A 72,089-nucleotide genomic window follows, 5' to 3' on the forward strand; every position below is an offset into this window, starting at 1 on the left:
TTACAGTGAATACAGAACAGAAATTGAAATACAGTAGTGAAAATATCTGGACGACGAGATCTGGATCAAGGAAAACAGGTAGAACTGGACATGGAACAACAGACTGGTTTGAAATCAGGAAATGAGTACATCAAGGCTGTGAATTGTCACCCTGCTTATTTAACTTATATGCAGAGTACATCATGTGAAATACCAGGCTGGATGAAGCACAAGCTGGAATCAAGATTGCTGGAAGAAATATCAATAACCTCAGATATGCAGATGACACCACCCTTATGGCAGAAAGCGAAGAAAAACCAAAGAGCCACTTGATGAAAGTGAAAGAGGAGCGTGAAAAAGTTGGCTTAAAACTCAATATGCAGAAAACTAATATCATGGCATCCAGCCCCATCACTTCATGACAAATAGATGGGGAAACAATGGAAACAGTGACAGACTTTATTTTTGGGGGGCTGCAAAATTACTGTAGATGGTGACTGTAAGCATGAAATTAAAATATACTTGCTCCTTGAAAGAAAAGCTTTGACCAACCTAAACAGCATATTAAAAAGCAGAGACATCTCATCGAAGCTATGGTTTTTGCAGTAGTCATGTAATGATGTGAGAGTTGGAGCATAAAGAAAGCTGAGCACTGAAGAACTGATGCTTTTGAACCGTAGTGTTAGAGAAGACTCTTGAGGCTCCCTTGAACTGCAAGGAGATCCAACCAGTCCATCCTAAAGGAAATCAGTCCTGAATATTCATTGGAAGGACTGATGCTAAAGCTGAAACTCCATTACTTTGGCCCCCTGATGTGAAAAACTGACTTACTGGAAAAGATCCTGATGGTGGGAAAGATTGAAGGTGGGAGGAGAAGGGGATGACAGAGGATGAGATGGTTGGATGGCATCACTGACTCGATGGACATGAGTTTGAGTAAGCTCCAGGACTTGGTGATGCACAGAGAAGCCTGGTGTGCTGTAATCCAAGGGGTTGCAAAGAGTCAGACATGACTGAGCAACTGAACTGAACTGAACTGAAGAGCCCTAGGTGAAATCACAAATGCATGCAGGAATTGTTCTCTGAGATAAAAGGTTTGAAATTCAGAGACAAGAAAAATGATTTTTTTTTTTTTGAGCCTGAAGTCTAACTCAGATTTTCACGTACTATTCAACTATTCATCAGGTTCTAATCCCACATATATATTTCCCATAACCCTCACAAAGAATCATACATGGCACAATTAAAATTAGATCCTTTTCACTGATGTTATATTTTGTTTCTTAAATTTTCCTCAGTAGTTCTGCAGTCCATGTTCTTTCAGTTTCCCCACGCCATGAGGGCTATAAGGAAACTTACTGACTACACTGAGACTCACAGAACAGAGAGCAGTGTTGGAGATGGTAGGCATCACTTTCCTGCTGCTCCACAGCGCATGTATGGATGTTCGATATGCTCTGCGCTTGTATTCTAGATGTGTACAAAGAGTTTTGCCTGGCATCACAGGGCAGTAGACATTTCCATTTCTGTGCACTTTAGACAGTCATGCATTGTAATTTTGAGCATTTTGTATGTCACAAATATTTATTCAACTATACTTGGGCTGTGCTTTCACAAACCAAATGGTTGTTCATCATCTTCTACAGGTAGTCTGGTTTAGCATGGCTTGTCCACAGGGAACAGAAATTAGCCGCAAAAGCAGAAAAATCTTTGTATTTGTTATTTCATTTTCTTTCGCACTGGGGAGAAAAAGAAGTAATTTTATGAGCTTTTCAAGTTAGCAGCTAAAATAGCTATAATTTTCAATAATAGTTTAGTGCAGTTTTAAAAAATAGATAATTCAACTGATTTTCCAAAAGCTGTAATCCATGCATTCTTGAATCTTATCTTTTGTACATTCTAAAAGTCTACATACTTGGGGCTGGGCACAGTGGTAACAAAGACTTATCTCTCCTTTACTCATTGTTAGGGATCAGGTGTCTTTAACTACTGATAAGTCAGTTTACGTTCCCCTTTATGCACAATCACGTCTGTGTTGGCACATTTGAAAGGAGTGGCAGCTGAAAACTTAGGAGGTTCTTTGGGGGACAGTAATGTCTCTAGTATTCAAAGAAGTGATCTCTTTTTATAGATATAGAGAAAGAGGAGATGGGAAGGAGATGGATAGAAAAAAAGAGCGAGAGAATGGGAGACAAAGAAAGAGGAGGAGAAATGGTTACATAAGCAAACAAAAATTAAATCCTCATCGTGTTTGCAGTAACAGAATGTTGAATGTCCAAAAAGTGTACTGTAGAAACAATGAGACCAAAAACAGTTCCGTGTTGGATTAGATGAAAACACACACACAAAAAGAAACATTTCCAAAGGAGTTGAGAGTTGATTGTCTTCTTCATGTATGAAATATACTCATACATTAAATACTGCAAGGGCCAAGAATAGTGTCCATAAAAGTGACACTTAATAAGTAAAATTCATGAGCAAACATAAACGGTACTTTTATTTTCCCCCCTATGCCTGCTGGTCACTGTTCATATTTCACTCACCAAATAATGTAATGAGAATTTATGGATTATCATTTGCAAGAATTTACAGTGATAAACCTTATTAGTAAACACTGCCTATTAAAATACTTCCTCATGGCTGTTATTAACATGCTTTGTACTAATGGTTCTCAAACATTTTCACCACATAGATGAGTAAATTTATGGAGAAGAGTGCTGATAATGAGAGCTGGCCATTTCTTATTATATAAAATAATAGTATTACAATAAAACATTATCACCACAATTTCAAAAAATATATATTACCAATATTTAGAAAGGATATAATCTCAGAATAAAAATCTAAATAGACATATCTGACAAAATTAAAATGAATACTTTAAATGTAAGTATACATTTATACATTTTTTTACTTTAAAATAGTTTAATGTTAAAAAGTATCATGTATAATGTTGGGATATATAAAAACTTTTTAGGACATGTCTCAAAAATGGAGAATATATTTACCAGTTGTTAACTCTTCTATACACGTTGAGTGTAAGTTTTGTAAATAATGTTTAAAAATGTTGCAGCATTGTTGGTGGTACAGTCTGTTTTGTATCATCATCAAACTTATTCTTCCACAGTTCTGGTCACATTTGTAATTATTTTACTAAATATGAAAAGTGAAAGTCACTCAGTCCTGTTCAGTTCTTTGTGACCCCATGGACTGTAGCCTGCCAGGCTCCTCTGTCCATGGAATTCTCCAGACCAAAACACTGGAGTGGGTATCTGTTCCCTTCTCCAGGGGATCTTCCCAACCTAGGGATTGAACTGTGGTCTCCTGCATTGCAGGCGGTTTCCTTTTCAGTTGAACTACCAGGGAAGCCATGGTAATAATCTTCCCTTTCATGTCACATATACACATATGTACAAAAATCATTAGTGACTTTTTGAACAGTAAACATTTTTGCATAAGTGTGATAATATTGTACAAAATCACTCAAAAATCTTTTTAATTTTGTATACTGGAGCTTCCCTCCTAGTTCAGACAGAAAAAAAAAAATCTACCTGCAGTGTTAGAGATCAAGGTTCAATCCTTTTGTTGGGATGATCCCCTGGAGAAGGGAACAGTTACCCACTCCAGGATTCTTGCCTGGAGAATTCCATCGGCAGAGGAGCCTTGCAGGCTACAGTCTATGGGTTTGAAAGAGTCAGACACCACTGAGCGACTTTCACTGCAGTATGTTACATTGCTACTCAAAGATCAGTTTGTGTATTTAATTTTCTGTATAATTTTCCATTTTATAACTTTTCTCAAGTTACACATCAACCTCTTCCCTCTGAATCAATATTTGGGATGTTTACAATGTGCTTACAATGTACTGTGTTTGTGTGTGCATTACATGTGTGTTAGTTGCTCAGTCATGTCTGACTTTTTGAAACCCCATGGACTGTAGCTTGCCTGGCTTCTCTGTAAATGGGATTCTCTTGGCAAGGATATTGGAATAGGTTGCTATTCTCTTCCACAAGAGATCTTCCCAAAGCAGGGAATGAACCCAGGTCTCACATATTGCAGGCAGATTCTCTACCATCTGAGCCACAAGGGAAGTCATCATATTGTGTTTATGATGAAATAAACCATTCATATCTGTGCCTTTGACCCTGCAGGTCTTTCAGTTCTTTTCAAAATGTCCATAAATCATTTTAATTCAGTTTATTCACTAAGTCGTGTCTGACTGTTTGTGACCCCATGGAATGCAGCACACCAGGCCTCCCTGCCAATCACTGACTCCTGGAGTTTACTCAAATTCATGTCCATTGAGTCAGTGATGCCATCCAACCATCTCATCCCCTGTCGTCCCCTTCTCCCCTCACCTTTAATCTTTCCCAGCATCAGGGTCTTTTCAAATGAGTCAGTTCTCCGCATCAGGTGACCACAACTACTGGAGTTTCAGCTTGAGCATCAGTCCTTCCAGTGAACATTCAGGATTGATTTCCTTTAGGATGGACTGGTTGGATCTCCTTGAAGTCCAAGGGACTCTCAAGAGTCTTCTCCAACACCACAGTTCAAAAGCATCAATTCTTTGGTGTTCAGCTTTCTTTGTAGTCCAACTCTCACATCTATACATGACTACTGGAAAAACCATAGCCTTGACTAGATGGACTTTTGTTGACAAAGTAATGTCTCTGTTTTTCAATATGCTATCTAGGTTGGTCATAACCTTCCTTCCAAGGAGTAAGCATCTTTTAATTTCATGGCTGCAGTCACCATCTGCAGTGATTTTTGGAGCCTCCAAAATATAAACTCTGACTCCGTTTTCACTGTTTCCCCATCTATTTCCCATGAAGTGATGGGACTAGATGCCATGATCTTCATTTTCTGAATGCTGAGCTTTAAGCCAACTTTTTCACTCTCCTCCTTCACTTTCATCAAGAGGCTCTTTAGCTCTTCTTCCCTTCCTGCCATAAGGGTGGTATATCTGCATATCTGTAGTTATTGATATAGCAAGCTCATGTAAACCTAAAATCTAAATTAAAACTGGGACTATTAAAATATAAAAATTTGTCATCAAATTATATGCTGCAAATTAGCAACATAATCTCTTTCTTTCCACTCTTCTAAAGTAAGAGTTACTCTCTCTTATTTTCCTTCTTCCTATGAATTCCTTTTATTTTATTTTATTTTTGCAATATTTGGGATTGTTTTAATGACAAGAAATCAGCAGTGACTATTCATTGGAAGGACTGAAGCTGAAGCTCCAATACTTTGGACTCCTGATGTGAAGAGTCAACACATTGGAAAAGACCCTGATGCTGGGAAAGATTGAAGGAAGGAGAAAAAGTGGCAGCAAAGGATGAGATGGTTGTATGACCTCATTGACTCAGTGGACATGAGTTGACCAAACTTTGGGAGATAATGAAGGATAGGGAAGCCTGGCACACTACAGTCCATGGTGTCACAAAGAGTTGGACACAATTGAGCAATTGAACAATAACAATAGCAACATGTACTAGTGTTCATTTTTTTGCAAATATTCTTATCATATTTCTAGTTTTTGATTTTTTCTTAACATAACTTTTTCTTCCAGAAATTCAGGAGAAATTTTCATGTAAGATTTATTTTTCTTTCTCTTATAATTAAATGGACTTCCCAGGTGGCACTAGCAGTAAGGAATCTGCCTATCAATGCAGGAAATGTAAGAGATGTGTGTTCGATCCCTGGGCTGAGAAGATCCCCTAGAGGAAGGCATAACAACCCACTTCATTCTTCTTGCCTGGGAAATCCCATGGACAGAGGAACCTGATGGGTATTATGTATTATTAAATGATATCAGTGGGCATTAAATATCATTGCATGATATCAATAAATATTAAATGATAGTAAATAAGTATCCCTATTTCAAAATCAAATATACATGCATACACACACCTCATTTGAACATTTACTTTTGTGACACTCATTTCCCCAAATCTTCCCTTCCTTCTGCAAATCAGCATTTTGAGTTTCTAATTGTCATCTCTCTTTCTCACCCAGTTAACCTTGATTCTGCCTCAAGAGAGAGAGAATGAAGTTACATTTTGTGGTAAAACAGAACAAAACGTATATTAAGTTTCATCACTTAAGTTCAGGGCAAAATCTGTAGAAGTTGCAGTTTGCACCAGGGTTAAATATCTGTTGACTTCGCTAATTATCTGCATTACTTTACAATCTGAGTAATGCCTAGATAGTCATATGTTAGAATTTTTCTCTAAGTCTTGAGTTTCTAAGTAATGGTTTCATACAGCTAATAATGAAAATTCTTATATCAATAAAAGAATATAAGGAGTGTTCATTTAGACGTCTGGATGCTTTTGTGAAGTAAGATTTATAACATGACAATGAGTTGTGTATATAGTTTTAGATTTTTTTTTATTTTACAATTACATTAGTGCTAAAACTGTTTTGCTTATCTTGAAGAAAAAAAAATGTATACAAGAAATAAATGGTGTTCAGAGAAAAAAACCCACTCTACTTTGTATAATTTTTCTTATGACATTTGTCAGATTTCTTTTTATTCTTGAATTTAATTGGTTGGATTTTAGAAAATACTTTTACTGACATTAAATGCACATTAAGGAATGGCTAAAATGTAAACTAACAAGATCTAGGATATTAAAAATGTTAGACATTTCTATTCTTATCTAGAAGTAATGCTTTTAGCTGAGTTAAATTTAAATACACATACACAGGCATAAAATCATAAATACATTAGTTTTATTTTTAGTCTGCATGGTAGATATGCAACAAGGTTGTGTTTGGATTAGAAACCCCAAATTTGCGTTAAAAGACAACATGTTTTGCACCTGCATGTTTCCCTAGAGTAATTTAATGTTACAATTTCTGACAGGATAATTCCATCTTCACTGTAGCTGACTGTGCAGTAAGCTGCTGGGAGAAAATAAATGTGAAACCTACAGTGGGTTAGGAAAAGTATGTTTAACTAAGAAGAACTCAGCTTATAAACCAGAAAACCTCAAATTGAAAAAGAATGAAAAGACCAGGTATAGAATGGAATCGTAGCTTTGTCTTTACTTCACTTCCAAATCTGGTGTTGTGTGTGTCCAGTGTGTCTGCATGTATGCACAAATTGCTCAGCACACTGTCCAGGGAATTCGAAGCGGGGATGGAGTCGGCGATTAAAGAGGGATTAATTAGAAACTTAAAGAGAGATTAGGGAAGAATAATGTAGTGAAAAAGTAGAGGAGAAAAGAGGCTGATATTCCTTGGTTTATACAGAAAGCTACTAAAGTCTCAAGACAAGAAACTTGCACCATCTACATTAGGCCATAGGCGCCTGCTTGGATAGGGGAGGGTGCCCCGCATTGGGCTCCCTCTCGCATGGGTCTTAGAAGCCTGGGCAAATAAGTAGACACGGAGACCCTCTGTGTTCCAAGGGATCAGCCTGAAAAAGAGAGGGAGGGAGAGGGAGAAAGAGAGAGAAAGAGTCAACAGGGGGGAGGCCAAGCTTGTGCAAAAACCCCCTAACTTTATTTTCAAAAGGTGCTTATATACCCTAAGTTTTACATAATGGAAGATACAGAGTTATGCAGGGACAGCAGTCCTGACCCTTATCGATACCAGGCTTTCTTTCTGCATATCTCTCTATATACAAAAGGTCTCAGGTGATTTACATTATCTTCTGGCCAAGAGGCCTGTTAAAAATTTATGGCTCTCTTCCTTAATAAATGTTAATCTTATTTTCCCTGAAGTGTTTTTGTTTTAATCTGCATCACCCTCAAAGCACAAAAGTTACATCCCTGTGGAACAAAGGTGCAGTGGGTTATAACAAAGAAGGTACTTAACTCAAAGATCTATGTTGCTACTTGTTTTTTCTATATATCAACTATATCAACAAATAAAAGATGTGAAAACTGGGCAGCAAGTATTGGCTCAACAATGAAACCCTTAATCAGTCCTATTCTAATGATTTTGACTGCTTGGAAGCCCCTACATTCCTAGGATGTTTTAAGCTTCCTGTGCCTATCACAGTCGGGAGGCTGTGAGCAATCACATGCACAGTTGTAAAAGGTCTGGACAGACCTATCAGGCAAGTTAGAAAGCTATCAGAGGGGTTTGAGCTGAGACACTCCTTTTATATGCAGGAGACTGTTAGCTGGAGCTCTAAGTTAACATTTTCCAGAAAAAGGTGGTGGGGGATAGCCCCCTGTTTACATCAGAGGAATTGGTGAAAGGCATGATATAGTAAAGCAGACAGATTTTGGTTCTGGAGGTAAATGCTCGAGAAAATCCAGATTGGCGGGGGGGGCGGGGGGGGTGCTGAGGCCTGATCCATCCTTTGCGTTTTGTCAGGCCCCCTTCCTCATGACCTTTGCTACCGGCGGGATTCCCCATGCTGGCTCCCGGCAGCACACTTTGCAAAAAAACAAACCTTTGCTCGAGGAAGAATATTCTGTAGCAGAATGCTGGTGTTTCAGGGCAAAAAGAAAATATGCCACAGTCTCTTCTGAGAGCTATTTAGGAACAGTGAATTAAAATGAAGACGAAATTGCTTCAAGCCAACTAAAAAGACAAAAGGTTAAACTTCAGCTGCTAAGGCAGAAGAAGCAGAATTTATAGGCAAACACACTGACTTTCACTTCTGCTCACATTCCTTCCAAGCTTTGAAAATCCATTTTATTTTTCTCTAAGGAACTTTTACATAAATTTCAACGGAGTTCCTAGTCCATCCAGGAAACCAGAAGTCAGAAACCCTTCTCAAAGTTGAATTAACACGTTGCTGTTTTACAACAGGAGGTGGACTTGGGTGATCTGAATGAGCAATAGAATGCCATCTGGCTGTGGAATAACTTTTATTTTCCACTGTGAAAGAGCAAACAAGGTTTGTTTTATCTTGCCACTCTTTCTGATTTTGCCTTAAAATATTCATCTTTGTGGCAATGATAAAAACGTAAGTGAAGAATTTGGGCAAAAAAAAAAAAAAAGGTTAAATCTTCTCTGAAAGTGAAACTGAAGTTGCTCAGTCATGTCTTGACATCTTGTGAAAATACGGACTGTATAGCCCACTCGGCTTCTCTGTCCATGGGATTTTCCAGGCAAGAGTACTGGAGTGGGTTGCTATTTCCTTCTCTAGGGGATCCTCTAGCTCAGGGATCAGGCTTGGGTCTCCTGCATTGCAGGCAGACTCTTTACAGTCAGAGCCACCAGGGCATCCCAAATTTTCTTTAAGTACTCCAATTATCATATAGTATCCTAGAACTTTCACTTCTGAAAAAAAAGGACAGATTTACTAAATAAAATGAGCTAGCTGAGGAAAATACTGTGTTCAGACGCTCAGATGAGATCCATTCCCAGTTTTCTTTATCATGAGGGTTTGCCAGCTCAGCTATGATAAACTGTGTCACATTTAATTTCATTTGAAGTGTCGTGAGAATGCCTGTTTGCAATCAACCTAATAACTTATGGCCCACCTGGGAGATGAGGAATTCCCTGAAACCAGAGAGCCTTGAAAACTTTTCAGTTTCTCTATGATTCAGAATTACAGGACTCAACTCTCACCCTCCAAAAGGCAGCCCATTTGCTGAGGAACATATATTTTACATTTTCAAATACATAGATATAGATTTCAGCATGTAGCTCTCAGAATCACAGAAATACCAGCTTTGATATGATGTTTTAATTACTAATGCAACTAAATCAAAGCTTGGATCCTTTCAGCATCTCTGATTCCTGAGGGTACAGGGTTTGTCTAATTACTAGATTATTGGTATTGTGACAATGCTGGAGGACCCAGGTTGGATCCCTGGTTTGGGAAGATTCCTTGGAGAAGGAAATGGCAACCCACTCCAGGATTCTTGCCTGGAGAATCCCTTGGACAGAGGAGCTTGGCAAGATGCAGTCCACGGGATTGCCAAGAGTCAGACAGGATTGAGTGACTAACACTTTCACTTTCACTTCCAACCAAGTGCCACAGGAAGGGAGGTTCTGGGGGGAAAGAAAATAGGTTTGATAGAGTGGGTAAATTAGAGTTTGGAAGACTTGAGTTTATAATACATTCTAACAATAAAAATAAATAAATAAGAACTGAGACATTTCCAGCAAGAACAAAGGTGTAGTAGACAGAACAATGCCCATGCTTTGTAACCCTGTTAAGATTGCTGGGACTTACGAATATTTTTGTGTTATATGGCAAAGAAGAACTAGTGTTGATGATTAAGCTGACTTTAAATGGAGATTAAAGTGGGTGGGCCCAGTAGAAAGCAAGCCTCTTTAAAGTGTAAGAGAGGACAGAAGAGGACTTGGAGATGTAGCCAAGGAAGCAGGGTCAGAGGTATGCTAAGTGGGAGGCTGGACCATCCATTGCTTAGAAGCCTTAGAAGATGGAGGAAGTGTCATCTACCAAGGACTATGGACTCCTGTAGCAGCTGGTCAAGGCAAGGAAGCAGACTGTCCCCTAGAACCTCTAGAAAGTAATTTTAACCCAACCAAACCTGCCTTCTGTATAAGACATTACATTTGTGTTGCTTTAAACCACTGTGGTTTGCAAAGTAAAAAAAAAAATGCATAACCTAAAAGTTAAGGATTATGTTTTATTCAGTGATTTTTCTGAGTATGTGAGTCCAGAAGACAGCCTCTTAAATAATTCTGACGGACTACTTCTAAGAGGTAAGGCAGGAACCAGGATATATAGATTTATATAGTTGAAACATCAAAAGATTACTATTAATTAAGGAAAACCAGATATCTCAAGGTAATTCATCTTTAAGGCTTTTCTATGTCTGGGAAGATGCAAGCATCTGGGCTCACTGGCGTCTTCCTCTGATACACACCTTGACTATGTAACATTTTGCTGTCCTCCTTCATAAACCCCTCAGGGTACACAGTTGAGGATGGTTGCCTGGTCTAGGAGCTTGATGGCTGCAATGTCCTTAGTTTATGAATATGGCAGTGACAATTTCCATACACAGTTATAGCAGCAATATACCAAAATCAACATACAGGGAGTAATGTTTATGATTAATAGAGATAAAGAGAAAAAAATCAGTTGTCTTCTGAATTTCATCACCTTAGATGGCCCAGACTCATAAACTGGACTAATAAAGATTAAAAAATCCTAGTACCAGTAGGTCTGGAATTGAGAAATATAAACAGTATGGTCCCTACAATATCAATACATCAAAATCTTGTCTACAGTTTAGTCAACAATTGCTATGAAGTTAGAAGAGCATGGAAGAGCAGGTAGAGATACTGATGTCCTTTCAAAAACAGTCTTGAACACAGATTTGAACACACACTTTAGGGAAATGACGGTGTGGAAGCAGAATGCTGTGTATGCAGTACTGTTGAACAAAGTGATATAAGTATTATACCTTGTGGAAGTGGTGTGAGTGAAGAATAGAGGCTGTGAGGGCAGCTGTGAGAAGAATGAAGGCCCAGGTAGGAAGGAGGGGACTTGCCCCTGCTCCGTGCATGGAGCAGGAGGGTCAGGGTTGACCACTGCTTTCCTGAACAAGTCCTTCCACAGTATCTGAGATGGGAAATGCATTCAAATATTAACTTGATTAAAAATAAATACTTATTTATAAATAAAATGCTAGTTTGTGCTTCTTGACATATATTTCCCATTCTATTTTGAATCTGAAAATTAATAACGAAGAATTTAAGTCTCTTCTACAGTACTTATGATTAGTTTTAGCTCCCAAAAAGTGTTATTTATTTCCCAAACAGGGGACAAAGTAAGACTGGCATAAATCATAGGTGGTTACATAGATGCATATCCCAGTTAACTATTTCCACATTGTGGTCAAACAATTAGTGAAGGTAATAGTCAAATCACAGAACCTTGCTGCTGCTGCTGCTGCTAAGTCACTTCAGTCGTGTCCGACTCTGTGTGACCCCATAGACGGCAGCCCACCAGCTAACTTCCATCAAAATAGACCTGATTTTGAAAAAAAAAATGTTCTCTGTAAACAAACAAACAAACGAAAAAACCAGAAAGGATATTGTTGATCCATGACATGGGGTGAAGTTCTCCAACAGAACAACCCCATGACTGTCATGTGCAGAGAACAGATGTTAATAACATGTAATTGCTTCCATGTCCAGTGAAGCACCCTTTGACATATGATCAGAAATGGTTAATGGCAGCTACTTCAGAGTAGATTTTCATCAGTTTGTCGTTAAGCAACGCTCATTAACCCCATGGGGTATGCTCTTTTAGAACAAGCTAAACATGCACGTTACCTAAAGAACTAAGAAAAAGTGATATAATTTCCTCTTTTGAGAGTAATAGGCCCTTAGTAAATTATTGGTGGCTGGAAAAAACACAGATGCTAATGAAGTTAACACATTTTAATCTACATTGTGCAATTTGAGCACATACTTTGACATCCTTCCTATTAAGATGTAGAATTGGCCTCTCATCCCTTTGCCACTGTGTGACCTTGTGACTGCTTTGATTAATTGAGGATAATAAAAATGGTGCTGTGTAACTTTAAGGAATCCTCCTCTTCCTCTCTCTCCTCCTCTTAAAGCTGTTTGCAGCTTCCTCTTATTTCTCTGGCCATGCTTTCTCTGGAAGGGTCTAGATATTATGGAAGAGGGTCGGAGACATTGACACTAATGTGCTCTAGGGTCCAGAAGTAACCACTTCTGCCCCATGCCTACTCCAGTGGACTGCCGTGCCAATAGCAGCATCATTTCACTGCTAAGGAAATACACTGTTTTGATCCAGCCTGGTTGAGTTTTCAGATGAGTGCAGTTCCAGCTTATATCTGACTGAAATTGCACAAAAGATCCCAAGCAACTACTACCTAGTAAAACCGAGATCAATTTCATCACTGACAGAAGTATGAGCAATTTGAAATAGCTATTTTGTCAGCTTTGTATAATTAGTGATACAGTAATAGGGTCTGAAATATGCACATACAAATGTATCCACTTATTTATATTTGTTATTATAGTTGAGAGAAAAGGAAAAGCTCCAGATAAGTATGCAACTTACATTTTACTTCTTACTGACAGTATAATTTTGAAGAAAATCACTTAATATAGGTTTTTGTTTCCATATCTTCAAAAGAAAATCCATAATAACAGGAAACTCACCATATCGTTATAAAAATCAAATAAGATAAAAGAAAATAAAACACTTGGCAGTGGCAAATATGCAATGTGGCAGACGTTATGGGAAGTTAATCAAAGCTCCTGACCCTCTGCTGCTTTGTGCAATGTGTGGACCAGACGCATTGCAAAGTCAGCGCTCACCATTCAAAGGGGAGGTCTTTATCTCTAGTATTCCTTTTTATTCTGAAGGCCTGCAGTTCTATATTTTATTAAGGAAAACTGTCTTTACTCTGTCCTTGGAAACACTGGAGTTAGATACAAATGAAAAATTCAAGATGATCTATTATTTTCGTACTTTCATTAATAGAATTAATGAACATGGCTATACTTAGAAAACAATTTTCTTTTTTATTAACCAAGACAGTCTCTCAGTTAATGGATATGGTCAAAACTCTTTATAAACAGTTACTGGACAAATTTTCAAAATAGATAAACAATGAATGACACTATTTCCTGTGCAATCAACTGTAATTATCTATTTCAGGAAAAAAAAAGTTTTAAAATTAGAAAGAAAAAACTAAATGATAACAATTTAAATCATACAAGAGAGAATGAAAAGAAATCTAAAGAAAAGATAAATCTCATTTATTTAAAGGAATCTTACTCTGATTTTAATTACATTATTCATCAACACTTACGACAGCATCCATCCTAATTTTCTCTAACATAGGTTTTTTGTTTTTTTTTTTTTTCTTTAAGCTAGTATAAAATAGGCCAACTGCCAGTTCTCATACAGTTGCATTTGTAACAACACACAGGAACAGATTTTCTCTTTGCCTCCCCTATGATAAGATATAAGGTAAACCATGCATATAAAACACAGAAGTTATTCTCTAAAGAGCTTAAAACATTAGCAAAACAGATTGTTTTTCCCAATGGAATGTTTCAACAAGAAAGGTACTTGCAAAATGTTAGTGTAAAGAACAGAAATTCACTTATATGTGTATTTGTGATGTCAAATACAAGCTCTTAAAATGTCTTGTAGATCACTGCTTATTAGCAAGATGCACTCACTAGGACAGTAATACAGTGCACCATCTCTCAAAACCAGATGGTTTAAGTCCCTGGTGGGAAATATACGGGAGCGAAGAAAAGTCACAGGAGCAGAGCTTGACAAAACTTTAAACAACCTTATAAAGAAATGTAAATTTCTTCACAGAAAAAGGCAATGAAAAAAGACTACTTGCTGTGATTTTTTTTTTTTTTTTTTTTTGGATGCAGTGCATGAAGTTCTTTAATCCTCTTGAGTGTCATCACATGGAATCAACTAACAATGACCTGATGTTTTGGAAGGTTAAGCATCAATTTGAACAACAATTCACTCATCCAATTTAAAATTGGTAATGTGTTGATGAAAATTAAATAAACAGTTGAATTGATATAGGTCTGTTTAGAAATTTATCTAAATTAAAACGACACTTACCATACTTAAAATTGGTTAAGCCATCAGACTAAGGTCCCTGAAGAAATAATATTCATCTTTCAAAATTCAATTCAAATGCCAGCTCCTCTTGGATGCTCTCCTTATTTGTGCAAGCAAAACACTCTGGGAAGTCCTATTGTGTCAGTAAAATTCATGATACTTTTTACTGAATAATTATAGTTTGCTTTTGCTTTTTTTTATTTTAAAAATGATTTAATCACATAATCTCATTGATCCATCAGAATTCTGTTGCTCAGATTTCTTTAACAAAAAGGTTCTCAGTCTCTTTGTTTAAAGCATGACCTCTATAACATAGTTTTTTCCATGCTCTTTGACAATCCTCCAGCTAATATTACATTGACTATATTTTGGCTATAATTCATAACATAAAAGTAAATTAATTAAAATGATTTGAGAAAGTACATTAACTCTCTCTTATCCAAGAGTTGTGACAACGCAAATAGATGTAGAAGTGGAGATTCTCTAGGTGACTCACATGAGTAAATCAACACACAGAGCCTGATTGCTACCAGTGAAAACCAATGGAGCTGGAGGCCAGACAGAAACAGTAGATCGATGATAGGTAGGCAGATAGATAATTGATTCAAAGGCTTAATTTATAATAAAAGCAACATTATGGATCAGTTCACACATATTCTGGAAATAATTTTAATTATTAACACAAACCACAAAGATGACCAAAGATGTTTTAATTATGTTTTAAAAAATAATTATTGCATTATCTAATTATAACACTCATGTCACTGATATAAAAAAGTTATGAGAAAATTAAAAAGAAACAGAATGAGATTAAAGATATAAAACAGTTCAGATTACATATGATAGCAAATATCAGTCAGTTAATCTAAGAGCGGAGAAGGCAATGGCAACCCACTCCAGTACTCTTGCCTGGAAAATCCCATGGGCGGAGGAGCTTGGTAGGCTGTAGTCCATGGGGTCGCTAAGAGTCGGACACGACTGAGCGACTTCACTTTGACTTTCCATTTTCGTGCATTGGAGAAGGAAATGGCAACCCACTCCAGTGTTCTTGCCTGGAGAATCCCAGGGGTTGGGGAGCCTGGTTGACTGCCATCTATGGGGTTGCACAGAATTGGACAGGACTGAAGTGATGCAGCAGCAGCAGCAGCAGCAGCAGCAATCTAAGAGCAGATCATTATGACTTATTCTGAAAAAACATGCATATATAAAAACAAAACAACAAAGTATGCGTAAAAAAAAAAAGTGTAATGTTGACCAAAAAATATAGTATTAAGTACAAAGATTTAATAATAGATGAACATATCTTATTTATAAATCTATAAGTGTTTTAAGCAGATAAAGTAATAAATGGCAAAAATAAGAACAGAATAATACAATTAAATATATGCAAAAGAATACAAACAGAGGGCACTCAGTGGGGGAAAGTTAGCATATTGTTTTCTAAACTTTCTCATTTTTTTTTCAAATTTCAGCTCTTTATTTAATTCTTGCATGACTCAGGCAAATTATTCAAATTTACTTGGATTGTTTTCTCTTCCTTCAAATGTACTTGAAAATATTTCCTGCTTTATATGACTATCTAGAGGAATAAATGAGATAACATATAAAATATTAATCAAAATTCTTTTATTTTATTTTACACTCCTGTGTTGGTTTTGCCATTAATTCATATTGTTTAGTAATAAACGTTAGTCATATAGATACATATATGTGTGTATGTGTGTATGCGTACTCCCCAAGGATACTCAAGCCATTTATTTCTTGCTGCAGTGTTTATCTCTTAGTATTGAGGTTTGAACTTTTTTTTTAAATTTCTCATACATCTTAATATTTCAATACTCTATGCATTGCTTTTAAAAATTATTGTGAACATTCTGATAAAATATTTTAAATCCAAAGATTTATTTGTCATTTCTAATTGCTTTTTTAATGGAGTTACTGTAAGAGTTAGAGTGAAGTATTAGAAATGTTACATCCTAGGAAAATTATTAAGAAAGTTAATTTAGTTTCCCCTATGGTTGGAAAGATCAGGTGCATTTGTATAGAACTTTCTACCCTGTTTGAATTTGCATGCTTTAAATTCCAGTACATTTTCTTGCAGGACATTAATAATTTTGCAGTTAGACTTTAGGATATTATAATGGATGTGCCCAGGACTTCATTGTTCCCTATTACATTTCTGAACCATTCATCCTTTGCACATACTTTAAAGTTCAAAAGTCTGTAAAGTAAGCACATAATTTTTTCCATTAACTTGTTCCTTAGAGTTCTTGAATCGCTGTATATTCACAGACTGCCTGTCTCTACTATCTGTATTCCACTAAATGTGATTAGAAGTACATGAAGCACCCAATTGTACTTCCAGGCCAGCCAAACCACTGGGACAAATTAAGTGCATTCTCTGGAAGAAATAGAGGCCAAATGTACTTATTGTTGGATATAGTACAGCATTCCAGATGAAACCTGGAGTGAAAATGGTCCAAATTACTTTACATCCTACAATCTTAATCTATACATTGAAGTATTTTTTAATATTTCAAAAGAAAAATTGCCACAGTAATTCATGAGATTTTCAGCTTTTAATTTTGCATGAAAACAGTTATTGTAAAATTACAGAGAGATTAAAAGCTAGAACTGTTTTGATACATATAGGAGAAACAGGACATGTTGTGCAAATATTTATAAACTTTCAAATAAGTAATACTAGAGGTTATAATACATTGTTGAATAAAGCAAGATAGTTATATTGCATTTGTGTTAAATATGAATAATATTAAGATGAATTAGCAACAATTAACATTGTCAAATGGATTTTCAATAATTATTGATTCAGTTAGGAAATCATAATTTATATCAGATAATATTTTAGATAATAATGTAAATGAGATATATTAATATTTGTGAAGTACATTTAAGGCAGTGCTTAAAAGGGAAATTATTGCTTTAAGGTCATCACATGAAATGTGATGAAATGTGAATACATGAAAATGTGATTTTCATTTCACAAAAATGAAATCAAATCATTTTTTATTTCAAAAATGAATATAAATAAATAATGTAGATTTCACCTAAAAAGTTAATGAAGAAACCGTAAGAACATAGAACCTCCAAGAACATAAGAAAAACATAAGAATTCAACATCAAAATAGTTTTTAAAAAGGCATAAAAATTAGAAAGAGACATACTGTGGAAAATAAGCTAAAAATATAATAGTTTGATTCATTGACAACGTGAATCAAATTGAGAAGCCCATAGCAATACTGAAGGAAATAAGAAAACACTAATTATAACCACTGTAAGTACTAAACATGCTAAAAAGATCATAATATGATACTATGAATAACTTTATGGTAATTTTAGATGAAGTTGATACATTTCTTGAAGAACAAAACTTACCCAAAATGATAAATGATGAATTTAAAAATTTGAGTATTCTTTAAAGAAATTGAGACAGTAATGAAAAACACACTCACCAGTAAAGTATAGACTTGATGGCTTCTTCAGTGAATTCTTCCTAACATTTAAGAAAAACATAATAATAATCTCTCACAAATTCTTCTAGAGAATAAAAATAAAGAGGAAATATTCCCACACTTATTCATGAGGCCAATTTAATTTTGTTTTTTTTTTTTAAGTTTTTTATTTTTTTAATTTTAAAATCTTTAATTCTTACATGCGTTCCTAAACATGAACCCCCCTCCCACCTCCCTCCCCATAACATCTCTCTGGGTCATCCCCATGCTCCAGCCCCAAGCATGCTGTATCCTGCGTCAGACATAGACTGGCGATTCAATTCTTACATGATAGTATACATGTTAGAATGCCATTCTCCCAAATCATCCCACCCTCTCCCTCTCCCTCTGAGTCCAAAAGTCCGTTATACACATCTGTGTCTTTTTTGCTGTCTTGCATACAGGGCCGTCATTGCTATCTTTCAAATTCCATATATATGTGTTAGTATACTGTATTGGTGTTTTTCTTTCTGGCTTACTTCACTCTGTATAATCGGCTCCAGTTTCATCCATCTCATCAGAACTGATTCAAATGAATTCTTTTTAATGGCTGAGTAATACTCCATTGTGTATATGTACCACAGCTTTCTTATCCATTCATCTGCTGATGGACATCTAGGTTGTTTCCATGTCCTGGCTATTATAAACAGTGCTGCAATGAACATTGGGGTACATGTGTCTCTTTCAATTCTGGTTTCCTCGGTGTGTATGCCCAGCAGTGGGATTGCTGGGTCATAAGGTAGTTTTATTTGCAATTTTTAAAGGAATCTCCACACTGTTCTTCATAGTGGCTGTACTAGTTTGCATTCCCACCAACAGTGTAGGAGGGTTCCCTTTTCTCCACACCCTCTCCAGCATTTATTGCTTGCAGATTTTTGGATTGCAGCCATTCTGACTGGTGTGAAGTGGTACCTCATTGTGGTTTTGATTTGCATTTCTCTAATAATGAGTGATGTTGAGCATCTTTTCATGTGTTTGTTAGCCATCCGTATGTCTTCTTTGGAGAAATGTCTATTTAGTTCTTTGGCCCATTTTTTGATTGGGTCGTTTATTTTTTTGGAATTGAGCTGCATAAGTTGCTTGTATATTTTTGAGATTAGTTGTTTGTCAGTTGCTTCATTTGCTATTATTTTCTCCCATTCAGAAGGCTGTCTTTTCACCTTGCTTATATTTTCCTTCGTTGTGCAGAAGCTTTTAATTTTAATTAGATCCCATTTGTTTATTTTTGCTTTTATTTCCAGAATTCTGGGAGGTGGATCATAGAGGATCCTGCTGTGATTTATGTCTGAGAGTGTTTTGCTTATGTTCTCCTCTAGGAGTTTTATAGTTTCTGGTCTTACATTTAGATCTTTAATCCATTTTGAGTTTATTTTTGTGTGTGGTGTTAGAAAGTGATCTAGTTTCATTCTTTTACAAGTGGTTGACCAGTTTTCCGAGCACCACTTGTTAAAGAGATTGTCTTTACTCCATTGTATATTCTTGCCTCCTTTGTCAAAGATAAGGTGTCCATATGTGTGTGGATTTATCTTTGGGCTTTCTATTTTGTTCCATTGATCTATATGTCTAACTATTAAAAATTCCAACATATGGAGGTTGAACAACACACTTCTGAATAACCAACAAATCACAGAAGAAATAAAAAAAGAAATCAAAATATGCATAGAAACGAATGAAAATGAAAACACAACAACCCAAAACCTGTGGGACACTATAAAAGCAGTGCTAAGAGGAAAGTTCATAGCAATACAGGCATACCTCAAGAAACAAGAAAGAAGTCAAATAAACAACCTAACTCTACAACTAAAGCAACTAGAAAAGGAAGAATTGGAGAACCCCAGAGTTAGTAGAAGGAAAGAAATCTTAAAAATCAGGGCAGAAATAAATGAAAAAGAAACAAAAGAGACCATAGCAAAAATCAACACAGCCAAAAGCTGGTTCTCTGAAAGGGTAAATAAAATTGACAAACCATTAGCCAGACTCATCAAGAAGCAAAGAGAGAAAAATCAAATCAATAAAATTAGAAATGAAAATGGAGAGATCACAACAGACAACACAGAAATACAAAGGATCATAAGAGACTGCTATCAGCAGTTGTATGCCAATAAAATGGACAATGTGGAAGAAATGGACAAATTCTTAGAGAAGTACAATTTTCCAAAACTGAACCAGGAAGAAACAGAAAATCTTAACAGACCCATCACAAGCACAGAAATTGAAACTGTAATCAGAAATCTTCCAGCAAACAAAAGCCCAGGTCCAGATGGCTTCACAGCTGAATTCTACCAAAAATTTCGAGAAGAGCTAACACCTATCCTCCTCAAACTCTTCCAGAAAATTGCAGAGGAAGGTAAACTTCCAAACTCATTCTATGAGGCCACCATCACCCTAATACCAAAACCTGACAAAGATGTCACAAAAAAAGAAAACTACAGGCCAATATCACTGATGAACATAAATGCAAAAATCCTCAACAAAATTCTAGCAGTCAGAATCCAACAACACATTAAAAAGATCATACACCATGACCAAGTGGGCTTTATCCCAGGGATGCAAGGATTCTTCAATATCCACAAATCAATCAATGTAATTCACCACATGAACAAATTGAAAAATAAAAACCATATGATTATCTCAATAGATGCAGAGAAGGCCTTTGACAGAATTCAACATCCATTTATGATAAAAACTCTCCAGAAAGCAGGAATAGAAGGAACATACCTCAACATAATAAAAGCTATCTATGACAAACCCACAGCAAACATTATCCTCAATGGTGAAAAATTGAAAGCATTTCCCCTAAAGTCAGGAAAAAGACAAGGGTGTCCACTTTCACCGCTACTATTCAACATAGTTCTGGAAGTTTTGGCCACAGCAATCAGAGCAGAAAAAGAAATAAAAGGAATCCAAATTGGAAAAGAAGAAGTAAAACTCTCACTGTTTGCAGATGACATGATCCTCTACATGGAAAACCCTAAAGACTCCACCAGAAAATTACTAGCGCTCATCAATGAATATAGTAAAGTTGCAGGATATAAAATCAACACACAGAAATCCCTTGCATTCCTATACACTAATAATGAGAAAATAGAAAAAGAAATTAAGGAAACAATTCCATTCACCATTTCAACGAAAAGAATAAAATACTTAGGAATATATCTACCTAAAGAAACTAAAGACCTATATATAGAAAACTATAAAACACTGATGAAAGAAATCAAAGAGGACACTAATAGATGGAGAAATATACCATGTTCATGGATCGGAAGAATCAATATAGTGAAAATGAGTATACTACCCAAAGCAATTTACAAATTCAATGCAATCCCTATCAAGCTACCAGCCACATTTTTCACAGAACTAGAACAAATAATTTCAAGATTTGTATGGAAATACAAAAAACCTCGAATTGCCAATTTAATTTTGAAACATGAAAAGGATATCAAAAGAAAGGAATAGTTTAGGTGAATATCACTTATAAACTTAGATCCAAAAATATCTGGAAATATAGCCCATTGAATCAATAAATATTTATAAAGTAAAATATTACCTTGTAAAGATGTACCCCAGGAATGCATTTACTGTAATATAAAAAAACATAATTAATATAATTTCCACTTTAAATAGAGGATAAAATTTACTTTCAAATCAATAGATACAAGAAAAAATCATTTGATGAAATTAACAATTAAAAACAAATTCTCAATAGCTATGAATATAAGAAATTTCCATACATTTTATAAAGCATTTACACAAAATAATATAGAGCTACAAGCATATTAAATATCAAAATAATAAATATCTTCCTCTTGACTTTAAAAATAACTTTAAGATGTCTACTATCACCACTTATACTTAACATTGTTATGGATGTTCTTGCAAATTTAGTAAGACAGGAAGGTTAAACATTACAGAAGTATAAGTAAAGCAGGTATTTTTCACAGATGATAACTCTGTATTTGGAAATGAAAAACGCATAAAAATCTACAAACTTTAGTATATATAGTAAGTGATTTCAATATTCTGGACACAAAATGAACAGAGTAATCCTATGTTAAATAAATATATATATAAGATTTTCCATAACCAAAGACATAAAGAAGAAACCACACATGAAGTAAAGCTGGGGAGAAAATATTTAGTAAGGAACAGTACTCCCTAGTCAGAGATCCACGGAAAGAGAAATATCACAATTATAGATGTTCACCCCCAAGGAGCAAGGGAACCGAACTCCACACTGGGTTCCCAGCCCAGGGGTCTTACACTGGAAAGAAGAGCCCCCAAAATGTCTGGCTTTGAAAATGAACAGGGCTTGTGTTCCAGAGAGCTGGGAAGTTGAAGGAAATAGAGTCTCTACTCTTAAGCAGCACTTGCAAGTCTCACGTTCTAAGTCTCATACATTGGCAGTAATTCAAGAGAAGCTTAGGTGGGACCCAACTGGTGATCTTGGTGAGCCTCCTGGAGAAAAAAGAGGCATATGGGATACCCTCAGGAAGAGGCAGGCAGTAAATTTTCAGAGCTTATCTTATGAAATTAACACCAGTGATGGCAAGTTCTATGCTGGAATCCTCCCTCTAGCCTATCAGTGCCAAGGATCCAATCCCACCCACAAGCATGTTTGCACTAGAGCTACATTCTTCCATGCTATGCAACCAATTGTGTATTAAACCTACCTTTCTCTCCAGCAGGCCCCCAACCACAGCAAAAGTCACAGCCTCATAGTCAGTTAAGAAGTAGCCATCCCTCCCCATCAGTATGTCCACAGTAGTCACAACAGAAAGGCACAGACTATCACACAGGAGTCACCTTGGTGATCAGAGGGGAGTATACTGCTTGGCCCCATAGGATTTTCCAAGGTAAGCATGTTTCTGCAATATCTGGAAGCATAGCCAACCTACCTAACATGTAGAAATCAACAGAGAATTGAGTAAGATGAACAGACAGAGAACTATGTTCTAAACAAAGGACCAAGAAGCTAAATTAGAAAATGAACTGAATAATTAACAATCCAGCTGGTAAAGAGGTCAAACTAATGATCAGAAAGTTGCTAAACATGATTGAGAGAAGAATGGATAAGTACAGTGAGAAATTCGACAAAGAATCATAAGATATAAAGAAGAATCAAATGGAGCTAAGAAATATTATAACAAATAAAAGTACACTAGAAGGAATCAGCAATAGAATAGATGATATAGAGGAATGGATCTGGAAGACAAAATAGTGGAGATCATCAAGCAGAACAGAAAAAGAAAACAATTTTAAAAATGGGGATCATTTAAGAAATGTCTGGGACAATATCAGGTATAATGATATGCCAACTATAGGGGTCCTAGAAAGAGATGAGAGAGAGAGAAAGGAGCAGATAACTTATTGGAGGAAATGATAACTTATTGGAGGAAATGATAAACCTTCCCTAACATGAGGAAGGAAATGGAAATCCAAGTCCAGGAATCAGAGGGAACCACACAAGATAGACCAAAAGAATTCTACATCAAGACATATTACATTTAAAATGGCCACAGAGATAGAGAATGTTCAAGTCTGCAAAACTAGAGAAAAAAAAAAAAATCCTTATATAAAATAGAACTCCCAATAGAAAATCGGACTCTTTGGCAGAAACTTTGCAGGCCAGTCGCAATGTCATGATATTCAAAGTGGAAACGGGGGTGGGGGTGGGGAGCATCCTGCCTAGTAAGTCTATCATTCAGATTTGAAAGACAGATAAAGCTTTACAGACAATCAAAATCTTCAAAGAGTTCAGCACCACTAAACTGGCTTGACAAGAAATGTTAATGGAACTACTGAAAGGGCTACAACTAGGGAAAAAAGACAGATTTTCCCTGATAAAGCCATATAGCAAATGTAGATCAATCATTTATGGAGCTAGTAGAAATGTTAAAGACGAAAGTAGGAAAATCATCTACATCTACAGTAAGTGGTTAAGGGATGCACAAAGAAGAAAAATGTAAAATATGACTTCAAAAGTATGAAACATAGGAAGGGAAGTAAAAATGTATGGTGGTTATAATGTGTTTAAACTTAAGAGATTGTTGATTTAAAATAATTATACACGTATATGTTGATAGGTATAACTCTCATAGTATCTGCATACCAAAATCTGTAATAGATATACCCACAGAAATAGAGAAAGAAAATGCAAACAATAACACTAAAAACAATAACCAAATTGCAAGAGAAGAGAGCAAAAGAAGAGAACACAGCAACAACAAAGCTACAGGAACAGAAAACAATACTGTGTTGACTAAAAGTGGTGAGAGTGGGTACCTTGTTTTGCACCTGATCTTAAGAGCAAATGCTTTCTGCTTTTCAACACTGAGAATAATTTTGGATGTATGTTGGTTATACATGGCTTTTGTTATATTGAGGTGTGTTTACTCTGTACTCAGCCTGTGGAGAGTTTCTATCATCAATGAGTGTTGAATTTTGCTGCTAGCTTTTTCTGCATCTGTTGAGGTGATCTCATCAGGTAATTTTTACTCTTCAGTTTGCTAATATGATAGATCATATTTATTGATTTGTGGATAATGAACCATTCTTGCATCTTAATGTATTGTTAATACATTTAATGTATTGTTGGGTTCAATTTCTTAATATTTTATTGAGAATTTGTGCATCTTCATACACCACTGATGTATGTATATATATATATATATATACATATATATGTAAATGTATGTGTATATATATGTAGGAAGAAAGTGTTAGTTCTCAGCTATGTAAAACTTTTTGAGAGCCCATAGACTGTAGCCTGTCAGGTTCCTCTGTCCTTGGAATTCTCCAGGCAAGAATACTGGAGTGTGAGGTTTGACAGAAAACTGTAAAGCAGTTATCTTTCAATTTAAAAAGATAAATTAATAATAATAAAAAAAGAATACTGGAATGGATTACCATTCCAGGGCATCATCCTTACTAAGGGATCGATTCTGGGTCTCAAGCATTACAGGGAGATTCTTTACCAACTAAGCCAGCAGGGAACATATTTATATATGTAGATGCACACACAAAGTCTCTTTTTTTCCCTAGTTGTAGCTCTTTCAGAAGTTGCATTAGCATTTCTTATAAAGCCAGTTTGGTGATGCTGAAGTTTTTAAGATTCTGATTGTCTGTAAAACTTAATCTTTCTTTCAAATTTGAATGATAGCCTTACTGTGAAGGGTATTTCTCCCCCACCCCCCTTTTTCACTTTGAATATCATGACGTTCTTTCTGGCTTGCAAAGTTTCTGCTGAAGAGTCTGATTTTCTTCTGGGAGTTATATTTACAATGTGTGTGTATGTGTGTGTGTGTGTGTGTGTGTGATGTCTTTGTCTAGCTTAATATCATGGTAACATTGGCCTCATAAAATGAGTTCATAAGTGTTTTTTTTTTTTCCTTCAAATTTTAAAATAACTTGAGAAGTATAGATGTTAACTCCTCTTTAAATATTTGGTAGAACTAACTTGTAAAGCTATCTCTCCTACACTTCTGTCTGTTAGGAATGTTTTTTTGATTTATGATTTAATTTCATTACTGGTAATCAGTCTATTAATATTTTCTATTTCTTCTTCCTTTGGTCCTGAGAGACTGTACATTTCTAGGGATTTGTCAGTTTTTCTAGGTTGTCCATTTTATTGGTACATATTTGTAGTAACACTTTATGATCTTTTGCATTTTTGTTTTTATTATAAGATTTCATATTTAATTTTATTTACTTGGGACCACTCTCATTTTTTCTTGATGAACCTGCCTAAAGTTTTATCTTTTCAAATAACCAGGCCTTATTTGTATTGACCTTGTCTATTATTTTTCAGTCTCTACTTTATATATGCCTACTCTGATTTTTATTTTTTTCTTCCACTAATAGGAGGTTTTGTCTGTACTTCTTTTTCTAGTTCCATAGGCACAAAATTAGAGGGTTTATTTAAAATTCATCTTGTTTCCTGAGGTAGGCTTGCATTGTTGTAAGCATCCCCTTTAGAACTGATTTTACTGTCTCCCATCAATTTTCAATTATTGTATTTCATTTGTCTTCAGGTATTTGTTGATTTTCTCTAATCTCTTCAGTTACCCATTGACTGTTAGTAATATGTTATTTAAACTCTACTTCCTGTGTATTTTTTGCAGTATTCTTTTTCTTTTCTGTCAGTTCATTTCTAGTGATCATATAATCGTAGTCAAAAAAGATGCTCGATGTGATTTCAGTCCTTTTGAATTTACTGACACTTCCTTTGTTGCCTAGCATATTATCAGTCCTGAAAAATGTTTCATGCACACTTGAAAGGGATGTAAATTCTATCATTTTTGGATGTGATATCATTTTGTATATGTATCCATTAGGCCTATCTGGGCTGATGTGTCATCTAAGGATAGTTTTTCCTTATTGATTTCTGTCTGGATGATCTGTCTATTCATATATGTGGGGTGTTTGTTCCTTATCATCTATTATTGTGTTACTGTCAGTTCATCCCTTACTGTTTCATAATGCTGGTTTTATGTGTTTAGGTGCTGCTGTGTTAAATGCATATGTACACAATTGGTATGCTTTCTTCCTGGATCGATCTTTCCTTGTCTCTTGTTACAATCTGTTTTTTTTATTTTTTCTTTAAATCTCTTTGATGTTATACAACTATTGCTACACCAAATTTCTTTTTGTTTTGATTTATATGGAGTGTTTTTTTTTTTTTTTCCATTCTCTCAGTTTCAGTCTGTGTGTGTCCTAGATCAGAAGTAAGTCTCTTTTGGTGGCATAGGCAGTTGTGCTTATTTCAAATGATACTTGCCATGAAGTGATGGGACCAAATGCCAATCTCTTAGCTTTTGAATGTTGAGTTTCAAGCCTGCTTTTTTTACTCTCTTCTTTCACCCTCATCAATGGACTTTTTAGTTTATCTTCACTTTCTGCCATTAGAGTGGCATCATCTGGATACCTTGAGTCTGCTGATGTTTCTCACAGCAATCTCAATTCCAGCTTGTGATCTGTCCAGCCAAGTATTTCACATGATGCACTCTGCATATAAATTAGATAAACAGGGTAACAATATACAGCCTTATCCTACTCGTTTTCCAAATTTAAACTAGTCAGTTGTTCCATATCCAGTTCTAACTGTTGCTTCTTGACCTGCATATAAGTCAAGAAGGTAACATGGTTTGGCAACGTGGTTTGGCACGTAATGTGGTTCGGCATTTCCATCTCTTTAAGAATTTTCCAGTTTGTTGTGATTCACACAGTCAAAGGATTTAGCATAGTCAACAAAACCAAGTAGATGGTTTCATGGAACTCCCTTGCTTTTTTCAAGATACAGCAAATGTTGGCAATTTGATATCTGATTATTCTGCTTGAACTTCTGGAAATTCTCAGTTCATGTGAAGCTGGAGCCTAGCTTGAAGAATTTTGAGCATTACCTTCCTAGTTTGTGAAATGTTTTGCCATTGCCCTTCTTGAGGAATGGGATGAAAGCTAACTTTCTCAGTCCTGTGGACACCATTGAGGTTTTCAAATTTGCTCACATGTATTGACTGTAGCAGGCTGCACGGTGCAGGAGCGGTGGAGAGGAGCTACCCAACGTCGAAGGTAAGGAGCAGTGAAAGCACTTTTCTGGAGCAGCCGTGAAGATACACCTCAAGTCTAAGGTAAGAGAAACCCAAGTAAGATGGTAGGCACTGAGACAGGGCATCAGAGGGCAGACAGAGTGAAACCACAATCACAGACAACTAGCCAATCTGATCGTATGGACCACGGCCTTTTCTAACTCAATGAAACCAAGCCATGCCACGTGGGGCCACCCAAGATGGACAGCTCATGGTGGAGAGGTCTGACAGAATGTGGTCCACTGGTGAAGGGAATGGCAAATGACTTCAGCATTCCTGCCTTGAGAATCCCATGAGCAATACGAAAAGGCAAAAATATAGGACATTAAAAGATGAACTCCCCAGATCGGTAGGTGCTCAATATGCTACTGGAGATCAGTGGAGAAATAACTCCAGAAAGAATAAAGGGATGGAGCCAAAGCAAAAACAATACCCAGTTGTGGATGTAATGGGTGATAGAAGCAATTTCCAATGCTGTAAAGAGCAATATTGCATAACAACCTGGAATGTTAGGTCCATGAATCAAGGTAAATTGAAAATGGTCAAGTAGGAGATGGCAAGAGTGAACGTCGACATTCTAGGAATCAGTGAACTAAAATGGACTGGAATGGGTGAATTTAACTCAGATAACCATTATATCTACTACTGTGGGCAGAGATCCCATAGAAGAAATGTAGTCATCATGGTCAACAAGAGTCCAAAATGCAGTACTTGGATGCAGTCTCAAAAATAACAGAATGATCTCTGTTTGTTTCCAAGACAAATCATTCAATATCACAGTAACCCAAGTCTATGCCCCAACCAGTAACACTGAAGAAGCTGAAGTTGAATGGTTTTATGAAGACCTACAAGTCCTTTTAGGACTAACACCCCCAAAATATGTCCTTTTCATTATAGGGGACTGGAATGCAGAAGTAGGAAGTCAAGAAACACTGGGGTAACAGGCAAATTTGGCATTGGAGTACAGAATGAAGCAGGGCAAAAGCTAATAGAGTTCTGCCATGAGAACACACTGGTCATAGCTAACACCCTCTTCCAATAACATAAGAGAAGACTCTACACATGGACATCACCAGATGGTCAACACTGAAATCAGATTGATTGTACTCTTTGCAGTCAAAGATGAAGAAGCTCTATACAGTCAACAAAAACAAGACCAGGAGCTGACTGTGGCTCAGATCATGAACTCCTTATCACGAAATTCAGATTTAAATTGAAGAAAGTGGGGAAAACCACTAGACCATTAAGTCAGGTATGACTTAAATTCCTTATGATTATAGAGTAGAAGTGAGAAATAGATTTAAAGCACTAGATTTGATAGAGAGAGTGCCTGATGAACTATAGCCAGAGGCCCGTGCTATTGTACAGGAGACAGGGATCAAGACCATCCCCAAGAAAAAGAAATTAAAAAAAAAAAAAAACACAACACAAAAAAACAAAAAAACACAAGGCTGTTGAGGAGGCCTTACAAATATGAAAAGAAGAGAAGTGAAAAGCAAAGGAGAAAAGGAAAGACATACCCATTTGAATACAGAGTTCCAAAGAATAGCAAGGAGAGATAAGAAAGCCATCCTCAGTGATCAATACAAAGAAATAGAGGGAAATAATACAATGGGAAAGACTAGAGCTCTCTTCAAAAATTTAGAGAAACCAAGGGAACATTTATTGCAAAGATGGGCTCGATAAAGGACAGAAATGGTATAGACCTAATGGAAGCAGAAGACATTAAGAAGAGGTGGCAAGAATACACAGAAGAACTGTACCAAAAATATCTTCACAATCCAGATAATCAATACAGTCAGACATCCTGCACTGTGAGGTCAACTGGGCCTTGGGAAGCATCACAATAAACAAAGATAGTGGAGGTGGTGGAATTCCAGTTAAGCTATTTTAAATACTAAAATAATGCTGTGCCACACTCAATATGCCAGCAAATTTGAAAAACTCAGCACTGGCCACAGGACTGGAAATAGGCAGTTTTCATTCCAATCCCAAAGAAAGGCAATAACAAAGAATGCTCAAACTACTGCACAATTGCACTCATCTTACATGCTAGTAAAGTAATGCTCAAAATTCTCCAAGCCAGGCTCCAACAATACATGAACCATGAACTTCCAGATGTTCAAGCTGGATTTAGAAAAGGCAGAGGAACCAGAGATCAAATTGCCAACATCTGCTGGATCATCAAAAAATCAGGAGAGTTCCAGAAAACATCTATTTCTGCTTTATCGACTATGCCAAAGCTTTTGACTCTGTGGATCACAATAAACTGTGGAAAATTCTGAGAGCAATGGGAATACCAGACCACCTGACCTGCCTCTTCAGAAACCTATATGCAGGTCAGGAAGCAACAGTTAGAACTGGACATGGAACAACAGACTGGTTCCAAATAGGAAAAGGAGTACGTCAAGGCTGTATATTGTCACCCTGCTTATTTAACTTCTATGCAGAGTATATCATGAGAAATGCTGGGCTGGATGAAGCACAAGCTGGAATCAAGATTTCTGGGAGAAATATTAATAATCTCAGATATGTAATGACACCACCCTTATGGCAGAAAATGAAGAAGAACTAAAGACTCTCTTGATGAAAGTGAAAGAGGAGAGTGAAAAAGTTGGCTTAAAGCTCAACATTCAGAAAACTAAGATCATGGCATCCAGTCCCATCACTTCATGGCAAATAGATGGGGAAACAGTGGAAATAGTGTCAAACTTTATTTGGGGAGCTTCAAAGTCACTGCAGATGGTGATTGCAGCCATGAAATTAAAAGACACTTACTTCTTGGAAGGACCAACCAAGACAGCATATTAAAAGGCAGAGACATTACCTTATCAACAAAGGTCCATCTAGTCAAGGCTATGGATTTTCCAGTAGTCATGTATGGATGTGAGAGCTGGACTATAAAGAAAGCTGAGCACCAAAGAATTGATGCTTTTGAACTATGGTGTTGGATAAGACTCTCAAGAGTCCTTGGTCAGCAAGGAGACCCAAGCAGTCCATCCTAAAGGCAATCAGTCCTGGGTGTTCTTTCGAAGGACTGATGTTGAAGCTGCAACTCCAATACTTTGGCCACCTGTTGCAAAGAGCTGACTCATTTGAAAAGACCCTGATGCTGGGAAATATTGAGGGCAGGAGGAGAAGGATATGACAGAAGATGAGATGATTGGATGGCATCACTGACTCAATAGACATAAGTTCAGGTAAACTCTGAGAGTTAGTGATGGACAGGGAGGCCCGGCATGCTGCAGTTTATGGGTCACAAAGAGTCAGACTGAACAACTGTACTGAATTGAGTGCAGCACTTTAACAGCATCATCATTTAGGATTGGAAATAGCTCAATTGGAATTCTATCACCTCAACTAGCTTTGATCATAGTAATGCTTCCTATGGACGAATTGACTTTACACTCCAGGATGTCTGGCTCTAGGTGAGCCATCATGGTTATCCAGGTCATTAAGACCTTTATTGTATAGTTCTTATGTGTATTCTTGCAATCTGTTCCTAATCTCTTCTGCTTCTGGTAGTTCCTTATGGTTTCTGTCCTTTATTGTGCCCACCCTTGCATGAAATGTTCCCTTGATATCTCCAATTTTTAAAGAGATCTCTAGTCTTACCCATTCTATTCTTTTCCTCAATATCTTTGCATTATTCATTTAAGAGGCTTTCTTATCTCCTTGCTGTTTCTCTAGAACTCTGCATCCATTTGGTTTTATCTTTCCCTTTCTCCCTTGCCTTTCACTTCTCTTCTTTCCTCAACTATTTGTAAAGCCTCCTCAGAGAACCACTTTACAGTTTTGCGTTTATTTTTATTGTGGATTATTTTGGTCACTGCTGCCTGTACAGCATCATGCTCCTCTCTCCATAGCACTTCAGACACTCTGTCTACCAGATCTAAGCCTTTAAATTATTTGTCACTTCTACTATATAATCTTATGGAATTTGATTTATGTCATACTGGAATGTCCTAGTGGTTTTCCTTGTTGTCTTCAACTTAAGTCTGAATTGTTTGATAAGGAGCTCATAATTTGAGTCACAGTTAATTCCATGTCTTATTTTTAGTGACTGTATAGGATGTTTCCATCTTTGGATTCAAAGAACATAATCAATCTAATTTTGGCATTGGCCATCTGGTGATGTCAATGTGCAGAGTCATCTCTTGGTTTGTTGTAAAAGGATGTTTTCTATGACCAGTGTATTCTCTTGGCAAAACTCTGGTAATGTTTGCCCTGCTTCATTTTTCACTCCAAGCCCAAACTTGCCTGTTATTCTGGGTATTTATTGACTTCCTACTTTTGCATTCCAGTTTGCTATTGATACAAAGGACATTTGTATGTGTGTGTGTGTCCTAGAAGGTGTTGTAGGTCTTCATAGATTGCCAACTTCAGCTGGTTCAACACCAGTGGTTGGGGCATAGAGTTGGATTACTGTGATGTTGAATGGTTTGCCCTGGAAATGAACTGAGATCATTCTACTGTTTTTGAGATTGTCCGTGGCTAATGCATTTCAGACTCTTTTGTTGACTATGTAGGCTACACCATCTCTTCCACAGGATTCTCACCCACAGTGGTAGATATAATGGTCATTGGAATTAAATTCACTTATTTTACATTAAATTCACCTGTTCATTTTAGTTCACTGATTCCTAAGATGTCGATGTTTGATCTTACCATCTCCTGCTTGACCATGCCCTATTTACCTCAATTTCTGGACAAAACATTCCAGATTCTTATGCAATATCCAATGTTACAGCATTGGGCTTCTTACCACACATCATTCCCACTTTGGCCCAGCCACTTCATTCTATTCGTAATTGACCTCCATTCTTACCTTTATGGCCTTCTCTGGTAACCTAGCTAGTAAAGAATCCACCTGCAATGCAGGAGACCCTGGTTCGATTCTTAGGTAAGAAAGATCTGCTGGAGAAGGGATAGGCTATCCACTCCAGTATTCTTGGGCTTCCCTGGTGACTCAGCTGATAAAGAATCCACCTGTAATGTGGGAGACCTGGGTTTGACCCCTGGGTTAGGAATATCTTCTGGAGAAGGAAACGACTACCCACTCCAGTTCTGGCCTGGAGAATCCCACAGACTGTACAGTCCATGGGGTCACAAAGAGTTGGACATGACTGAGTGACTTTCACTTTCACTTCTCTGGTAGCATATTGGACATCTTTCAACCTGGGAAATTCATCTTCTGGGGTCACATCTTTTTTTTTTTTCCTTTTCTTACTGTTCATGAGGTTCTCCATGCAAGAAAACTGGAGCGGTTTGCCATTTTCCTCCAGTGGGCCAACTTTTGTCAGGACTTTTCACTGTGACTCATGAAGTATTGGGTGACCCTTCATGGCATGGCTCATAGCATCATAGCTATGAGCTATGACACAAGCCCCTTTGCCACGACACCTAAGTTTGTGATTCATCAAGGGGGCCCTGGTGCTTATGTTAGCTAATAACTGGGTAGGTGGGTAAGTGTGTAAAATAATCTAATTGTAAATATTCTGGCTTATTATTAGCACAAATGAAATTTTCATCCTTTGGTCATTTTTTCATGAATGAATATACCACCTTTTCAAACTGGCACTTGTGGAGTGAATTTTGTAAATAAAACACAGGACTTCATACTTATCTCACTAAAATGACAACGTTTTTTACACATTCTAGTTCAGTGACCCATGTTTCAAGTTTTATTTCGCCAGTCTTTCCAGGTCCTTTCCTTCTGACTTTCCCATTGATAAATTTGTTAAGAAAAACTTGGGTCTTCATTTAGTCAACAAACACAGACCAAGTGGCTACTATGAGAGAGCCCAAAGGGCAGTTGAAGATAAATAGATGAATGAAGCATGACCTCTGACCTTAAAACACTCACAACCTAGTAAAAGATTAGATACATAAATAGATGACTGGGTAACTAAGTGTTAAGTGCTGTTATAGAAGAAAGCTGAGTTCTATGGGAATTGAAGGGATTGACAGGTGAAGATGGAACAGTTCAGTTCAGTTCAGTTCAGTCACTTAGTCGTGTCCGACTCTTTGAGACCCCATGAATCGCAGCACACCAGGCCTCCCTGTCCATCACCAACTCCCGGAGTTCACTAAGACTCACGTCCATTGAGTCAGTGATGCCATCCAGCCATCTCATCCTCGGTCGTCCCCTTCTCCTCCTGCCCCCAATCCCTCCCAGCATCAAAGTCTGCTCCAATGAGTCAACTCTTCACATGAGGTGGCCAAAGTACTGGAGTTTCAGCTTCAGCACCATTCCTTCCAAAGACATCCCAGGGTTGATCTCCTTCAGAATGGACTGGTTGGATCTCCTTGCAGTCCAAGGGACTCTCAAGAGTCTTCTCCAACACCACAGTTCAAAAGCATCAATTCTTCAGCACTCAGCCTTCTTCACAGTCCAACCCTCCCAAATAAATGGAAAAGCATTACAAAGTCATGGATGTGTCTAAAGAATTGGCAAGTATTTTAGGTGGTTGAAATATTGGTGAAAATTAAGAGGGACAAGCTTGGAAGGCTATTAAAAACATGTGATATATATTTACAATGGAATGTTATTAAACTACAAAATATTAAATACTGCCATTTCTGACAACATTGATCGATCTAGAGGGAATTATGATAGGTGAAATAGATAGGAAAAGACAAATACCACATGATCTTATTTATAACAAAAAACAAAACAATGAAAATAGACTCATAGATTCAGAGAATAAATGGATGTTTGATATAAGTGTTGAAGGTGTGGTCTGGGCAAAATAGGTAAAGGTTATTAAGAGGTTCAAATCTCCAATTATGAAATAAATAAGCCACAGGTCTTTGTGAACTTCCACCATGAAGTACTTGGGTCAGGGCCTGAGCATACAAATAGTGATAGTGCAGCCCATCAAGCTCATCTTCAGATACTTGGAAAATAGATCTCAGATTCAGGTGTGGCTTTATGAGCAAGTGAATATGTGGCTAGAGGGCTGTATCATTTGTTTTGATGAGTGTATAAACCTTGTATTAGATGATGCAAAAGAGAGTCAATCTAAAACAAAATCAAGAAAATAAATGGGTCAGATAATGCTAAGTGGAGATAACATTATACTGCTCCAAAGTGTATCCAACTAGAAATGATCAATGAAGAAAGAAAACATTTGAAAAAACAGTTCATTTTTTAGGTGTCCTTTGTTAGAGACTGTCAGTTAGTTCTAAAACATGTATTCATATTGATTTGCTCATCCTTATACTATTACCAGATAACAATAAATGCTGGGGGCCTGTTTTTATAAAAATAAACCACAGGGATTAAATATACAGCATAAATAATATGATCAATAATATAATTACTTTGTATAGGAACAGATGATTTCTAGACTTATCATGAGGATTACTGTATCATGCATGCAAATATCAAATCACTATGTAGTACACCTGAAACTAACATAATATTGCCTGTAACTATACTCCATAAAAAATAATAATGAATCTTAAAATATCGCTTGTAATGTAAAAAAATAAAACTAATTAGGAATAAATGTATTTTATAACTTATAATATGTCTACATGGAGTTTGTATTTAAAGAAATTAAAGCAATTGAGAAAAATATTATGTCCATAAGATGAAAAGTTCCTCTTTTCATGATGAAAAGTGTGAAAAGAAATATTCATACTTATTATGAACATTCAAAATCGCCTCGAACCAATGTGATTTCTAGACAATCCCAGGAAGTGTGTGTGTGTGTTTGTGTGTGTGTGTGTACAATGATGAGCTCATTCTTAAAAACATATAAAATTCATATGATTTATAGGGTATGGGCTTCCCTGATATCTCAGTTGGTAAAGAATCCTCCTGCAATGCAGGAGCCTTCGGTTGGATTCCTGGGCAGGGAAGATCTGCTGGAGAAGGGATAGACTACCCACTCCAGGATTCTTGGGCTTCCCATGTGGCTCAGCTTGTAAATAATCCACCTGCAATGTGGGAGACCTGGGTTCTATCCCTGGGTTGTGAAGATCCCCTGGAGAATGAAAGGCTACCCACTCCAGTATTCTGGCCTAGAGAATTCCATGAACTGTATAAGTCCATGGGATCACAAAGAGTCGGACACGACTGAGTGACTTTCACTTTCATTTTCATAGTAGGATCATGCTCAGTCATGTCTGACTAATTGTGATGCCATGGACTGTAGTTCACCAGGCTCCTCTGTCTATGAGATTCTCCAGGCAAAAATACTGGAGTGAATTGCCAGTTTTCTTCTCCAGGGGATCTTCCTGACTCTGGGATTGAACCTACATATTTGTGTCTCCTCATTGGCAAGGATGTTCTTTAGGACTAGCACCACCTGGGAAGCCCCTATAGTATGGCAAGAAATATCAAAGAACAAATCATACAGACAGTCTGTCATATCAACACTTACTGTAAAAAAGTGTAAGCAATAATGTAGTGGAATATTGGTACAAAAATATGACAGAGACCAATTAAAGAGAATTAAGTATATTGAAATGGACTCACAATTGTTTATTTGATTTAAGACAAAATCTTCATTATTTATCTGTAGGGAAAGGATTACCCTCTTCAACAAATGACCTAAGGATATTTGGAAATCTATATAGAAGAAAAACAATGAATCTAAACTGAAAGTATTTAAAAATTTGAGAGAAATTACAAACCTCAAATAACTAAGCATCTAAAATAAAACATAGGAAAATTTCCTCATGAAATTGAGAAACACTATGATTTTTGAAAGAGGATACACTTTTTAAATTGTGCTAGAATACATTTCTTATTTTGTTCAACAAAATAGCATTAAGAAAAAAATCAAGTCATAAGTTCAGTTCAGCCACTCAGTCATATCGGACTTTTTGCGACCCCGTAGACAGCAGCACACCAGGCTTCCCTGTTCCTCAACAACTCCTGGAGTTTACCCTCACTCATGCCCATTGAATCAGTGATGCCATCCAACCATCTCATCCTCTGTCATCCCCTTCTCCTCCTGCCTTCAATCCTTCCCAGCATCAAGGTCTTTTGAAATAAGTCAGTTCTTCACATCAGGTGGCCAGAGTATTAGAATTTCAGCTTTAGCATCTGTCCTTCCAATGAATATTTAGGACTTGATTTCCTTTAGAATTGACTGGTTAGTTCTCCTTGCAGTCCAAGGAACTCCTAAGAGTCTTTTCCAATATCACAGTTCAAAAGCATAAATTCTCCAGTTTCATCCACCTCATTAGAACTGATTCAAATGTATTCTTTTTAATGGCTGAGTAATACTCCATTGTGTATATGTACCACAAGTTTGTTATCCATTTGTCCGCTGATGGACATCTAGGTTGCTTCCATATCTTGGCTATCATAAACAGTGCTGTGATGAACATTGGGGTACATGTGCCTCTTTCCATTCTGGTTTTCTCTGTGTGTATGCCCAGCAGTAGGATTGCTGGGTCATAAGGCATTTCTATTTGCAGTTTTTTAAGGAATCTCGAAACTGGAACTGATTGTACAGAGTGAAGTAAGTCAGAAAGAAAAACACCAATACAGTATGCTAACACATATATATGGAATTTAGAAAGATGGTAATGATAACCCTATATGCGAGACAGCAAAAGAGACACAGATGTAAAGAACAGGCTTTTGGACTCTGTAGGAGAGGGAGTGGGTGGGATGATTTGGGAGAATGGCATTGAAATGTATACTATCATGTAAGAAACGAATTGCTAGTCTAGGTTCAATACAGGATACAGGATGCTTGGGGCTGGTGCATTGGGATGACCCAGAGAGATGATATGGGGAGGGTGGTGGGAGGGGGGTTCAGGGTTAGGAACTCATATATGCCTGTGGTGGATTCATGTCAATGTATGGCAGAACCAATACAGTATTGTAAAGTTAAAAAATTAAAAAAAAAGAATAAATACATCTAAGTAAAAAAAAAATCATCAATTCTTATGCGCCCAGCTTTCTTTATACTCCAACTCTCACATCCATACATGACTACTGGAAAAACCAAAGCTTTGACTAGATGGACCTTTGTTGACAAGGTAATGTCACTGATTTTTAATATGCTCTCTAGCTTGGTCATAACTTTCCTTCCAAAGAGTAAGCATCTTTTAATTCCATGTCTGCAGTCACCATCTGCAGTGATTTTAGTGTCCAAAAAGAAAAAAGTCTGTCACTGTTTCCCCATCTATTTGCCATGAAGTGATGGGACCCTATGCCATGATCTTAGTTTTCTGAATAATGAACTTTAAGCCACCTTTTCCCTCTCCTCTTTTACTTTGATCAAGAGGCTCTTTAGTTATTCTTCATTTTCTGTCAAAAGGCTGCTATCATCTGCATATCTGAGGTTATTGTTATTTCTCCTTGCAAATCTTTATTCCAGCTTGTGCTTCTTCCAGGCCAGCATTTCTCATTATGTACTCTACATATAAATTAAATAGCAGGGTGACAATATACAGCCTTGATATACTTCTTCCCCTATTTGGAACCAGTCTGTTGTTCCATGTCCAGTTCTATCTGTTGCTTCCTGACCAGCATACAGATTTTTCAAGAGGTCAGGTGGTCTGACATTCGCATCTCTTTCAGAATTTTCCACAGTTTGCCATGGTCCACACAGTCAAAGGCTTTGGCATAGTCAATAAAGCAGAAATGGATGTTTTTCTGGAACTCTCTTGCTTTTTTGATGATCCAGCCAGTGTTGGCAACTTGATCCTCTGGTTCCTCTGCCTTTTCTAAATCCACTTGAACATTTGGAAGTTCATGGTTCAGATACTGTTGAAGCCTGGCTTGAAGACTTTTGAGGATTACTTCATTAGCATGTGAGATGAGTGCAATGGTGTGGTAGTTTGAGCATTCTTTGGCAGTGCCTTTCTTCGTGATTGGAATGAAAACTGATCTTTTCAGTCCTGTGACCACAGCTGAGTTTTCCATATTTGCTGGCATATTGAGCTCAGCACCTTCACAGCATCATCTTTCAAGATTTGAAATACCTCAACTGCAATTTCATCACCTTCACTAGCTTTGTTTGTAGTGATGTTTCCTAAGGCCCACTTGACCTCACATTCCAGGATGTCTGGCTCTAGGTCAGTGATCATACCATCGTGATTATCTGGGTTGTGAATATCTTTTTGGTATAGTTCTTCCGTGTATTCTTAGTATCTTTTGCTTCTATTAGGTCCATATCATTTCTATCCTTTATTGTGCCCATCTTTGCATGAAATATTCCCTTGTGTCTCTAATTTTCTTGAAGAGATCTCTAGTCTTTCCCATTATACTGTTTTCCTTTATTTATTTATTTATTTTTGTACTGATCACCAAGAAAGGCTTTCTTATCTCTCCTTTCTATTCTTTGGAACTCTGCATTCAAATGAGTAAATCTTTCCTTTTCTCCTTTGCTTTTCACTTCAAAGAATATTTCACAATTCATAACTGCCAAAAGGACTCAGTTAGAATAAATTAGGTACAATCATAAATACATTTTTAAAATACAGATAACCTAAGTAAAGAAAAAAAGGGGGGGAAGCTTTTGAATAGTCTCTTCCCAAAAAACATATCAAAATGTTGATGAATAAATTAAAATTTGCTCACCATCATTAGTTTAGAGAAATGCAAATTGTAAACACCATTAGATACCATGCTTTAGCAAATAGAATAACTAAAATTAAAAGCACTGATTCTTCCAGATGTTGGTGAGAATGTAGACCTGTTGGAAACTTCTTATACTACTGATGCAAGGTTGAATTCGAAAATATTTTGCAGTACCCTTTACTATGTATTAATATATGCATACCTTGTAATAATGAAAGTCAACTTCTGGATATTTAGCTATTAGAAATCAGGATTTATGTTCACCAAAAAGCATGTAAATGTTGCTCATAGCACCTTTGTTGCTATAGCCCCAGACTGGAAACTGGTATATTAATAGTGGTGTATTTATTGAATGAAATTCAGTACAAAAATGAAAAAAAAATACTGGTATATGTAGCAACTCTCTCTTTAAGCCTTATATTTCTCTAGTATCAATCATCACTTATCTCTCTACCTATCTCTTGACTTCCTACTTTTTCATTCCAATCCCCTATAATGAAAAGGAGAGCTTCTTTAGTTGATAGGTGTAAAAAGTCTTGTAGGTTTTCACAGGTAAACTTTAGCTTCTTCAGCATCAATGGGTAGGGCATAGATTTGGATTACTGTGATGTTGAATGATTTCCCTTGGAAACAAACCAAGATCATTCTGTAGTTTTTGAGATTGCACCCAAGTACTGAGCTCCAAACTTTTTTGTAGGCTATGAGGGCTTCTCCATTTCTTCTAAGGGATTCTTGCTCACAGTAATAGATATTATGATCATCTGAATTAAATTCTCCCATTTCCAGATTCACATTATCTTTCTTAAGAAAAAAAAGAGGCCTAAAAGAAGCCTAATTAAATGTCACAGTTGCCTTATACATATTTTTTGTGTGTGTGTGAGAAAGAGACATATTATGAAATTATTTTTCTATGTATCTTGGAGGGTCAAGTTGGTTTTAAAAAAGGCAGAGGAACCAGAGATCAAATTGCCAACATCTGCTGGATCATGGAAAAAGCAAGAAAGTTCCAGAAAAAACATCTATTCCTGCTTTATTGACTATGCCAAAGCCTTTGACTGTGTGGATCACAATAAACTGTGGAAAATTCTGAAAGAGATGGGAATACAAGACCACTTAACCTGTCTCTTGAGAAATCTGTATGCAGGTCAGGAAGCAACAGTTAGAACTGGACATGGAACAACAGACTGGTTCCAAATAGGAAAAGGAGTACGTCAAGGCTGTATCTTGTCACCCTGCTTATTTAACTTCTATGCAGAGTACATCATGAGAAACGCTGGGCTGGAAGAAAGACAAGCTGGAATCAAGATTGCCGGGAGAAATAACAATAAACTCAGATATGCAGATAACACCACCTTTATGGCAGAAAATGAAGAGGAGCTAAAAAGCCTCTTGATGAAAGTGAAAGAGGAGAGTGAAAAAGTTGGCTTAAAGCTCAACATTCAGAAAACGAAGATTGTGGCATCTGGTCCCATCATTTCATGGCAGATAGATGGGGAAACAGTGGAAACAGTGTCAGACTTTATTTTTTGGGGCTCCAAAATCACTGCAGATGGTGATTGCAACCATGAAATTGAAAGATGCTTACTCCTTGGAAGAAAAGTTATGACCAACCTAGATAGCATATTCAAAAGCAGAGACATTACTTTGCCTACTAAGGTCTGTCTAGTCAAGTCTATGGTTTTTCCTGTGGTCATGTATGGATGTGAGAGTTGGACTGTGAAGAAAGCTGAGCACCAAAGAATTGATGCTTTTGAACTGTGGTGTTGGAGAAGACTCTTGAGAATCCCCTGGACTGCAAGGAGATACAACTAGTCCATTCTGAAGGAGACCAGCCCTGGGATTTCTTTGGAAGGAATGATGCTAAAGCTGAAACTCCAGTACTTTGGCCACCTCATGTGAAGAGTTGACTCATTGGAAAAGACTCTGATGCTGGGAGGGATTGGGGGGCAGGAGGAGAAGGGGACGACAGAGAATGAGATGGCTGGATAGCATCACTGACTCGATGGACGCGAGTCTGAGTGAACTCTGGGTGTTGGTGATGGACAGGGAGGCCTGGTGTGCTGCGATTCATGGCGTTGCAGAGTTGGACACGACTGAGTGACTGAACTGAACTGAACTGAACTAAGTCTTAAGTAAACTATCTCTTTACATACTAAAAACAACCCCATGAAAAAACTATTACCATCCTTAATTTGAAAATGAGAAATAGACATTTCTCTTAGTTTGAAAATGAGAAATAGGCACTACCCTAAGTGTCTGATGGAGAGCCAGCAGCTAGGTGGGATCTGAACCAGAATTCCTACCCATGGTATCAGACCACAGATCTCACGTTTCTATTATGATCCTTACGATGTCACACTGGACTTTATAGCAAAGCAAGCATACATTTTAGCTACTGCCCCTGTATCTTGCATCAAACTGAGACTGGCTGCAATGCTGAGTGTCCATCATCTTATATTTCATTGTCCCTACCAATAATGTCTTTGGTCTCTGTCACTGTCCACTTACTGTGCCTTCAGGGCTACCTGAGCCCTTCCCATAGATCTTTATATTTATTAAGATTATCTGTCAATTTTCATTCTGGCATTGCTGAGCTGAGAGCTGGAGAGCTATTCTATCCCTTTTTATGGATCTCTTTCTGCTTATATCCATACAGTTTATGTGTTGTTTAAAATCTCAAAGGTCAATCTTTTTTCCATCAATTGTTTTTGGTCCCTTGATGTGGTCCCCAGGGTTCAGCTCTGTAGCTAACATGCAAGTGCAGGTGAAAACTCCAGGGCAGGTGAATCCAACGCTCAGCACCATTCTGTTATTAGAACACCCTTCTATTAACTGTCTGTTAATAAAATGGTTAAGCTTTATTTTCTGATTAACCTTGAATATTTCAATTTCAAGAACATGGTCTCTATCACATGGAAGCTAATATTTGAATGACCACCCATATGTTTATATATATATATATATATATGTTCAGTTTAGTTGCTCAGTCCAACTGTTTGTGACCATTGGACTGCAGCATATATATTTGCGCATATATATATATATATATATATATATATAAACTCATTTATTATCCTAATAATTCTTGAGAGAGGTGTTGTCTTCTCAGTTCGCAGATGGTTACTGGAAGCTCAGATAGTACCTGAGAGGTGATGGGTTGCCTTCTTCAAGAGCTAAAGAATCTTGGGGCAAATGTGAGTCTCTGAAAATTGTCTCCTTTTTTCCACAATGGAAATAATGTTTCCATATGGAGTTTTCGACAGAATTTAGGAAAACATCATATTCACATGGTGCTTAACATGTTACAATAAAATGGTCATATATCACATGTTTCATATATAGTAACCTTGTTATCATTATGATCAATTTAATTTTATTATCCTAATTATGGCAAAGGGAGACAAAAACTCGGGTGGCACAGACCATAACCCAAAGTGTATTGTACTGTAATGCTCTTGCAGTCCTTCATAAAATGAAAGATCCTGGTATTTTAGACACTGACATTTTAGAGGCACTATTAAGTGGTACTTTGAAAGCTACATATTTTCAAGTTTCTCTGAAATTAACATCCTGTGATGCATCATTCAATCTGAATTATCCCACAATGAGAACATCCTGAGTCCCTGTGAGTGTTTTCATTAACTTTGTTAATGACCCTACCCCTAAATTTCTATTGAGAATGCAGTCTTGATGAGCAGTGATTTCATTCCAGCCTAATAAAAATGATTCCAGAGGAGGTTGTTAGATTTTAAGGTCATGCAATGACTCTGTATATAACCTACTTTTTGTTTTGTTAACTACAAGTATTTTTGGAAACATATTCTCAACAACACAATCTATTAGTAACTAGCTTTCCTTGAAATTACTATTCAGTCTAATGTGATGAGTCCTTTGAATAATGGGGTCTTATGCTGGTTGTTGTATATTCATGTTTAGCTGCTATCTTTATGAATATCTAGTGAATTCTATTTATGCCCAATAATGTTCTACACAGGGAAGGGTATTTACTGTTCTTTCCTTTGATGTTTCCCTAAGCACTATTTGGAAAATACTAAGACTTCATTAGCTTGAAAAATTATCTTTGCTTAGAGTGACTTAGAGAGAGAAAGTTTCTCCTTACTGCAAATCATTTGGATATTAAATTTGATATTTTTACAGAACAAAGAATTAAAATATGGCATGCTAAATAGAGGTCAGAGAGCAGTGGGAAGATATTAAAAATAAATAAATAAATAAACTCATTTGACATCCACAGCACTCAAAGTCAGACTTAAATAAATTGTATTTATCATTCAGAAAATGGATGTAGTCCTAGCATATTGCATTACTGAACATTATATACCCTGCACTGCTAATGCTAAATGTTATCAACTTTAGACTGCCACAAAGTTCATGGTGTATATATGTGTATGTGTGTGTTTTAATAACCATTTTTCAACAATTTTAACCCACTAGTAAAATAATATATTTGAAAATATTTCTCTTCCAAAGCATAATATTTTCATGTTCACTGTAGAGATCTTTTTTTAAGGGAACAATTGAAAATTTAATGTACTCACTCTGACTAATCAAATAGATAGCTTCTTTCCTTTTGGAAAAAAATATGTATCATTCATCTTTCTGAGATGGAAAGCTATCTATTGTATTTCTCAAGAATGACCTTTTCTTAAATTCAAAATATTACGGAATCCTCAAATCTGAATGAGAAATTCCCCACATTCATTTCTCCTGTGAAATAAAAGGCAGGAAAAACAAGGATGAAATAGTTGAGACCTCAGAAGAGTTGACCTGTCAATACCATGCTATTGTCCTAGGACAGATCTGGGCACAGCTGCCAAGGCAGGGACTGGGCCTTTGATGGGGTATAGCTGCACAACTGCCTGGGAAAATGGTACATTGTCTTCCTATCCTGCAGGCTCCCAACCTTGAAGGTAAGCAAGAGAATCCTATCTTCCCGCAAGAATGCATGGCAGAGAAAACACCAAACCTGTAGTGACACCACTCAGCATCAAGAAAAAGATCTGAGTAATAGCTTTAAAGAGAGACACAGATCTCTAGGATTCCAGGTAGGAAAGAGGTAGTGATTCCCTTGCAACCCTAATAGGCAACATCTCTGTACCTGAAAAAAGCAGGGAAAAGAAGAAACAGACTCACAGATGTAGAAAACAAACTTGTGATTACCAAAGGGGAAAGGCAGGGGAAGGATAAATTAGGAGTTTGGGATTAATAGATAAACACTACTATATATAAAGTAAATAAGCAAAAGGGACATACTGAATAGCAAAGGGCGCTCTATTCAATATCTTATAATAATATATAATGTAAGAGAATATACAAAATAATATGCATATATATATATATGGAGAAGGAAATGTGAACCCTCTCCAGTATTCTTGCCTGGATAATCCCATGGATAGAGGAGCCCGGCAGGCTACATACCATGGAGTCGCAAGGGTTGGACATAATTTATCAACTAAATCACCACCCAAATACATATATCAGTGATATCAGTGATACATACACATACACACACGTTGTTGTTGCTGTTTAGTTGTCCAGCTGTGTCAAACTCCTTGCAATCCCATGGACAGCAGGACACAAGTCCTCCCTGTCCATACCATCTCCTGGAATTTGCCCAAGTTCATTGCATCAGTGATGCCTATACATATATATGTATAACGGAGTTACTTTGCTATACATATGAAATGGATACAACATTGCAAATCAACTATATTTCATTAAAAATTTAATTAAAAAGTAGGAAAATTGGACTTCTCACTCAAAGCCATACCTTGGTTTGATTTTGAAAATAGATATGGCATTTCTTAAACTTCAATGTCATTGAGCGGTGCAAACTGTCTATATATTCTAAAAATTCTGCAAATAGAAAGTCGAGCTCTTTGCAGATTCGTACTCCCTGCTGCTGCTGCTAAGTCACTTCAGTCGTGTCCAACTCTGTGCGACCCCATAGACGGCAGCCCACCAGGCTCCCCCGTCCCTGGGATTCTCCAGACAAGAACACTGGAGTGGGTTGCCATTTCCTTCTCCAATGCATGAAAGTGAAAAGTGAAAGTGAAGTTGCTCAGTCGTGTCTAACTCTTAGCGACCCCATGGACTGCAGCCTACCAGGCTCTTCCATCCATGGGATTTTCCAGGCAAGAGTACTGGAGTGGGGTGCCATTGCCGTCTCCATCTTACTCCCTATATGCCTTCATATTCACTTCATGTTTCCATTGGGGCCATAATAGGGAAGCATTCCCCATTAAAAAAAAAAAAGGAAAAGAGAAAACAATTAACAAACAAAAATAAATTTCAGTTGACAGCATTGCTTTTTCAAGGAGTTACATGGTAGCCCATGTTATGGAAAGAATCGTGCTACTATTTGATGTCTATTTGATTTCTCGGATTCAGTCTTGCATTTACTGTTTGATAGCTTCATTTTTCCTTTAAAGTGTCCAGGCATTAAGATATGTTCTGAATTTTTCTAGTTTTAATTTTTAAATTTGTTGAATCTGAGGACCCTTGGTATTTCCTTAAATGTATAATCCAGACTTTCAAATTGTCTGCAATCCTTCAGCGCCAGTTCTTCTTGGAAACCCCATTGGGATCCCAGGCGGCAAGACCACCCTGTGTTTCTTCGTGTTTGTTTCTGTCTGCATCCCAGAGACAGATGCAGAACAAACAACAAACAAACCTGAGAAAGCCACATATTCCTATCGATAGTTCCTCCCTGTTCTGATGTCAGGCTGCTTTATCTGCAGCACCTGCTTGTCCCATTCCACCTGCTGTGCTGGATTGTGAGATTTCCTGCCGGAGACTGTGGGCAGCAGCCCCTTTCTTGCCTCAAGCCTAGAGGAGATATTTCACCCAGGATAGGATTGGTAATTCCCAGATCTCCTGAGTGTCTGTCCCACTCATCTCCCATGTAGGCTTTCTAGCTTCAACTGTACAACTACTTACATCCCCTCTACCTGTCTAGTATCTGGAAGTTCACTATTCTTACTTTCAACATGTTATTATTCATCTCTTTAAATGTAAGCCACAGGAAGCCACCACAATTATGGGGAATATTCCTCATTCATTGAAGCATAAATTAATAGTGATTCTACTGAGAAGTTTCACATCTATTCAAAGTGAAAATACTTCAGAATCCTTTGGTTAGGAATTTTCTCTGTCTTTTCAGGTTAGAGATGTAGAAGCCTCATAAATGACCTAAGAAGCTTTGTATCTTTTTTTTGGATATTGTTTGCTTTATTACAAAATGTAGCTGAGAAATGATCTATTATTTGAAACTTTGCTTGGAAAACTCTTTGAACCTGACACACTTTCCCAAGGAGAAAATCACTGGCTAATTTCTGCATTTGTCTATAGTTAAGGCACTATTCACATTTTCTGCTTTTTTGAGGTTCAAGTTACATAATGGTTCATTTTACTAATATTTTCAATTTTTTTGGACTGATGTGTATTTTCAGTACATTTTTCAGTGCATTTCATGACTGTACTCAGTAATTTTCTCATTTATATTTTTAATAGATAATTTCAGGTTTACTTTCCTTTCTCTGACACAATCAGTTTTTTATTCAAAGTGTATATATGTGAAGTTAAAAGGACTTTAGGAAACAGTACTATGAACAAAGCTAGTGGAGGTGACAGAATTCCAGCAGAGCTATCACAAATCCTAAAAGATGATGCTGTTAAAGTGCTGCATTGAATATGCCAGCAAATTTGGAAAATTCAGCAGTGGCCACAAGACTGGAAAAGATTAGTTTTCATTCCAGTCCCAAAGAAGGACAGTGCCAAAGAATGTTCAAACTACTGCACAATTGTGCTCAGTTCACTTGCTAGCAAGGTAATGCTCAAAATCTTTCAAGCCCAGCTTCAACAGTAAATGAGCCAAGAACTTCCAGATGTACAAGCTGGAATTAGAAAATGCAGAGGAATCAGAGTTCAAATTGCCAACATCCATTGGATCATAGAAAAAGAAAAGGAATTCCAGAAAAACATCTGCTTCATTGACTACACAAAAGCCTTTAACTGTGTGGGTCACAACAATCTGTGGAAAATCCTTAAAGAGATGGGATTACCAGATCACCTTATCTGCCTCCTAAGAAACTTGTATGCAAGTCAAAAATAAACAGAACCAGACATGGAATCACTGACTAGTACAAAATTGGGAAAGGAATACATCAAAGCTGTATATTGTCATCCTGCTTATTTAACTTATATGCAGAGTACATCTGACGAAATGCCAGGCTGAATGAAACACAAACTGGAATTAAGATTTCTGGGAGAATTATCAATAACCTCAGATATGCAGATGACATCAGTCTAATGGCAGAAAGCAAAGAGGAACTTAAGAGCCCCTTGATGAAAGTGAAAGAGGAAAGTGAAAAAGCTGGCTTAAAACTCACATTCAAAAAACAAAGATCATGTAATCTGGTCCCATCATTTCAAGGCAAATAGGTGGGGAAACAAGGGAAACAATGACAGAATTTATTTTCTTTGGATCCAAAATCACTGCAGATGGTGACTGCAGCCATGAAATAAAAAGATGCTTGCTCCTTGAAAGAAAAGCTATGACAATTCTAGACAGCATATTAAAAAGCAGAGACATCACTTTGCTGACAAAGGTGCATATGTTCAAAGGTATAGTTTGTATGGTAGTCATGTATGGATGTGAGAGTTGGACCATCAGGAAGGCTGAATATCAAAGAATGGATGCTTTTGAACTGTGGTGCTGGAGAATACCTTGAGAGTCTCTTGAACTGCAAGGAGGTCAAGCCAATCAATCATAAAAGAAATCAACCTTGAATATCCATGGGAAGGACTAATGCTGAGGCTGAAGCTTCAGTGTTTTCTTCACCTGATGCAAAGAGAAAAGTACTCTGATGCTGGGAATGATTGAGGACAGGAGGAAAAGGGTGAAAGGGGACAGAAAATGAGATGGTTGGGTGGCATCATTGACTCAGTGGACATGAGTTTGACCAAACTTCAAGAAATAGTGAAGGGAATGGAAGCCTGGCATGTTGCAGTCCATGGATTAGCCGACTTAGACAAGACTGAGTGAGTGAACAGCAAATATTTTCCTTAGATGTATTTTTCCTTAAAACTTGCTATCCGATTTAAACACAATGTTGAAAGTAAATACCACATAAAAGTATGGAAGTGACAACATAAACACTCTCTTTAATGTATATGCAAACCTGTATTTAGTTTTTAATGTTAATCTGGCTTTTCTTGAAGAGGTATGTTAATGCTACTCCTTCTGATTAATGATTTGTCAAATTCTCATTTTCTTTCTAGTGTTTTTGTATGTGTGATTTGAAACTCTGGCATTGAAATATTAAGAATCTTGACTCTTGGATTCTTGTCATCTTGGAGAAAAAAAAAATTGTCAATATTAAATATATCTTTCCTTTCCTTTTAAACTTGAGATATATTTTCTCTACATTAAATTAGGCCTATACTCCTCTTGTCAGCATGTGCCTTTCATAGATCATTTTTATTCCTCTACTTTTAACCATTTTATGTGATTTATAGTGCATCTAGTTAATTTTATTTTTATCAGTATCACTGATATGTTTTAAGAGGCACAGCTAATTAACTAACTTAACTTTTCTGATATTAAATATTTTATATGTTTTATTTTATCATGTATTTCCTCCTTTGTTTCTGATGTTTTGAATTCAAAACCACAGAGAACTGATGCTCCTCATCCCACCCAACATGTGTATGTTAGTATGCATAATTGAAAAAGAATCTGATGCTGGGAAAGATTGGAGGCAAAAGGAGAAGGGTGTGACAGAGGATGAGATGATTAGATAGCATCACTGACTCAAAACATATGAATTTGAGCAAACCCTGTGAGATAGTTGAGGGGAGAGGAGCCTGGCATGCTGTAGTCCTTGGGATCACAAAGTCGGGCATGACTTAACCACGAAGCAACAACATGTCTCAATCACTGAGCTTCACTGGTGAGTCAGAAGTAAAGGGTCTGCTTGGCAATGCAGGATGTGGGTTAGATCCCTGAGGAGGGAGCATCCCTTGGAGAAGGATATGGTGACCCATGCTAGTATTTTTTCCTGGGAAATTCCATGGACAGAGGAGCATGGTCAGCAGTCCTTGAGGTTGCAAAAGAGTTGGACATGACTTAGCAACTAAACAACAAACATGCCCCAGTCACTAGTTGCACACAGAGATAGAGATATAGGTATATATTTCATAGGCATTTTTACTCTAAAGTTTATTTCTTCAGGAAGATATTTTATCTATGTTATGTATAATTTATGTTATGTAGCATCTTTGTTCTATGTAAACTAGCAACAATAACATTTTCAATAATAACAATTATGATTATTATTTGGCTTTGTCCTATATCGATTTATCTATTTGGTTACATAGTTCATCCATTGAGATATATAGATAGATATAAATTAAATTTGTAATGTGCAATTTTTACTTTTAATTTTTGTTTAGATAATTTATTTAAATATATGTGACTTTTCAAGACATAATTTAATATAATTTAATCATACCAGAGTTTTCTTCTAATTTGTTCATCAAATCTATTCCTTCAGGTGTTAGTTCTTCTTTATATTCAGTTTCCTCAATTTTATATTTAAAGATCATCATTTCACCCATTGTTATTTCACTTGTCTTTTCCCCAGTATTTATCTTGGGAAGGAAAGAAGTTACAATGATTTCTTATTTGCTGGGTTGGCAAGGATTCTGCTACTAGAGAGTAGGTATGAACATGTCTTTGCAGACCTGTGCCTTTATATCCTCTGTACCCACCACTTCAGCATGGAGACAAAAGCCACTGGGTAGCATCAGTGGGTGAAGAGGCTAATAGACTTCAGTATTGTAAATTGATTTTCTAACTCCAAAATCATCTCAATGTAAAAGCATCTTTTAATTATCTGAGCTTACTACTCCTTGATTTCACTCCTGTAATTGAAAGATTTTGTTCTACATGTGGTTTTCTCTATAAGTACTTTTGTGTTGTTACTGTTTTCTCTTTAGGTTTAACATCTTTCTTTCTTTTCTTTTTTTTTTTTTTTTCACCTTAGAAAACTTCCAACCCACCACACAATTTTTTAAAACATGGACAACAGTCAAGAATGTTTGAACATATTGCTGATTTATAGAAATAAAACTAAATGTGAAATTTGAAAAATCCCCATATAATATTGAGAAAAGAAACAATGTCCTTCATAACTGACTTAAGGGCATTTATTAGTATGCTGCTCTCTGAAAATAATGTCATCAGGTATGCTTATTTTGAGAGTAACATTAAATGATTCTAAGTGCATGTCTGCTGATTTGTGTCCCACCCTTTGTGACACCATGGACTGTAGCCTGACAGGTTCCTCTGTCCATGGGCTTTTAGGCAAAAATACTGGAGTCTGTTGCCATTTCTTCTTCCAGGGGATCTTCCAGATCCAATGATCAAATCTGTATCTCCTCTTTCTGCTGCATTGACAAGAAGATTTTTTACCCACTGGGACTTCAGAGAAGTCCAATAATTCTAAAAGTAATCTCAAATGTCAACATCTTTGAAAAACTTCCATTGAATGGAATCAATACGATGTTATTGATGTTTCTGAAAAATACAAATGATGAATTAATGGAGAATTACAAATAATCTTGAAATAAGCATCCTTGAAGACTTTGGAAAAGAAACAATAAAGACATGGTGGAATCCATTCTTAAAAGGACAAAGATATGTTAACACTGTTAGTTGTCCTAGGTGGCACAGAGGTAAAGAATCCACTTGCCAATTCAGGTGATCCAGGAGATTTGAGTTGGATTCCTGGGCCAGGAAGTTACCCTGGAGAAGGAAATGACAACCCATTCCAGTATTCTGTCATGGAAAACTTCATGGACAAAGCAGCCTGGTGGGCTACAGTCCATGGGTCACAAAGAATCGGACATGTTAACACTGTTACTTAAAGTCAGAAAATTGTTATTGTCTAGAATGCTAAGGATAACTGATTTTTCATAAAATGGAACATACTTTAGCCTAATAGTATCTATGTCTAGCCATCTTGTTAGACCTTAACTGTTAGGGAGACATGCCTGCAGAATTTGTCTTTGCAATGATACCAGCTTGGATTTTACTGACAGGTTCTATCAAACCAAGGTTTCTTTCCTCATTTATATTTTGATTTTTCCCCTTCTGAAAAGATGAGCTTTTAAGAAGAAGGCACAATTGAGATACAGATGAGTCTGTGAGAGTGTGAGTTACACTGTACTCAATCAGCATCACTTGATAGGGCATTGGCTGATTATTCATTAATGCAACTATTCGGTCACTCAGTAAATATGTGTTGAGCACTTACAGTGATATAGAGACTTACTATATGGAGCTCTGAAATATATATCTTTTTAAAGTGAATAAGCCACAAATTTCTGACAGAGTAGACAATGGACACATAGTTCAAAAAGTGTGATAAATGTAACTGGGGCCATGGAGGAGCCACCTTTCACAAGATAATGGATGGAGGCTAACAGTAATCTCAGTTGTAGACCCATGATGTGGACAGTTAATAAAGATCCCAAGTGCAGGTCAAATAAATAATTTTTTTTAAAAGAAACAATTTTGAAATTCAAAATGTTTTCTATGTGAACTGATGAACCACCTGTTCTGTCTTACTGAATCTCCTACTTACAAATACAGCCATGATAAAATAATGCATTTCCATGAATGGAAGAGCACACTGCTATCAAGATTGAGATGGATAAACTTCAGTGTTAATCTCTCCTAGACAGCAGTCCTGTAAGTTCAGGAAAAAAAAATCTATTTAAATAAAGAAAAAATAAAATATCTAAGTTTTGACTTTCATATGCTTTACTTAGCCCAATTTGATTACATGTATTTCTCAATATCAATTTACAAGGCCAGTTTTTGTTCCAATCCCAAAGAAGGGCAAAGCTAAAGAATGCTCAAACTACGTGCAATTGTGCTCATTTAACATGATAGTAAGGTTAGGCTCAAAACTTCCAGATGTACAAGAGGGCTTAGAAAAGGCAGAAGAAACAGAGATCAAATTGCTAACAGTTTCTGGACCATGGGGAAAGCAAGGGAATTCCAGAAAAACATCTACTTCTTCACTGGCTACACTAAAGCCTTTGATTGTGTGGCTCACAACAGAATGTGGAAAATTCTTAGAGATGAGAGTACCAGACCACTTTACCTGCCTCCTGAGAAACCTGTTTGTGGGTCAAGAAGCAACAGTTAGAACTTTACATAAACAACTGACTGGTTCGAAATTGGGAATGGAGTATGACAAGGCTGTATATTGTTACCCTGTTGATTTAATTTATATGCAGAGTGCTGCTGCTTAGTTAGTTAGTCATGTCCAACTCTTTGTGAACTCATGAACTATAGCCCACCAGTATCTTCTGTCCACCCAATCCAGCATTCTTGCCTGGAGAATCCCAGGGATGGGGTAACCTGATGGGCTGCCATTTATGGGGTCCCACAGAGTCAGAAATGACTGAAACGACTTAGCAGCAGCAGAAGCATCCCATGTCCATGGGATTCTCATTGCAAGAATACTGGAGTGGGTTGCCATTCCTTTCTCCAAGGGATCTTCCCAACCCAGGAATCAAACTCAGGTCTTCCACATTGTAGGCAGATTCCTTACCATCTGAGCCACCAGGGAAGCCCATACATCATGCCAAATGCCAGGCTGCATGAGCCACAAGTATCAACAAGAATGCCAGGAGAAATATCAACAATCTCAGGTATGCAAATGATACTACTCTGATGGCAGAAAGTGAAGAGGAACTAAAGAACCTCTTAATGAGTGAAAGAGAAGAGTGAAAAAGATAGCTTAAAACTCCATATTCAAAAAACTAAGATCCATCACTTCATGGCAAAAAGAAGGGGGCAAAGTGGAAACAGCAACAGATTTTATTTTCTTTGGTTTCAAAGTCACTGCAGTTGGTGACTGTAGCCATGAAATTAAAAGATGCATTCTCCTTGGAAGGAAAGCTATGACAAACCTAGACTGCGTACTAAAAAGCAGAGACATCACTTTGCTGACAAAAGTCCTTATACTTAAATCTATGTTTTTCTGAGTAGTCACATACAGAGGTGAGTGATGGATCATACAGAATGCTTAGCACCAAGAAATTCATATTTTTGAATTGTGGAGCTGGAGAAGACTCTTAAGAGCCTCTTGAACTGCAAGGACATCAAGCCAGACCATCCTGAAAGAAATCAACCCCAACACTCACTGAAAAGACTGATGCTGAAGCTGAAGCTCTAATATTTGGCCAACTGATGCCAAGAAAAAGCTCACTGGAAAAACCCTGATGCTGGGAAAGATCGAAGGAAAATGAAGAGGGGAGCAGCACAGGATGAGATGCTTAGGAAACGTCATCGACTCAATGGACATGCATTTGAGCAAACTCTGGAAGATAGTGGAGGACAGAGGAGACTGACATGCATGCAAAGGGTCAGACCCGACTTAATGACTGAACAACAACAACAGTAGTTTTCGATATGCTATAAATATCATGGACTAACAATATTTTATATATATATATATAGTATATATATAATATATAATGCATAACATTTGTGAAGAAGATTAAAATTTTCACCTCAGATTACATAACTACACCTCAATCAGCCACACAAAAGCAAGAAAATAATAACAAACTATGACTCTATTGAAACAGAGTAAATAGGTACTTATAATAAAATGTAATAGAACTTTATGACACATAGATAATATGGTTCTATGTGTCTGTTTCTACAATATCCATCCTGCAGTGTTCCTCTCCACCAAGCAATACACAAAATTAATCAATCAACCTTAAATTCTCGAGGCCATAGCTCATCAAAATTTGACAGAATAATCTACATTATTATGTACACAAATATGCCTTCTCACTGATTAAATGAAAAGGATGAAAAGTGCCTAATATGCATTTACTCTTTTTTCCATTTGAATAACATATTTTTTTCAGTTTTATTTATTTATTTACAATATTGTATTGGTTTTGCCATACATTGACATGAATATGCCATGGGGGTACATGTGTTCCCCATCCTGAACCCTCCTGCCACCTCCTTCCCCATTCCATCCCTCTGGGTCATCCCAGTGCATCAGCCTCAAGTACCCTGTATCATGCATCGAACCTGACTGGCAATTCACTTCACATATGATAATTTACATGTTTCAATGCCATTCTCCCAAATCATCCCACCCTCTTCCCTCTCCCTCTCCCACAGAGTCCAAAAGACTGTTCTAGACATCTGTGTCTCTTTTGCTGTCTTGCATACAGGGTTATTGTTACCATCTTTCTAAATTCTATATATATACATTAGTATATGTATTGGTGTTTTTCTTTCTGGCTTACTTCACTCTGTATAATCGGGTCCAGTTTCATCCACCTCATTAGAACTGATTCAAATGTATTCTTTTTAATGCCTGAGTAATATTCCATTGTGTATAGGTACCACAGCTTTCTTATCCATTCATCTGCTGATGGACATCTAGGTTGCTTCCATGTCCTGGCTATTATAAACAGTGCTGCGATGAACATTGGGGTACACGTGTCTCTCAATTCTGGTTTCCTCAGTGTGTATGCCCAGCAGTGGGATTGCTAGGATGTATGGCAGTACTATTTCCAGTTTTTTAAGGAATCTCCACACTGTTCTCCGTAGTGGCTGTACTAGTTTGCATTCCCACCAACAGTGTAAGAGGGTTCCCCTTTCTCCACACCCTCTCCAGCATTTATTGCTTGTAGACTTTTGGATAGCAGCCATTCTGACTGGCATGAAATGGTACCTTATTGTGGTTTTGATTTGCATTTTTCTAATAATGAGTGATATTGTGCATCTTTTCATGTGTTTGTTAGCCATCCATATGTCTTCTTTGGAGAAATTTCTGTTTAATTCTTTGGCCCATTTTTTTGACTGTGTCATTTATTTTTCGGGATTTGAGCTGCAGGAGTTGCTTGAATATTTTTGAGATTAATTTTTTGTTAGTTGTTTCGTTTGCAATTATTTTCTCCCATCCGGTAGGCTGTCTTTTCACCTTGCTTATAAATTCCTTTGTTGTGTAGAAGCTTTTAATTTTAATCAGGTCCATTTGTTTATTTTTGCTTTTATTTCCAATATTATGGCAGGTGAGTCATAAAGCATCCTGCTGTGGTTTATGTCAGAGAGTGCTTTGCCTATGTTTTCCTCAAGGACTTTTATAGTTTCTGGTCTTACATTTAGATCTTTAATCCATTTTGAGTTTATTTTTGTGTATGGTGTTAGAAAGTGTTCTAGTTTCATTCTTTTACAAGTGGTTGACCAGTTTTCCCAGCACCACTTGTTAAAGAGATTGTCTTTTCTCCATTGTATATTCGTGCCTACTTTGTCAATGATAAGGTTCCCATAGTGTGTTGATTTATCTCTAGGCTTTCTATTTTATTCCATTGATCTATATTTCTGTATTTGTGTCAGTACCATATTTCCATACAAATAGTGAAATTATTTGTTCTAGTTCTCTGAAAAATATTGTTGGTAGCTTGATAGGGATTGCATTTAATCTACAGATTGCTTTGGGTAGTATACTCATTTTGACTATATTGATTCCTCTGATCCATGAACACAATATATTTCTCCATCTATTTGTGTCCTCTTTGATTTCTTTCACTAGAGTTTTATAGTTTTTTATATATAGGTCTTTTGTTTTTTAGATAGATATATTCCTAAGTATTTTATTCTTTTGTTGAAATGGTGAATGAAATTGTTTCCTTAATTTCTCTTTCTGTTTTCTCATTGTTAATGTTAAAAAGATCATACATCATGATCAAGTGGGCTTTATCCCAGGGATGCCAGGATTCGTCAATATCCGCAAATCAATCAATGTAATGCACCACATTAGTTAGTTGCTCAGTTGCGTCTGACTCTTTGTGACCCCATGAATCGCAGCACGCCAGGCCTCCCTGTCCATCATTAACTCCGGGAGTTCACTCAGACTCACATCCATCGAGTCAGCGATGCCATCCAGCCATCTCATCCTCTGTCGTCCCCTTCTCCTCCTGCCCCCAATCCCTCCCAGCATCAGAGTCTTTCCCAGTGAGTCAACTCTTCACATGAGGTGGCCAAAGCACTGGAGCTTCAGCTTCAGCATCATCCTTCCAAAGAAATCCCAGGGCTGATCTCTTTCAGAATGGATTGGTTGGATCTCCTTGCAGTCCAAGGGACTCTTAAGAGTCTTCTCCAACACCACAGTTTGAAAGCATCAATTCTTCAGCGATCGGCCTTCTTCATAGTCCAACGCTCACATCCATACATGACCACATGAAAAACCATAGACTTGACTAGATGGACCTCAGTCGGCAAAGTAATGTCTCTGCTTTTGAATATGCTATCTAGGTTGGTCATAACTTTTCTTTCAAGGAGTAAGCATCTTTTAATTTCATGGCTGCAGTTACCATCTGCAGTGATTCCAGAGCCCAGCAAAATAAAGTCTGACACTGTTTCCCATCTATTTCCCATGAAGTGATGAGACCAAATGCCATGATCTTCATTTTCTGAATGTTTAGTTTTAAGCCAACTTTTTCACTCTCCTCTTTCACTTTCATCAAGAGGCTTTTTAGTTCCTCTTCACTTTCTACAATTAAGGATGGTGTCATCTACATATCTGAGGTTATTGATATTTCTCCCAGAAATCTTGATTCTAGCTTGTGTTTCTTCCAGTCCAGCGTTTCTCATGATGTACTCTGCATATAAGTTAAAAAAGCAGGGTGACAATATACAGTCTTGACATACTCCTTTTCCTATTTGGAACTAGTCAGTTGTTCCATGTCCAGTTTTAACTGTTGCTTCCTGACCTGCATACAGATTTCTCAAGAGGCAAGTCAGGTGGTCTGGCATTCCCATGTTTTTCAGAATTTTCCACAGTTTATTGTGATCCACACAGTCAAAGGCTTTGGCATAGTCAATAAAGCAGAAATAGATGTGTTTCTGGAATTCTCTTGTTTTTCCATGATCCAGCAGATGTTGACAATTTCATCTCTGATTCCTCTGCCTTTTCTAAAACCAGCTTGAACATCAGGTAGTTCACAGTCCATGTATTGCTGAAGCCTGGCTTGGAGAATTTTGATCATTACTTTATTAGCATGTGAGATGAGTGCAACTGTGTGGTAGTTTAAGCATTCTTTGGTGTTGACTTTCTTTGTGATTGGAATGAAAACTGATTTTTTCCAGTCTTTTGGCCCCTGATGATTTTTCCAAATTTGCTGGCATATTGAGTGCAGCACTTTCACAGCATCATCTTTCAGGATTTGAAATAGCTCAACTGGAATTCCATCACCACCACTAGCTTTGTTTGTAGTGATGCTTTCTAAGGCCCACTTGACTTCACATTCCAGGATGTCTGACTCTAGATGAGTGATCACACCATCATGATTATCTTGGTCGTGAACCTCTTCTTTGTATAGTTCTTCCGTGTATTATTGCCAACTCTTCTTATTATCATCTGCTTCTGTTAGGTCCATACCATTTCTGTCCTTTATCAAGCCAATCTTTGCATAAAATATTCCCTTGGTATCTCTAATTTTCTTGAAGAGATCTCTAGTTTTTCCCATTCTGTTTTTTTTTTTTTTCCTATTTCTTTGCATTGATCACTGAAGAAGGCTTTCTTATCTCTTCTTCCTATTCTTTGGAACTCTGCATTCAGATGCTTATATCTTTCCTTTTCTCCTTTGCGTTTCACTTCTCTTCTTTTCACAGCTATTTGTAAGGCCTCCGCAGACAGCCATTTTGCTTTTTTTGCATTTCTTTTCCATGGGGATGGTCTTCATCCCTGTCTCCTGTACAATGTCATGAACCTCATTACATAGTTCACCAGGCACTCTATCTATCAGATATAGGCCCTTAAATCTATTTCTCACTTCCACTGTATAGTCATAAGGGATTTGATTTAGAATAGTCTAGTGGTTTTCCCTACTTTCTTCAATTTGAGTCTGAATTTGGTAATAAGGATTTCATGATCTGAGCCACAGTCAGCTCCTGGTCTTATTTTTTTGACTGTATAGAGCTTCTCCATCTTTGGCTGCAAAGAATATAATCAATCTGATTTTGGTGTTGATCATCTGGTGATGTCCATGCATAGAGTCTTCTCTTGTGTTGTTGGAAGAGGGTGTTTGCTATGACCAGTGCATTTTCTTGGCAAAACTCTATTAGTCTTTGCCCTGCTTCATTCCACATTCCAAGACGAAATTTGGCTGTTACTCCAGGTGTTTCTTGACTTCCTACTTTTGCATTCTAGGCCCCTATAATGAAAAGGACATCTTTTTTTGGTGTTAGTTCTAAAAGGTCTTGTAGGTCTTCATAGAACCGTACCCCACACCCAAGGTAAGAGAAACCCATGTAAGATGGTAGGTGTGGCAAGAGGGCATCAGAGGGCAGATATACTGAAACCATACTCACAGAAAACTAGTCAATCTAATCACACCAGGACCACAGCCTTGTCTAACTCAATGAAACTAAGCCATGCCCACAGGGCATCCCAAGATGGGCGGGTCATGGTGGAGAAGTCTGACAGAATGTGGTCCACTGGAGAATGGAATGGCAAGCCACTTCAGTATTCTTGCCTTGAGAACCCCATAAACAGTATGAAAAGGCAAAATGATAGGATACTGAAAGAGGAACTCCCCAGGTCAGTAGGTGCCCAACATGCTACTGGAGATCAATGGAGAAATATCTCCAGAAAGAATGAAGGGATGGAGCTAAAGCAGAAATAATACCCAGTTGTGGATGTGACTGGTGACAGAAGCAAGGTCTGATGCTGTGAAGAGCAATATTGCATAGGAACCTGGAATGTCAGGTCCATGAATCAAGGCAAATTGGAAGTTGTCAAACAAGAGATGCCAAGAGTGAACGTCGACATTCTAGGAATCAGAGAACTAAAATGGACTGGAATGGGTGAATTTAACTCAGATGACCATTATATCTACTACTGTGGGCAGGAATCCCTCAGAAGAAATGGAGTAGCCATCATGGTCCACAAAAGAGTCCGAAATCCAGTACTTGGTTGCAATCTCAAAAACGACAGAATGATCTCTGTTCGTTTCCATGCAAACCATTCAATATCACAGTAATCCAAGTCTATACACCACATTAATAAACTGAAAAATATATAAAATAAAACGTGATTTTCTCAATAGATGCAGAGAAAGTTTTTGACAAAATTCAACATCCATTTATGTTAAAAACCCTCCAGAAAGCAAGAATTGAAGGAACATACCTCAACATAATAAAAACTATATATGACAAGCCCACAACAAACATTATCCTCAATGGTGAAAAATTGAAAGTATTTCACCTAAAATCATGAACAAGACAAAGGTGCCCACTCTCACCACTACTATTCAACATAGTTTTGGAAGTTTTGGCCACAGCAATCAGAGCAGAAAAAGAAATAAAAGGAATCCAGATTTAAAAAGAAGTAAAACTCTCACTGTTTGCAAATGACTTGATCCTCTACATAGAAAACCCTAAAGACTCCACCAGAAAGTTACTAGAGCTAATCAAGTATATAGTAAAGTTGCAGGATATAAAATCAACACACAGAAATCCCTTGCATTCCTATACACTAACAATGAGAAAACAGAAAGAGAAGTTAAGTGATAACTTATTTTTGAAATATGGTCATTTTTTTCTATTCTAAACAGAAACAGAAATTGAATAAATTATAACCAAATGTACTAGTAGAATGGATAATTCAACTGCTTTATAGTCCTAAAATGGAAATGTTCTTAAATGCATACTCTTATGGAATGGAATGGACTAGTAAGGAATAATGTAGATAAACAAATAATTATTACATACAGAAACATTAATGACAGTCATAAACTTTAAGCAGAATGTCAAAGAAGTCAGACCAAAAAGAAAAAGAAAAAAATCCTATTAAAAAGACAAATAGGCATAATTAAAAGATATTTTAGAAATTAGTAAAGTGGTCACCCTTTCAAGTACTGACCTAATGGGTGAACAAAGAAAATTCATGAATTGGTAACCTTCGGCGTCTTCATTTGGAAGATAAATACATATTTACATATGGTGTGAAAATCACTAGGCTGCAAGCTTGCATGCTGTATTTCAATTAAATAATTTTTTAAAAATTATGCTACTATAAAGAAAAGACTGATATGTGACACAAAATTGACTGCTAGAATCATTACAGATTTGTCAACCACAACAGCTACCTGTGGCAATGAAAAGAAAACCTGCAAGACTAGGAAAATCCATAGTTTTGGGGGGAGGAAAAATCCCATATAATTTCAGAGCCAGCTAAAGTATCATCCAAAGTACTATTTGTAAAGAATTATGTAAATAGTAAGAAAATTTACATCCTTATGAATATACTGAAAGAAATAGTAAAGAACATAATTCTCAAAAATAGTTAAAAGAGAAAGGGAGATTAAAAAAAAAAATGAGCAAACCAGTCATCACTGAGTGATAGATCTAAGAATGTGTTGTATATATCAGGAGTTATGCAAAATTTGGAAATTTAAAACATAGTACATGAGGATTAGTCAAAAGTAATGTGGAAAAGGAGAAGAAGAAATTCTGGCACAACTTACTAAGAGGCTCCTGTTATTTTGAGAAAATAATAATATCGATTAAGTCTGTGTTAAATGAATTGCATTATTTCTCATTTGTCAGATACAAGGAGAGCTTCTTAATAGAAGAGAACACATGTTAAACCAATAAAGAGAAAATAAAAATATAAAAACAAAATGTTATGGACTACATTGTATCTCCTCAAAATTCACACGTTGAAGATTTACTGCTAATGTTGTGGTATTTGGATATGGGGCCTTTGGGAGGTAAGGGGGATTAGAATAGGTCATGAGGGTGGAGATCTCATGATGAAATTTGTGACTTTATAAGATAAGAAAGAGAGAGGAAGACATCTCTTTCTTTCTTCATATAAGGCACAATAAGAAAGTGACCCACAAAACAGGAAGAGGTCTTCTAAGAAGTGAGAAAAAAAGTCTGTGTTTCAGCCCCCTGCTCCATGATTCTCTATTACAGCAGAGTAAGAGACATTATTCTAACATGAAGCAAGTTAAGAAGCAAAGATTTATAAAGAAAGAACAAAGTCAATAGGAAAGACAAATTAAAATTATAGAATTGTCTTTGTTGTTGTTGTTGTTGTTCAGTTGCTCAATAGTGTCTGACTCTTTGTGACCCCATGGATTACAGCATTCCAAGATTTCCTGTTCTTCACTGTCTCCTGGAGTTTATTCAAATTTGTGTCATTGAGTCGGTGATATTATCCAATGATCTCATCCTCTGTTTTCCCCTTCTCCTGCCTTCAATTTTTCCTAGCATCAGGGTCCTTTCTAATGAGTCTGCTTTTTGCATTAGGTGACCAAGCTATTGGAGCTTCAGCTTAAGCATCAGTCCTTCCAATAAATATTCAAAATTGACTTCCTTTAGGATTGACTGGCTTCATCTCTTTGTAGTCCAAGGGACTCTCAAGAATCTTCTCCAGCACCATGGTTTGAAAGCATCAGTTTTTCAGTGTTCAGCCTTCTTTCTGTTCCAATTCTCACAAGCATACATGACCACTGGAAAAACAAAAGCATTGACTATACATACTTGGTCAGTAAAGCAACGTTTCTGTTTCTTAATATGCTGTCTGGTTCATCATAGTTTTTTTTTTTTTTTTTTCTTCTTCTTCTTCTTCTTTTCCCCAAGGAGCAAGTAAGTGTCTCTTATTTTCATGGCTGCAGTCACCATCTGTACTGATATTGGAGCCCAAGAAAAGAAAGTCTGTCACTGTTTCCATTGTCTGTGCATCTATTTGTCATGAAAGGATGGGGCCAGATGCTATTATCTTTATTTTTTGAACGTTGAGTTTTAAGCTAGCTTTTTGATTCTCTTCTTTTAACTTCATCAAGAGGATTTTTAGCTCCTCATAACTTTCAGCCACTAGGGTGGTGTAACCTGCATATCTGAAATTATTGATATTTCTCTCCACAATTTAGATTCCAGCTTGTGATTCATCCAGCCCAGCATTTCACATGATGTACTCTGCATATAAGTTAAATAAGTAGGGTGATAATATACAGCCTTGACGTACTCCTTTTCCTATTTGAAACCAGTCTGTTGTTCCATGCCCAGTTCTAACTGTTCTTTCTTGACCTGCATACAGATTTCTTAAGAGGCAGGTCAGGAGGTCTGGTAGGTCTATCACTTTAAGAATTTTCCATAGTCTGTTGTGATCCACACAATCAATCAAGGCATTAGTATAGTCAGTGAAGCAGATGTAGATATTTTTCTGGAATTATCTTGTTTTTTCTTTTTTTTTTTTTTTCCTAAGAGTCAACAGATGTTGGCAATTTGATCTCTGGCTCCTTTACCTTTTCTAAATCCAACTTGAAATCCAGAAGTTCTCAGTTCACACACTGTTGAGGCCTAGCTTGAAGGATTTTGAGCATTAGCTTGCTAGCATGTGAAATGAGTGCAGTCAGATAGTAGTTTGAACATTCTTTGGCATTATCCTTCTAATGAATCCTCCTGCAATGTGGGAGACCCCAGTTCAAATCCTGAGTTGGGAAGTTTCTCTGGAGAAGGGATAGACGGCCCACTCCAGTATTCTTGGGCTTACCTGGTGGCTCAGATGGTGAAAAATCCACCTGCAGTATGGGAGACCTGGGTTCAGTCCCTGGGTTGGGAACATACCCTGGAGGAAAGCATGGCAACCCACTCCTGTATTCTTGCCTGGAGAATCCTCATGAACAAAGGAACCTGGTGGGCAACAGTTCATGGGATCACAAAGAGTCAGACACAACTGAGCAACTAAGCACACATAGCACAGGATGAAAACTGATCTTTTCCAGTCCTGTGCCCACTGCTGAGTTTTCCAAATTTGCTGGCATATTCAATGTAACCCTTTAACAGCATCATCTTTTAGGATTTAAAATTGCTCAGCTGGAATTCCAGCATCTCCATTAGCTTTGTTCACAGTAATGCTTCATAAGGTCCTCTTGACTTTTGTGTATTCTTGCTACCTCTTCTTAATCTCTTCTGCTTCTGTTAGGCCCACACTCTTTCTGTCCTTTATTGTGCCCATCTTTACATGAAAAATTCCCTTGGTATCTCTAATTTTCTTAAAGAAGTATCTGTCTTTCCCATTCTATTTTTTCCCTCTATTTTTTCGCATTGTTCACTTAAGAAGACATCTTTATCTCTCCTTGCTATTCTTTGGAACGCTGCATTCAGGTGAGTACAGTTTTCCTTTTTCCTTTGCCTTTCACTCGTCATTGGGGAAGCATGTGTGTTTATCTTTTCTTGTGACAACACCAAAGTTGCAACTAAATGCAAAACAACCATTGACAGAACATTGAAAGCCACCAGAAAAAGACATCCATGTTCAAAGGCAAAAAGAAGCCACAGCAAAATGGTAGGAGGGGTGCAATTATGTTTAAAATCAAACTTCATAGAGACATTCAAATGGCACAAAAAAAGCTTGTGCGCACCAGGACCCAGTAAAGGAACAATAACCTCCATAAGAGCTGTCTTAGTCACACAAATTGTCAGTTTTGAAAATTTGTATTTGAGAACAGAGATGATCAGACAGGACAAATAAAACCTGAAGCAAATCTAGCACAGAAGGATTGCAAGTGCTAGAAAAATATAGTATACAAAATAAATACAAACCAAAAGAAAAATGCATAGCAATACTACATCTGAGAAAATATATGCTGAAAATATTTGAAAAAATAATATTTGATATCTGTAGCTCTATTAAACATATTACTTAATAATTAAAATGCAGTCTATTATATATATAATGTACTAAATCAAATGCACCTAAAGCATAGTCTAAAAATATGAAAATTTAAACTGAAACAATTGCATAGTGAGTGTGAAAGATCTCCAAAAATTAAAGAAAAATTTCATATTGCACAGGATAAATGAATGAATCAAATAACTAAAAAGTTGAATTCTACAATGTATACGCTGTCAGTATCTATGTTAGAAGTTAAAAATATAAATAATACTAAAGGAATCATTGTGTAGCATTAACAATCCAACATACTTCAAATATATAATTTTATTTATTATTAACAACAAATCTAAGAGGAAAACAATACTACTGTCAATATTTTATATATTAGAAATGTAAATCATGAAGAGCTCAAAGGGTTAGCTTGAGCTTGCTGGTAGAGGGTTTAACATTAAAAACATTATTAAAATAATTAGCAAATTAGAATTGAGCAACAGGAGCGTCTATAAAATAACATCGCACCAGTAACAGAATCATCCAGTATCCTAAACTCAATTTCTAATATTGTCCTTCAAATACAAGGGGCCGGTGTGTCTTGGAGGAATGACTGGTTCTAGTGTTCTGGCATGGAAAATATAAGATGATCCTGCAGCATGAATAGTGTCCTATTTTAAGAAAACGTATAAAATCTAAGGATGGACGTATATCAAAATGGTGGGGACAACTACCTCAAGGAACTTCTGATGGTCAAAGTTAAACAAATTTGAGCAACCACAAAAATAGCCGCACTAAAGAACTGTACCCTAAACAAACAAATAATTATAAGTGCATAGTAATATTATTATCAAATATATAAATAAATGGGAAAAAAATAAATCTTCCTTATAGAGGCAATCCATGAAATGTATATAAACACCCTCTCCTACTTCAGGAGGCAGGCTTAATTCTCATCCTTACCCCTTCACACTGGCTGGATTTAGTGACTTGCTCCCTGAATTAGAGTATGGAAAAATGAAAATAGTAGCTTCATAATAGAAAAACCTCATAGACCCCACCTTAGCCAAGAAATCAGTCTAACGTCATCTGTAATAAGTCCTATTGCTATCATATGCCTTTTGATATCAAGTACTTCACAGTGTAAACTTCTTTCTTATAACACAAAACATAATTCAGTCATGAAAAAACATCAGATTAACCTAAACTGTGAAGCAATCTACAAAGTACCAGGGTACTATTTTTCTAATTTGTCAAGATGGTGAAGAATAAGGCAGTAGAGAGAAGTGGTCACACAAGAGAGAAAGGAATCACAGTGACCAAACGTAACATGGCATCTTGAATGGGGCCTTGGAAGAAAAGGACATTAGTGGAAAACGAAGTCATATCTGAAGAGAGTTTGGATTTTCGTTCATGGTGGCTGTCCCATGTTGTTTTCTTGATTTTGAAATATGTGCCATGGTTCTGTGAGAATTTATCATCAGGGGAAGTAAGTGAAGGGATCACAGAGACTCTCTCTGTTGTATGTAATACTTCCTCATTATTCCAAAATGCAGAAGCTCATTTTAAAAACTGAACAGCATGGAGTTCTTAGACAAAGAAATTTTAAAAGAATCAATATAGCAATGATCAAGATCAAGTCGAGATAACATTTTTTATCAAAAAAAAAAAAAAGAGAGAGAGAGAGAACATTTCAGAGTAAGATTATTTTCTAGACACAGACATTAAACATAAGGAAAACATACAGTAAAATTAAAAGTATGTCATATACAAGTTCATATACATATACACTGTTCAATTTTAGGAAATAAGAAACAGACTAGTATAACACATATAACATAAAATGTCTGACTTGGGCTTCCCTGGTGGCTCAGATGGTAAAGAATCAGTCTGAAATACATGAAAACTGGGTTCGATCTCTGGGTTGGGAAGATCCTCTGGAGAAAAGAATGACTAACCACTCTAGCATTTTTGTCTGGAGAATTCCATGAACAGAGGAGCCTGGCAGGCAACAGTCCATGAGCTCACAAAGATTCAGACAGGACTGATTGACTTTCACTTTTGCTTTTACTTTCACTTCAATGAACGAACAAAGGAATGCCCCCCCACCACACACACACACAAAAGAGAAGAACAGATAATCTTATATAGAATCTGTTTTTAACATAGTTGAAGGGCATTCTGCTAAGTGAAATAAGCCAGACAAAGAAAGACAAAGACTTCAGGTTTCACTTAGTGTGGAATCTAAAAAAAGTCAAACTCATGGAAACAGAGGGTGGACAAGCGACTGGCAGGGACTGAGGATGGCGGAAATAAAAGGAGGCTGATAAAAGGGTAAACATTTTCAGTGTAGGATGGAGGATCTAATGTAAAACATGCTGACTACAATTCATAACAGTGTACTGCTTAATAGGATTTCCTAAGAAAGTAGAATAAAGTTCAGTTCAGTGGCTCAGTCATGTCCGACTCATTGCGACCCCATGAATTGCAGCATGCTAGGTCTCCCTGTCCATCACCAACGACCGGAGTTCACCCAAACCCACATCCATCGAGTCAGTGATGCCATCCAGCCATCACATCCTCTGTTGTCCCCTTTTCCTCCTGCCCCCCAATCCCTCCCAGCATCAGAGTCTTTTCCAATGAGTCAACTCTTTGCATGAGGTGGCCAAAGTACTGGAGTTTCAGCTTTAGCATCATTCCTCCCAAAGAACACCCAAGGAATGAATGAACTGGTTGTATCTCCTTGCAGTCCATGGGACTCTCAAGAGTCTTCTCCAACACCACAGTTCAAAAGCATCAATTCTTCAGTGCACAGCTTTCTTCACAGTTCAACTCTCACATTCATACATGACCACTGGGAAAACCATAGCCTTGACTATATGGACCTTTGTTCTCATCAAAAAAAAAAAAAAAGATAAAATGTGAATTATAAGAAGTGATAAGAAGTGATGAATGTTTTAACAAGGTGGAGGAATCCTTTACAATGAATATATGAATCAAAGCATCAGGATGTGACCTTAAATATCTTACAATTTTATTTGACAATAATACCTCAACAGAGGTAGAAAATAATGAAGAATAGTTTAAAACTTAAAATACATACCAGATTTTGACTAGTTTGTATAAAGAAAACTATATCAATAATTTTATATCAACTACATGTTGAAATAATATTGGGATCATTGAGTTAGCACATATTAATAAAAATTTTACAAAGCCATAAGATAAGCAACCAAATTAATAGGAAGCCAGACAAAATATATCAAAATTATATTAATAGAAAAGTGAACTATTATGTGACTAAGTTTGCAAAGGGATAATTTCACTAGTAATTATTGAACTATGAATTAAATAGATTTTTTACCTTGCTGTGCTATGTGCTGTGCTTAGTTGTGTCCAACTCTCTGCAGCCCCATGGACTATAGCCCGCCAGGTTTCTCTGTCCATGGGATTCTCCAGGCAAGAATATTGGAGTGGGTTGCTATTTCCTATTCCAGGGGATCTTCCCTACCCAGGGATCAAACCCTCATTTCTAGCATCTCCAGCACTGGCAGTTGGATTCTTTACCATTAGAATCACCTGGGAAGCCCTTTTAATCTTAGTTTAAGGGCAGAAACATTGAAAACCAACAGATGAGACATCAATGTGAAGGAATGGAGATGTTTGCGTGAGTTTGATAAGAGTTTAAATTGGATACAACCCCTTTTATTTTCAAGTCAAAAGTCTAGACCTGCCTCCTAACACAGTGGACCACATGGTCTAGCATGGACAGCAGCCCCAGTTGAGCGTCTGTGCTGAAGGATTTCTTAACTAGGTGCAAGTAGAGACAGAAGCAAATGTTTGAGTTGCTGTTCTGGAGAAGGAAATGACAACCCACTCCAATACTCTTGCCTGGAAAATTCCATGGACTGAGGAACCTGGTAGGCTACAGTTCATGGGCTCACAAAGAGTTGGACATGACTGGGCAACTTCCCTCACTGATTCACTGACTCACTCACTCACTCTGGCAATTTAAAACAACCTAACTGATTATGGAAAGGAAGTAAAAAAATATATATATTTCCCACGCTATATTCTTATGATGCAGCTCTAGATAGCAACTCAAAGAATTGAACTCCATTGCTTTCACTATTGGATAAATTGTACAAATATGATATCAGAGCAAAAAAGAAAGTTACAGAGCACAGCACTTTATAATATAATGTTGAAAATATTGAAAATACATGCATTAATTATGTGTATTTCACTGATGCACCAAGTGACTAAAGTAAATGTATCTTCCAAAACTCTGAAGCAAATGTTGTTGTTCAGTTGCTAAGTCTGGTCTCATTCTCTGGAACCCCATGGACTGGCAGCACACCAGGCTTCCCTGTCCTTCTCTATTGCCCAGAGTTTGCTCAAACTCTTCCATTGAGTCAGTGATGCCATTCAACGATCTCATCCTCTGTCATCCCCTTTTCTTCTTGCCTTCAATCCTTCCCAGCATCAGGGTCTTTTCCAGTGAATTGTCTCTTCTCATCAGGTAGCCAAAGTATTGGAGCTTCAGGTTCAGCATCAGTCCTTCCAATGAATATTCAGGGTTGACTTCCTTTACGATTGATGAAGTAAGTAAATATATAAAACAATAATTGTGAAAATTTTTGTGATGAGTGAAGAGTTTTTATGTTAGCTTTTGAAGTGTTTTGAATTTTATAAAAATGAAAACTTCAAAACAATAATTGTACTTTTATATACTCTGATTTATGCTTTTCTCATCTCTACACCTTTCCGTCTTTATTTGTAATTCTAATTACACTAAGAAACTCATGAATATTACATAAATATATTTAGAATAGGAAATATTACCTTGAGTGTATATTAGAAAAATGAATAACTTTGTACATTTTAATTCTTTCACATACAACACAATAAAATTCTTACAAATAAATGGTAAGTACCAAGCATACTTTTTCACTGTTTCATTACATATGTATAATATTTATAATTATATGTGTGTGTCTGTGTGATACATCCCTTAGGTCACATCGGATTCTTTGTGACCCTTTGGAACTGTAGCCCACCAGTTTCCTCTGTCCATGGGATTTTTCAGATAAAATCACTGAAGTGGGTTTCCATACTCTCCTCCAGAGGATCTTCCCAAACCAGGAATTGAGCAAGCGTCTCCTGCAAGGCAGGTGGATTCTCTACCAGCTGAACTACAGGGAAACCCATTATTATATACATATATGTCTATTGAAAGGAGATATTTTTAAACAGTAAGCAATGCATTATTTACTGCAATAAATCCTTACAAATACATTTTCCCTTACAGATCACTTATTGTTGGTATAAAACATATCCAGTTATATTTTTATTTCTTTAAATTTATTATATAAAATCAGACTGGTTTACAAAAGCATTTTCTGTGCTGATTTCTTTTGAGAGCGTACTTGGTTCTTCCACATTTTACTGACTATAAAACTCCTGAGCTGATGTATTCTTTTCTCCAAGCACTTCTTTTTTGCCCTTGGATTCTTGCCAGCAGGTAATGCATTATGTTAGTTGCCAGGGTCAAGTTGTTGCCTATAGAAAAAATAATTCATAACACTTGCAACAATCATACCAAGTCCAAAGTCACTGTTCAAATTACTGTTTAAGCTGCACAAGCTCAACTTTCTGTGCATGAGTGGCATTTCTGGATAAGAGACTCAAAGTGACAACAATACCCAGAGCATCAACAAATGAGGTGATATAAAAACAGGCAGGTATGGTAAATGTGGTCCCAGGAACATGAACTTTCTGGAATTAAAAGAAATAACCTCTCTATGAAGTTTAAATTTCCTACAACAAAGGATATATTATTTTGTCATTATTTTCTTAATGAAATTTTGCCTTTTATAGACAGCAAAAGAGATTTTTTCCAGCCCTGACATTTTTTAAGTTAGCTTAACAATAATGGTAACTGGCAGGACAGAGAGTGTGACTTGAACTTGGGTCACAGCTCTTCTGCCCTTTGTTTGGCTTTGTATACACACATGCATCTCAGGCCCAGCTTCTATCTCATAAACTTGAAATTGTGGATGGTGAACATATGATTGTTATAGTTCTTTTGAGATTTAATTGCATATGATACTCCCACACTCTAATATTTAATTTAATGAACATAAATGAGAAGCAGATAGTAATGAGATATGGCTAAACATCTTTTCATCTTTCCACAGTAGTGGTCTTCAAACTTGTTCATTAAAACAGTTCAGAATACATTTTAACCTACTGTCTGTATAAAAACACACGGATACTCTACCATTTGTATGTATTTACATGTGTATATGATCACACGGACCACAGCCTTGTCTAACTCTATGAAACTAAGCCATGCCATGTGGGGCCACCAAAGACAGGTGGATGATGGTGGAGAGGTCTGACAGAATGTGGTCCACTGGAGAAGGGAATGGCAAACCATTTCAGCATTCTTGCCTTGAGAACCCCATGAACACTATGAAAAGGCAAAATATCAGGATACTGAAAAGGAACTCCCCAGGTCGGTAGGTGCCCAGTACGCTACTGGAGATCAGTGGAGAAATAACTCCAGAAAGAATGAAGGGATGGAGCCAAAAGAAAAACAATACCCAGCTGTGGATGTGACTGGTGATAGAAGCAAGGTCCAATGCTGTAAAGAGCAATATTGCATAGGAACCTGGAATGTTAGGTCCATGAATCAAGGCAAATTGGAAGTAGTCAAACAGGAGACGGCAAGAGTGAACGTCGACATTCTAAGAATCAATGAACTAAAATGGACTGGAATGGGTGAATTTAACTCAGATGACCATTATATCTACTACTGTGGGCAGGAATCCCTTAGAAGAAATGGACTAGCCATCATGGTCAACAAGAGTCTGAAATGCAGTACTTGGATGCAATCTCAAAAACAACAGAATGATCTCTGTTCGTTTCCAAGGCAAACCATTCAATATCACGGTAATCCAAGCGTATGCTCCAACCAGTAATGCTGAAGAAGCTGAAGTTGAACAGTTCTATGGAGACCAACAAGACCTTTAAAAACTAACACCCCCAAAAAAGATGTCCTTTTCATTACAGGGGACTGGAATGCAACAGTAGGAAGTCAAGAAACACCTGGAGTAACAGGCAAATTTGGCCTTGGCATACAGAATGAAGCAGAGCAAAGGCTAATAGAATTTTGCCAAGAGAACACACTGGTCATAGCAAACACACTCTTCCAACAACAAAAGAGAAGACTCTACACATGGACATCACCAGATGGTCAACACTAAAATCAGATTGATTATATTCCTTGCAGCCAAAGATGGAGAGGCTCTGTATAGTCAGCAAAAACAAGACCAGGAGCTGACTGTGGCTCAGATCATGAACTCCTTATCATGAAATTGAGACTTAAATTGAAGAAAGTAGGGGAAACCACTAGACCATTCAAGTATGACTTAAATCAAATTCCTTACGATTATACAGTGGAAGTGAGAAATAGATTTAAGGGCCTAGATCTGATAGATAGAGTGCCTAATGAACTATGAACTGAGGGTCATGACATTGCACAGGAGACAGGGATCAGGACCATCCCCAAGAAAAAGAAATGCAAAAAAGCAAAATGGCTGTCTGGGGAGGCTTTACAAATAGCTCTGAAAAGAAGAGAAGTGAAAAGCAAAGGAGAAGAGGAAAGATATAAGCATCTGAATGCAGAGTTCTAAAGAATAGCAAGAAGAGATTAAAAAAAAGCCTTCCTCAGGGATCAATGCAAAGAAATAGAGGAAAACAACAGAATGGGAAAGACTAGAGATCTCTTCAAGAAAATTAGAGATATCAAGGGAATATTTCATGCAAAGATGGGCTTGATAAAGGACAGAAATGGTATGGACCTAACAGAAGCAGAAGATATTAAGAAGAGGTGGTAAGAATACACAGAAGAACTGTACAAAAAAGAACTTCACAACCAAGATAATCACAATGGTGTGATCACTCATCTAGAGCCAGACATCCTGGAATGTGAAGTCAAGTGGGCCTTAGAAACCATCACTAAGAAAGCTCTGGTACACATACACAATGGAGTATTACTCAGCCATTAAAAAGAATACATTTGAATCAGTTCTGATGAGATGGATGAAACTTGAGCCGATTATACAGAGTGAAGTAAGCCAGAAAGAAAAACACCAATACAGTATACTAACA

The 72,089-nt window shown here is 36.9% G+C and overlaps 1 pseudogene; it reads left to right on the forward strand.

The window, feature by feature from the left end:
* The first annotated feature begins 34,430 nt into the window (after positions 1-34,430).
* On the forward strand, positions 34,431-34,709 carry LOC138931530 (small nuclear ribonucleoprotein E-like; annotated as a pseudogene).
* The last annotated feature ends 37,380 nt before the right edge of the window (positions 34,710-72,089 follow it).

The sequence above is a fragment of the Ovis canadensis genome, chromosome 4 (assembly GCF_042477335.2).
Source record: "Ovis canadensis isolate MfBH-ARS-UI-01 breed Bighorn chromosome 4, ARS-UI_OviCan_v2, whole genome shotgun sequence".
Taxonomy (NCBI): domain Eukaryota; kingdom Metazoa; phylum Chordata; class Mammalia; order Artiodactyla; family Bovidae; genus Ovis; species Ovis canadensis.